Source organism: Chenopodium quinoa, unplaced genomic scaffold, assembly GCF_001683475.1.
Source record: "Chenopodium quinoa cultivar QQ74 unplaced genomic scaffold, ASM168347v1, whole genome shotgun sequence".
NCBI classification, from domain to species: Eukaryota; Viridiplantae; Streptophyta; class Magnoliopsida; order Caryophyllales; family Amaranthaceae; genus Chenopodium; species Chenopodium quinoa.
In genome coordinates this window covers 1,521,441-1,593,529 of record NW_018743051.1, presented here as the reverse complement: position 1 = coordinate 1,593,529, position 72,089 = coordinate 1,521,441, and the positions used below count along the sequence as shown (strand labels likewise).

General features: G+C 36.3%; 1 protein-coding gene and 3 long non-coding RNA genes across 4 annotated transcripts; 2 read left to right on the top strand and 2 right to left on the bottom strand.

The window, feature by feature from the left end:
• Positions 1-18,314: 18,314 nt before the first annotated feature.
• LOC110731034 lies at positions 18,315-21,008 on the top strand. The gene is made up of 6 exons (XR_002513248.1): positions 18,315-18,615; positions 19,722-20,052; positions 20,145-20,261; positions 20,360-20,440; positions 20,539-20,655; positions 20,745-21,008. It is a non-coding gene; the product is annotated as an uncharacterized LOC110731034 (long non-coding RNA).
• Positions 21,009-34,715: 13,707 nt separating this feature from the next.
• LOC110731064 lies at positions 34,716-35,903 on the bottom strand. The gene has a single exon (XM_021910914.1). The coding sequence runs from the start codon at positions 35,901-35,903 to the stop codon at positions 34,716-34,718; it is 1,188 nt and encodes a 395-aa protein (XP_021766606.1).
• Positions 35,904-62,231: 26,328 nt separating this feature from the next.
• On the bottom strand, positions 62,232-67,491 carry LOC110731032. The gene is made up of 2 exons (XR_002513246.1): positions 65,084-67,491; positions 62,232-63,721 (listed from the first exon to the last, which is right to left on the bottom strand). It is a non-coding gene; the product is annotated as an uncharacterized LOC110731032 (long non-coding RNA).
• On the top strand, positions 65,909-68,182 carry LOC110731033. Its single transcript, XR_002513247.1, has 2 exons — positions 65,909-65,998; positions 67,914-68,182. It is a non-coding gene; the product is annotated as an uncharacterized LOC110731033 (long non-coding RNA).
• The last annotated feature ends 3,907 nt before the right edge of the window (positions 68,183-72,089 follow it).

Sequence of the window (72,089 nt, the reverse complement as noted above, 5' to 3'; positions counted from 1 at the left end):
TTGGTGGTATATTGTCTCAGATGGGGCAACGATGATTGGTGGTGATGTTGGTGATGTTTCATAAGCAAGCTCAGTTGGTCCACTTCAGCAGTCCATGATGGTTCTACATTGCTAGCTAGCCCCTGTTTGGTTGATAGCTCAAGCTCGATATCATCACTTTTATTTACTTAGCTCTGTTTCAAACTGTCATGGTTGTTTCACCCATTCCAGTTTGGGGGAGTGGGTATTGGAGTATACTGTTGGAATATTAGCTTAAATAGTTAGTTAATACATAGTTTGGTAAGATGTATAAATACAACTTTGTAATTACGAAGTACAGTATTGTAGTATTAGAATTCATTTTTGAGTAATATCATCATACATCATTTTCTCTCATCTCCTCCTCTCCCCATCTCATCAATTTCTTCTGATACAACTCCTCCCTCAATCTAAGCTATTTTAATGGCTTCCTATCACTTTTTCCCACCATGAACGCCCAAATTACCATTATGTATAAATACATCTTTGTAATTACGAAGTACAGTATTGTAGTATTACATTCATTTTTGAGTAATATCATCATACATCATTTTCTCTCTCATCCTCCTCTCCCCATCTCATCAATTTCTTCTGATACAACTCCTCCCTCAATCTAAGCTATTTTAATGGCTTCCTATCACTTTTTCCCACCATGAACGCCCAATTTAACATGCTATCATAGCCAAGGTTTGTTGGGCCGTTTATAACTGGGTATTTGTCAAGCCACTGGTTAAGGGGCCTCTATTGGATGTTCATTCCTAAAGAAGATTTATATTGTACCTTCTGGTGTGCTCTAATTCTAAGGACACTCACAAGTGAGGAGGAGTGTTGGAACCCAATGTGTATCACTTGTGAGTGTCCCATATTGGAGAAAGAGGAGAGGTGGTTCCACTTTATAAGGTAGAGGAGTAACTTCTACTATTGCCAATTGGTTTTAGTATGGAACCTCCAAAACATTGTTTGTGGACCAAACTCTCCTCCTCCTTGTTCGGGTTGCCCAGCCCCGTTTCATATTGTTTCAAAATTTAACATGTATAATGTTTTGGGGTTTTTTGTGTCCCTCGGGAGAGTTACAACACTAAGACTGGATTCTGCAAAGACGCCTGTACCTGCAAAACAACGGAGCACTGAATGGTCGGTCGTCCGCCTCTAAAGATTAAGTTAGTACGGATTCGGAGAGAAAACGTGCGGAATGAAAGGTTATCTGCTCGGATTCCGAGCTCGAGTGCACTGTTTCTTGAGAGTGACAGTTCAGGCAATGATTGGTATTCAATCAATGATATGTCCTAGAAAAGTGTGCTCGTAAAAAGTGAGAATGTACCCCATAAATGAGGGGATGTTCCCTATTTATAGGGTCCTAGGAATGTGTTCCCTCCCTAGGGTTTTGTGCCTTAGGGAAGGGCACGCCGCTTTTTGCAGGGCCTCGGGATTTGGGCCTTGAAAGCCGCCAATCCCAGTGGCCTGTATCTACCTGCCACGTGTCGCCCCCTAGAAGGTCCAAAGTGGCACCCCTTCCAGGGACACGTGGCGAGCTCTGGTTGGGCCAACTGGCCAGGGTAAAAATACCCAAATCATATAATACTTCAGATTACAAATGTAATTAACGTCCATAATTTGTTTTACTCCTTACTAGCGGCACTTCTGCTGGTACTGGTGTCTTCATCCCCCGCTCTAGCGCTTCCTTGGCTGCTGCTGCCTCCAACAATCGTATAAATCAGCAAAATAATAATCAAGGTCAGGTTATTCTCTCGTACGTAGTTACCTTTCAATTTTTACATAGTTAACCTATGATATACTCGGATCGATCTACAACAGGCTAAAATTCATATATATCAATCAATGTATGTATAATTGTATATTATGAAATTTGACGTGCTATTAATTGTTACTTTGTTATTCGTAAACCAAATATGCTCAATGACTCGAGCTCCAAAAATAGTGTGATGATACTTGTCTAATGTCTACTAAACAAGTTTTCTTTAATTTTATTAAGTTGTTATTATAGCCATAAACAAATTAAGAGTTGGTCCAATCCAATATCAAAAGTTTAGAATAATTATTGTTACGTGGGGTATTAAATTTCTTATTAGTAATTACACTTGTAAACACAAATTAAAGTACATCGATCTGTTTTTTTTTTTCCCCTCATGTGTGACACTTGAATACTTCATGTCTAAAATACATATGAAATCTATTACGAATTTATGATTATGAAACTTGGTAATAATGGTTAGAAAATATTTGAGAATAATAATAATGGTCTAAAAGGTACAAGAACAAATAGTACTGTACTATATATTGCTAGAAGAGTTGTTTCTTGTGCGTCAGGAAGACTACATGAAACAATGATGTATATCTATATATAGAATAACGCAGTGTACCTGTTTTGGAGGATGAGGAACTTTTGTTATTTGTACAAAGTACAATGTTTAGAAAGAATGAAGTAAATAATACATGATAAATCAGAAAGTGATTACAATACTTCGTACTTTGTTGATTATAATGGTTATATGAATAATACATGATAAATCAGTAAGTGATAAATCGAGTAGTAGTTTTTATTTTTTATTTTTAAATCGATTATGTTTCATTTGTATCGTTCATATAACCACTCAATGCATTGCTTGGGTCCAAAAAATCCTACTCCGTGGAGCCGGGGGGTGGGGGTGGGGGTGGGTGTGGGGCTGGTGGAGGTGTCCCAAGCTGATTAATTCGGTTTGAGGTGGTCCGATCCATTTTTTTCGGTCCAGACCGATTTATGAACACCCTAGTTATAAGGGTATGTTTCAAAAATATTAGTGTTATAGACTTATAGGGGTTACACGGTCAGTGTTATAAGTTAGTAAGGGTGTGTTATATTCGGTTGATTTTCACTCATTTGAACTTATCAAGACTTAATTGAACTTATTTCAACTTATCTAAACTTAACTTAACTTATTAAACTTATTTTAGTTGTAATTTAAACTAAACTGGGTAGCCGTTATCAGAACTTGTGCTTATTTTTCCTGAACTGAACTTATTAGACTTATTAGACCTGAATAAGTGAAAAAAAAGGTGAACAAAATGGACCCTAAGTGTTATAGTTGTTACTTTATCAGTGTTATAGGGGGTTATTATGTTATTTAAGGGTTACTTAATAAGTATAATAAGACCCTGTATACTTCACCTTAAAGATATAATATTCGGCAAAAATAAGTTCGATTTAGCAAAATTAATCTCAATTCAATAAAAATCAATAACTTTAAACAAGAAATTTAATAGGGAAACATTATAAAAAATAGCAAAAAAAATTCAATATTGTAAAATTAATTTCAGTTCTGCAAAAATATTTCAGTTCAGTAAAAATAATTTTTGTAAAGCAAATACAAGGTGAAGTGGACATGGTCTGTTCACCTTATTTTCTCTTTTTTCAGGTTTAACAAGTTCAGATAAGTTTAGTTCATGAAAAATAAGTTTAGCTAAGTTTAGTTCAGAAAATATAAGTTCTGATAAGGGTCGTCTACTCGTCTAAGTTTAAATTACAATTAAGTTGAGTTTTAATAAGTTCGATAAGTTCATTTAACGAAATTAAATATACGGAGTACTAAACTTTACATTAGTGGCTTTGCAGATTTTTAGACGAGTAAACTTTTAGATGGGGAAAGTGTGAAGGTGTGTCAGTATGTGACTGTGTGGTGATGAGGGATTCATCAAATTTTTATTTTTATTTTTTTATTTTTTTTATTTAAAGGAAAGGTAGATTCATCATATGAAGATAAACTTGTATATTCTCATAAAAAAGGTAGAAAGTGATGACATAAAAAATATCCAATTTATAATAATTTCATGTAAATTCAAGTGTTTTTAGAGGTTATAAAGGAAAAAAAAGATATGACAATATTTGTGATATTCGAAGTACAATATACAATGATATGTTATTTTAATGGTAAAACATTTCCAAACATTTATCGAATTAGAGGATGGGTTTTATACTAGTTCTAATACTAAACAAGAATAAAAAAAAAAAAAAATAATAATTGTCCAAAAATCCAAACATTGACTCATTATAAAAACATTTAAATTTACAAAAAATTAGAAAATGAACTCAGACAAAATGCTTCTAACAATTTGGTTTTGCAGTAAATCAACCCTATGCAACCCCAAAATTCCCTTGAATCCCTTCTTGCTTTCTTCCCCTTTAATTTCACCGTAATCTGTTTGGTTTCCTGTTTTTCTAGTACATCTATTTCGGCACAATCATATATTAATTTCATTAGTTTCAATGTCCTTTAAACACAATTATGTGTAAGTCATTAATTTTGATCTTCACAAAATATAGAAATAAAACTCCCACATAAATTAACAACAACCTTCATTGTCCAGTGACTAATGTTGTCATCTAATTAATTAAATCATAACCGCCATTAAATTAAATATAGAAAAATTTAAACATTATTATTCCATTCTTCATTTAATTTCTAATTAATTGATGGGTCTTAAGAAAATTACAATAATTACACTTGGGGTAAGAAGGTAAAAAAAATCATTTTGAGGGGTATAATGGTCTGTGCACTATTCATAAGAACAATGTCCCACTCTTTATAAGGTAGGGAAACAAGAATAAAAACAAGGAAAAACTGTCCAAAATATTTTGAACTTTAGCTCATTTGCCCAAAATTATCCCATCTTAGAATTATTAATTATTTAATAATCCTAACTTTATTAATGTGAGTTTTCTTTAAATGATCTCAACCGGTCATCAAATTTGTTATTTTATATTTATACGTCAAGTCATTGCAACTAATATGAAAATGATGTAATAACTAAAAAAACCAACCACCCCATCCCCACCAGCCCAACCACCTTTCCCGCCCTGCTTTCCGACCCCGGTCCTCACCCAGTCGCGCACTTTACTAGTACATAAATAACTTTATGTAACACTTTTGGGTAAAAGTGTTATTATAGACATTAGGTAACACTTTAGTGGATGATACACTAGCCCATGTTCCCTAAGGTCTTATGTAACACTTTGGTTAACGTATGGTAACATTTTTAGAAGTGTTAAGAGGAACACTTTTGTATAATATTAGTATCTTTTTTAAAATAGGTAACATTATTATTACCTTCATATTCATTTGCCCGACAATTGGATTCGTACTTGACCTGCTTACGTCGAGACGCATCAGCCACAATCCCTTTCGGAACAAAGTCTAATAGCCCAGACTAACGGATCAAGTCACGACTACAAACACTACTATTATTATTAAAAATATGCAACTCTTTAAAAAATTTAAATATAAAACCACGAATGTGAAACTAACATATACGATAGACTATTTCGAATTGATATAAATTCATAGTTTCTTTACAAATAATCCATAAACACCAATTTTTGTTTGACTAAACAATCTAATAAAGAAACAAAAAGAGAGTCATCTTTGGTCTCTAGTAGACCACCAAATTCAAAAACTAAAAAGGCAAAAGAAGTCAACAATATAGCGAATAACACCCGCTACTAGTAACAACTAGTAGTAATAGTTGATAGTAGCAGACCGCACCAACCATCAGTGACAACAGCAAGCATCAGTGATAGCAAAAACAGCATCAAATAGTAGTAACAGCAGTAGCTAGCAGTTCAGTGACGTCGGCAGGTACACTAGAGCTATTAACTACAATCTGATTTGATCACGCTTTACCAATTTGAACAAACAAGTACACTAGAGCTAGACACTTTGAAAGAATCACATATATGTTGTGTTACTTTAGTCTTAAAAAAAATATTCTATAAATATAACTAAAATTGCAACCGCTGACATTATATTGTCCACATGGTAGGTTTACAAGAAAAATTTTCCCGCTTAAAATAAATATGATGTCATTATATTTTTCTTTGGTTTAAAAATTTAAATTTAATTTCTCCACCTCTCAATTTATCTATTCTCTTTAATTTATTTATATTCCTCATATCACCAACTAAATGTATCAAATGCATCTTTCCCTTGTGCTTCATAAAATATATAAAATATATATGTATAAAATATATATACTCTATATATCTTATATGAAGTAATTAAGTAATATGAATACATAAAATATATACATAATATTTAACATAATTTTTTATGTCGTACATCGCACGAGTCTAATTTAGTTGTCCAAAAATCCAATCTCCAGACTCTAATACTAGCCGTCAGCAGGGGCAGAGAGACATCCTAGAGCCCACAAACCAGCACATCCAACTAAAAACAAAATAACAGAAACTGAAACAATGCCATTGAAACCCCCATAAGTAGAGCTGGACTAATTCCTGCATTTAGAAATTTAACATTTAAAATATTATAATATAGTATTAAGTTTATAAATAATAATTTAATATGCAATAAACAAAATTTAATTAAAAATTTATTTTATTTTATTTTATCTAAAAGATGAAGAAATTATAAGTTATATAATATTGAATTATTTAATACAAGAAAAAAGATATAAAATTATGATTAAGTTATTAACATAAGTAATTATATGTGTCAATATTATTCAATATATATACACGTAGTTTCATGTAAATTGTTAATTTCTAAATATTTATAATATAATTTATTTAATTTGAATTTAATTTGAATTCACTTATATAAATACTAGATTAGTCAATGCACATGAATCTTCAACACTGCGGGATAAAACAATAAATTAAGTCACTTAAATTAGACACCATGAACACAAAATAAACAAAAAAAAAAATAATCCCTCAAATTGGCAACATATCCCTATTAAATCCATACAAATAATAAAATAAGCAAGTTACAATGACAAAATAACCAAGAGAGTTATGAAGGATAATTTTAAACCTCCAGACTTCTTGGTTTGAAATTATATTGTATGTTTGGATTGAAATTAATGTTGTTACTTTTATAATTGTTGATATGTAACTCATCTAAATTTGTATATTGTACTATGTGTCTAAACATAAATGTATAATAGATCTCGGAAGGGGAATGTTTTAAGAATTGGCTTATGAAAAGAAAAAAAATGGTCCAATTTGTTATAACAAAATTAAATTACTTTTTTTTCCTTGACTGGAACTAATTTAAATAACTTACTCTAGTGGTCTTCATTCATTAGATACAAATATTCAATTTTATGGTGTAATAAATTTTTATGGTATTCATCTTTAAAAATGACTATCATTATACAAAATTTTTACCAACAAAATTTTATTCATGTTTTTATGTCAAAATTAATTGTAAATAACTCTCTAATTTAAAAAAAAGAATCATTTATCTTAATTGCTATGTGTTATACTTACTTGAAAACATTAAGAGGTCGTTTGGTTGGGGTTAATAATTAAAGGAAATCGGATGAACTGATATCATTCCCTTTTTGTTGTTGTTTGTTTGTCACTTTTTTTTTTATTCCCTTTATCCATTTTTATTTTTGAGTTCACCCATTTTAGTCTACATTGATTCCCCACTCCCCCTATACTTTCCCATTCCCTTTCCCTAGCCACCATACCCACCACCGTTCTACTTGCCGGAACTTGCCCCACCACCTCGCCGCGGACCTAGTCACCTCGCCTCACACCTCCCCCACCTCTCCCCTCGAAAATACCTCCCCTCCCCGGAAAAACTTCCACCACCCATACAAAAACCCTAGAAAACACCATCCCTCCCCTTAAAAACGCCGGCCGACCTTCCCCCACCCTCGAAACCCTAGCCGCTAATAAGAGTACAATTTTTCTTCGATCATCGTTTTTGTTATAATAAGAGTTTATGTCAAGCCCAAATTCCTAATTCTAATCAAACTACTCTAGCCCAATTCCTTTTATGATCTGTCAAGTTTCATACTTGTTTGACCCTATATCCTTAGTTGTGACTTCATAAGATCCATTCTATTGGGTTTTGGACTATTTAAATAGCCCAAATATCATTTGACATATCTAGCACCAGACAATAATGACGACCCTATAAAATGAACTAATTATCTCCATAATAGTGATCTTTGATATATCTAATAATTATACTTATTGAAGACATAATTCCTTCAACACCGACTTTACTAGACCCATATATATGACCTGAAAGGCCAAAATCGACTCAATTTGACCCAATCATCATATTCTGTAATCATTCGAACAGTCTAAACCACTCGATTTACAATTTTACTGTTTATATAAATTATAAACCACTTAATTTCGTAGTTCACATTAATTTCCGATTATCCTATTGAAATTAGTGTTATTAAATAATTAAGTGGTACTATGTAAGACTTATATATGACTGATTCACAATTGTAATATTCATATAACCATTTGATGCATTGCTTGGGATCCAAAAACTACTAGTGTGTCCGTATAGTACAACTTTGCATATAATTTGATTATAAATAGGAATTTTAACAATCCATAAACATTGATAGAATTTAGATTTAGACTAGAAGTTTCCTATTGAAGATCAAACTCTATTGTGGGCTTGGGGTCAAATTATGCTCTGACCATATCAAATTAAGATAAACTTTTATTGCTACTAGGTGAATGGAAACCTAGAAAAGTAGAAATAATAATCCACCGACCGTACTCTCGAGTCTCTTGTCCCTTTATGAACTATATAAACACAAGAATTAAAGCAAAATCACAAAACTCATAAAATATCTCAACTATACCAAAACACTCAACGCTCATCCTATTTTTCGGTGATCTGAAAACCCTAGCCTTCTTCTCTACAATGAAATTACAAAGTGAAAGTGAATGTTTGATCAGCGATGCCACCAAAAAGAACAACTACTACAATACGTATGTAGCTTATAGTGTTAGCACCACCGGCGCGTATCAAAATAATCCACAAAATCAAACGTTCTGGTGTGGTGCTGCCTTTGGAGCTTTTATGTTCATAGGATTAGCTTTATCTGGTTTATCTATATATAATTTTATTAGATTCGCTAATGAAGATCCACCGAAACATCCCTTCGAATTTGAGGTTGATTCTTTTAAGGTTGAAGTATTCAACAATATGAACATTAATAACTATTATAACAGTTACAATTTCAGCCTAAGCCTCTCTTTATTTACGGAACAAAAACAACTTATTGTCAAAAAAGAAAATATAACAGAAGAAGAAGCCATATTTTTCAAGACTCTGCTAGTGTCAATACAATATTATGGAGAGATACTTTCGACCACGAAAATCGAGCCGTTTTACCAAGAGATGCATAGCAAGAAGAAATTACAAATTGAGATGAGTAATGCTACCCAGTTAGCGGCTGACTCAATAATCGCTTTGTTATTCCAACAAGATTTGAAATTTGATGTGATTATTCAAGGTCATTATTGGAGCTTACTTCATCATCGGGGATTTTCCAACTGTGAAGTGGTAACTACTTGTAAGGGGATCAATGTTCACTTTTTGCCCTCTTATCATAGGATGATTATAGGCAGTATGACTGGCAATGAACTTCGTTGCAAATCCTCAACTCCCCACTGTCATTAAATCCGCACATTATTGTTTTTTTTTTTATTTATAGAAAAATTTTAATTTTTTTTATAGTTATTTTTAAATTTTAATACAACTAGGGCCGTCAAAGCGCGCGTTATGCACGGGATGACCAACCCTTTTGGCTTAATTTTTTTTGGTTTGTGTTTGCACTTAACATGGGGTTAATGGACTAATAAAGGAATATCTCTATATTGCTTACCCTTAATTTTTCTTGGCTTGTGTTTGCACTTCACATGGAGTTAATCGTCTATTGTCGAAGGCTCTTGTCTTCGATGTTGTAGTATATTCTCGGAAATGTGATACAACATGTTGCACCTTTATTTAAGTAGTGAAAAAACACAATGTTACACTAATATATCTTTTGCGTTCGTTGGCCTAATTGGAAACAAAAAGGTACATCTAGGGGTGTCAATCGGTTTTGCGATTCGGTTTTTGGTTCGGTTTATCGGTTTACAACGGATCGGTTTTTAACGGGCGTTGAAATTATTATCGGGTCAGTTCGGATCGGTTTTAAATAATTTCGGGTCGGTTCGGTTAGGTTTGTTTTTATTACAGTTTCTTTTCGGGTCGGGTTATAATTGGTTCGGGTCATAATCGGTTCGGGTTAAAGTCGGTCGGTTTAAAAACAGTGTTTGTCAGTTTAAAGCGGGTTTTGGGTCAAAACATATCGGGTCCTAAACGGGTTGGGTTGTAATCGGTTCAGGTCATAATTTGGCTCGAGTTAAACATAGTCGGTTTGACAAACTGGTTTTGCCAGTTTTAAACGGGTTACGTTAACGTATATATTTTAGTATATCCTCAACATTCTATAATTAGTTATTCCAATAGATCATACGGAGTATTAATTAGTTGTTTAGCTTTAACTAAGTCCCTTTTTCTGTATAAATATTTTCAGGATCAAATAATAATAACAAATCTAGAGTTAAATTAGCTTTTGATTCAGATTTTTTTAATACAATATAGTGTTCGGCTTTAAGTTACAGGTTGTAAACGATTTGGGTTTATCATGTTTTTGTCGGGTTTAATCGGTTTCGGTTTACAATGGATCGGGTTGCTATCGGGTTCGGAAGTACTCGGTTCGGGTTGTTCTCGGTTTCAGGTTGTATCAGTTTGGCTTGATAACGGGTACGGTTCATTAACGGTTCTCAAACATTCGGATCGGTTCAGTTTCAGATTTTAAAAAAATCGGGTCGGGTCGGTTTACGGTTTTAAAATAACAGGTTCATAGCAATTCGGTTCCTTTTCGGAACAGTTCGAAACGGTTCGGATTCACCAGTTCAGGTCGGTTTTTGACAGCTATAACGGTACATCATATAGTTGTATATGTACATCATAATACATATATAGTAGTGGCATTGATACATAATAGTATTTAGATACACATGATTTCACGATGCTCAAAATTAAGTTAACAAATAATTAGAAAATGAACTCAGACAAAATGCTTCTAACAATTTGGTTTTGCAGTAAATCAACCCTATGCACCCCATAATTCCCTTGAATCCCTTCTTGCTTTCTTCCCCTTTTCACCGTAATCAGTTTGGTTTCCTTTCTTTTTAGTACATCTACTTCGGCACAATCATAGATTAATTTTATTAGTTTCAATGTCCTTTCACTAGTAGAAAATAGTAAATGGGAAGCCTCAAATGGCAAGCGGTTTTGAAATTCCGCTTCCAAAATTGTAAATGGCAAGCGGTTTTGGATGAACCGCTTGCCAAATTGTAAATGGTAAGCGGTTTTGTGTGAGCCGCTTGCAAAATCCCCAAATGGCAAGTGGTTCGTACCATAAACCGCTTGCCTTTTTTTTTAAAAAAAAAACCTACCCATTTTATAACCCACTCTCAGCTCACCCTTCACCCGTTCTCTCTCCTCCCCTTTTTTCTCAGTGGATCTACTCTTTCTCACTTCTCCTCTCTCGATCTCTTTCTCGCTCCTCCCTTTTCTCACTCCTCCCTCCATTATTTCTCCTGTGGGTTCCGATTTGTGGGTTTCGATTTGTGGGTTCCAATTTTTTTTGGTTTCGATTTTAATTTGGTGGAGTTTTCGAGTTTTTTAGGTCAAATTCGACCATAAAAACTCTAGATCTAGAGTTTTTATGGTCGAATTTGACCCTTAAAACCCAAATTTCAAGCAAATTTCGAGGTTTTGGTGGAATTCATGGTTTGTTCCCTTATTTTATTTTTTTTATTTTTAAGTTTTTTTTTTAAAATTTAATGGTGATGTGTGGTTGAATTGGTTTGTTTCAGGCCGATTTTGTGTTGGTGGGGGTCGTGGTGGGCGAAAAGGGCTGGGATCTAGTGGGTGGTGGTGGTGGTGGTGCGTGGTGCGCGGTGCGCATGGATGGTGGTGCACGTGGACGGTGGTGGTTCTGGTGGTGGAACAAGAGCTGTCTCGTATTGATTTTTTTTTTCAGACAACTTGTATTAATTTTATTTTTTTTTGACAGAACTTGTATTAATTTTATTACTTGTATTAATTTTTTTATGAAAATGTATTACTTACATCAATTAATTAATAAAAATATTAATGTTATATATATTTTGTTGTTTACCAATTTCAGTGAAAAGAAAACAAATTTTTTTTAGTCTTAATGGGCAGCGGTTTGGCACCAAAACCGCTGCCCTTTTACTTCCAATGGCAAGCGGTTCTGAACCGCTTGCCATTTAAATGGACATTGGCAAGCCCCCCCAATAGCGAGCGGTTCAAAACCGCTTGCCATTGTGGGGTTTGAACCGCTTGCCATTTTGTTTATTCTACTAGTGTTTAAAAACAATTATGTGTAAGTTATTAATTTTGATCTTTACAAAATATAGAAATAAAACTCCCACATAAATCAACAACCTTTCATTGTCCGGTGACTAATGTTGTCATGTAAATAATAAAATCATAACCCCATTAAATTAAATATATAAAAATTTAAAATTTATTATTCTATTATTCATTTAATTTCTAATTAATTGATGGGTCTTAAGAAAAATTACAAAAATTACACTTGGGGGTAAGAAGGTTAAAAAAATCATTTTGAGTGGTATAATGATCCGTGCGCTATTCATAAGAACAATCTCCTACTTTTTAAAAGGTAAGGAAACAAGATTAAAAATAAGGAAAAACTGTCTAAAATAATTTGAACTTTAGCTCATTTGCCCAAAATTATCCCAACTTAGAATTATTAATTATTTAATAATCCGAACTTTAATGTGAGTTTTCTTTAAGTGATCTCAACCGGTCATCAAACTTGTTATTTTATCTTTCATACGTCAAATCGTTCCAAATAATATGAAAATGATGTAATAACTAAATTGTAATAATATTATCAACTATTTGTCCACTTATCATGGCACTTTAAACACGATTTTGTACTCTTTCCCCTACTTCGATCCCTTTTTCAACTCTTTTCGTGCACATTTATTGCTTTTGGCTTCCGCGATCTTTTTTATGTGTGTGTTCATGATTGTAGATGCAATGAGAAATGGGTTATATAGCATAAGCATGAAGAACTATTTTGGAAGCAAAGCAAAGCAGGAGTGGGCGTGCACCCCAAGAGGAGCGGGCGCTCCTCCTAAATCCACCACAATCTGTCTACCCCCTTCACTTCAAGGAGCGGGCGTGCAGTCTTGAAGGAGCGAGCGCTCCTCCCTGATACTCTCTATTCTGCCTCAAACTGCTGCACGAGGAGAGGGCACGCAGAGAGCTCAGGAGCGGGCGCTCCATATAGAGGAGCGGGTGCTCCTACTTACTGGAGTGGTCGCTCCTCCTGTTATGAAACTCGATTTTTGACGGATTTTACGATGTAATTTTTGGGCATATAAATAGAACGCTTGAATTCAGATTTTGGGATCTTCTAGCTTTTCCCTTTAGTTTTCTTAGGCCCTTAGTTTCTCTAAACCCTCATTAATTAGCTTAGATCTTCTCAAATTCAATCATTGTAATAGATTAATTGAAGATTGTTCTCTTGAATTCAACAATTTCTCAACTTTGAAACATTTTAAGTAATCTCTTTTCCTCTATCCCTTACTCTTTAATTTCAGTTTTATTTACTTTGAATTGTTAATTTCTCTCTTGATCTTGTTTAATTGTTGTTGCATGTCCAATCTACCTTATTCCTACTATTTCTCTCAACTTGTTAATTTAATGCTAGAATTAGAATTTGTTGTTATGATGTTCTTCACCATGTTTACTGAGTAGTTAATTAGCTAGGGGTTGGGTGAAGACCCAACCAAGCCATGGTTTGATTGATGTTTAATTTGTGCTTGCATGTTCATTTTGGGTTGATGATTGATTGTTAACGAATTGGTTAATTGCATGTGTAATTGGATGGCCACCTATTGCTCATGTATCCACTCTTATGCTTGCATTGAGAGATGGAGTCTAGTTGTGTATGCCTTTTCTTATATGATTATGCTAGATTCCTCTTGATTATGGTTCCTTGTTTGAATGATGTAGTAGTCTTAGTTGCGACAATTAGATGCAAAATCCCAATTGTTTGTGCCTTAATGCTTTCTTGGACTGATCAAAAGACAAACCCGAGTTAGTAGTCTACTTCCCGTTGTTAAGACTTAGTTGGCCTATCTTGTTAGTTGAGTTTGGTTTAGGAATGCTTAGTGTTGTGGCTTTGATAGAAGACAATTTTGAGTGCCCTCTCTATCACCCAATTTGTGTTCATGTTTGCCTATTGATTTGATCCGTTGGTTTGGTTGGTGTCGATTCCCATTTCCCCCTAGTGTCTAATCAAAACCCCCAATTTGTGACCGAACTAGATTGCAACCGTTTCATACTTTTGGTGTCCTTACCCATTCCCTGTGGATATGATCCTCTACTTACCCTAGACTTGTCTTAGGTTGGTTTAGGTAGAAATATTGTTTGGTTTTAGGGTGATTGTCTAACGACCGATTATCTCTCTACAATTATGGCGCCGTTGCCAAGGAATGGCGTTAAGCATTGAGTTACTTATTAGATATGTGAGACTAGTTCATTTGTATACCTTTATTTTTCTTTGTTTTCTTTAACTAACCTACTAATCTCCCATCTAGTTTTCTTTGTTTATGCCCAAACGCAGCAATAGGACACTTCCTCTTGTGCCGTTGAACCTTGAGCTTGATAAAGTTATAAGGGCAAATCGAAGAGAAAAGAAGGCGATAGCTAGTGGTGCTACATCAAGTGAGCCACAAGTGGTAGTTGATTCCAATCACTCTAGTTCTAGTGAGTCTAGTGGAGACACCATTCCATTGGAGTCACCAAGGACAAATTCTCCAACTTCTCCACCTCTTCACCAATTTGAAATGGCTCTTCCGAACAAAATCTTGAGAGAGTTTGGTTTTCCTCCACCATATCAAGAAGCAAGTGGGATTGCTACTCCCGCTATCGAAGCAAACAACTTTGAGATAAGGCCCGCCCTTATCACCTTGATTGAGGGTCATCAATTCTCCGGGGCAAAGCATGAGGATCCCATTGCGCATCTAAAGCAATTCACATGGTATTGTAGCACCGTGAAGGCAAATGGGGTGACTTCAGAGTACATTTTGTTAAGCATATTCAAATTCTCTTTAACGGGCAAGGCACGTGATTGGCTTGATAGGTTGCCTCCGAACTCATTGAACACATGGAATGAAGTGACTTCGGCATTCCTTGGGAGGTTCATTCCTCTTGGGAAAACGGCGGAGTTGAGGTCAAAGATATCAAACTTCTAACAAGACCCCGACGAGTCTCTCTATGATGCTTGGGACAGATTCAAGAGCCACCAACAACAATGCCCCCACCATGGCATGGAGAATTAGCTCTTTCTCCATGAGTTTTATAGAGGTCTTTTGAGAGCGGACCAAATATTGTTGGATGGAGCATCGGGTGGACCTATCATGAACAAGCCACCCACGGAGGCACTAAGGATCATAGAGGATGTAGTTCAAAACTACACCGATTGGAGCCCTGATGAGAGAAGCACTTCCAAGAAAGGAGGGAAGTATGAGGTAAATGCTATCAACATGATTAATTCAAAATTAGATGCTTTATCTTCTAAGTTTGATCAATTGCAATCCTCTTCTCTATCTCCTTCCCCACGCCAAAATTTACATGCATCTAGTTCATTAAATGTTAACATGTTAATACAAATGTCTTGTGATGCTCTTGGAAGTGATGATCATGTGACTTCGGAATGCTATTTGCTAAATGATTCATGCTCCCCCTCCCCTTCCATGGAACAAGTAAATGCGATGAACAATGGTCAAACCAATCCTAGGTATGACCCCTATTCCAACACCTATAATGAGGGATGGAAACATCACCCAAACTTTGGTTGGAAAGGGCGCCAAACCCAAGGAAATAGTCAAGGTCAATATAGTGACCAAAGGAATGTTCAAAACAATCAAGGAAACTATAGGAACCAAGGTAATGGTAACTATGTGTCAAACAACCAAGTAAATCAACAAAATGACAATAGCACAAGTAGAAAAAACGTCATTTGTAACCCCCTATTTGTAACCAACAATACATTTTTAGTTACAATTAGTGTATTTGTAACTAACATTTAAAAAATCCGTTACAAATAATCAGTAATAACTTGTAAGACTCAGGTAATCGTAACTGACTAAGATTTGTTAGTTACAAGTAGGGGTGTTCAAATTCGGGTACCCGAAAATGCGGGTACCCGCATTGTCGGGTACTTGCAAAACCGACCCATGTCCCGACCCGGAAATTTCGGGTACCCGGATTTTTCGGGTCGGGTCATAGGGTACCCGGATCTTTAGTTTTTTTTTTTAAAAAAAAAATAGTGAAATTTGTTACAAGCTGTCAATTTGAAACAAACATCAAGGCATAATCTAATTAATTAATTCAATAGAAACAACAAAAACACAACAAGATTTATACAATACCAACTATTTCGTTATACAAACTCCTTGTAAAAAAAAAACAAAATCATCCAAAAGGTGAATCGGTCAAACATCTAAAACACGATAATAAACAAGAATATATGATTTTGAATGTGAATTTGTCAAATACAAATAAAATTCAAAAATACAACAAGGGCTAAAAAAATTACAATCAATTAAGTAATCAAAAACAAAGTAATTAACCTTAAATTAATTAATAAGAAAAGGAAAAATTCATGGGAATAATCCGACCTTTAGGCCATTCTTTTTTAATAATCCCACCTTTCGATTATTATTTAATAATCCGACCTTTGGGTGCCTTTAATTTTTATTGGTCCCAACCGGTCATGTAACCTGTTATAACAGGTTACATGACACGTGGCGACCTGTGATTGGTCAAAAAAACATTAAAAAAAAATGTTCAAAAAAAAGTAAGATTTTTTAAAAGAAAAGATTAAAAAAAAAACAAAAAAAATCAGAAAACCCATCCCAGCCCCCACCACTTCCCTGACCACCCAGCCCTACCGCCCACCGGAATCCCAAACCCAGCCACCCTCATCCCCACCCCGATGGAATTCAACGCCTCAGTCAAGGTCCTCATCATCGCCGGCAACAGGTCCTGAAACCTATCCCTATCGCCGGAAGTCTCGAGACACTGGATGAAATTAATAACAGCATTTAAAGCGGCGATTCGAATATCAGAGCTAGGAGAATGGGAGAGAGTGTTCAAGAAGGCGGCGTGAAGGTCCTTAATGAAAGGCACCAAAGAATCGCCGATAAACTGAGAGAGCTGCGCGAAAATTAAGGAAGCGGACTCCTGCAAATAGGGAGAATCGGAGGAAACGCACTGGAACATAAAAGGGAGAAGCTCAGGCCAAGCATTGTCGGGAAGAATACCGGAAGCGAGCTCGGAAATGGTGTCGCAAAGCTTCTTGGAGATGGTTTTGGCGTCATCGCGTTGGAGGGAGGCGAGGAGGATAGACTTGATGGAGGACTGAGAAGAGGGAGAAAGAGGGTGAGGAAGAGTGATTTAAGGGGGTTGCGAGCTTTGCGGCAGTTGGGGTGGCTATAAGGGCCAATTATGGGGGCGGAGGAGGGAGGAGGTGGTCTTCAGTTGGTCTAGGGAGGAGGGGATGGCGCTGGGGAAGGAGGACTGATTTCCGATGGCCAGCTCTGGAAGAAGGATGGTTGTGGTTATGGTGGTTCTAGAGTTTGGGTTTGGGTGGTGGTGGGGATGGTGGTGGGCTGGTGGCTGAATTGGGTTTTGGGTTTGGGTTTTGTAATTTCTTTTTTTTTGACCAATTATGTAATGACACGTGTATTTTAAACCAAAAAAAAAAAATTTACCCAAAGGTCGGATAATTAAATAATAATCGAAAGGTGGGATTATTAAAAAAGAATGGCCTAAAGGTCGGATTATTCCCATGAATTTTTCCATAAGAAAATCATACAAAGATGAGTTGTTTATCATCGTCATCTTCATCAACAACTTCATCATCAACACCAAATTCATCTTTGTTCGCCGCGGCGCCGGAGAGCTCAAATAAAACAAAATTGGTAATTGAAAAGAGAAAAACCCATAAATTACTAATTAATTTGATAGAATGAAATCCTTAGTTAAGGAATTAAATGTGAGAAGAAGAGTGAGAAGGAAAGATAAGCTAGAGAAGAAGGAAGAAGGAGAGAGCACTCATAAAAGAGTGAAGGAGGAGAGAGAAAGTTGAGTGAGGAGGAAAGTGACGGCTACAAGAGAATGAAAAGAGGAAAGAAAAAAAAAACCTAAGGGTATTTTTTTAAACGGGTATTAGCGGGTACCCGTGACCCCAACAAGCTGGCCCATGTCCCGGCCCACGAACTTGGAATTTTAACGGGTCGGATCAATCGGGTCGGGTTTTTTTGAACACCTCTAGTTACAAGTAATTGTTATTGTAACTTACAATTTAATTGACTGTTATAAATACTAATTTTATTTTATTTTTTCCAACGAGGTAATAGAAAAAACTAAGCTAGTCTAGAACAGTAAAACCCTTGACCTCCTATTACCCCAAACCTTAGTCTAAAAATTCCCCCAAAATCAGAAAAAACTCCCACGAAAATTTCCCCCAAAAACCCAGAAAATTTCCCCACGAAAATTCCCCAGAAAACCCACGAAAATTCCCCCAAAACAAAGATCCGATCTGCGCGGCCGAGATGGATTGAAGCCGCCGGAGTTTCGCCACCTTGAAGAACGCTGGAGTTCCGCCGGAGGTCAAGCAATTACCAGAGTTCAAGTAAGTTCTTTCTCACCGGCGCTCTTCACCGTTGTTTCACCGTCAGACCGAGAATTTTTTGTTTTTTTTTTACATGCAAATTGGGCTCTTTCACTTCTTTGGCTGTTGTACTCTAGAAATCCTAAGGCTATGGTTATTTTTTTTTGCCAAGAATAAGCTTGAAATTCGACAGGCCTTCAAGGGCAATGATATCTCTGAGTTTAAGTGCATTTTTCGCTGCCATTGTATCAAAATTTGCCATTTTCGATCGGTTTATAGATAACTTAGTAAAGTCTAGAATTCGAAAGGAGCTGTACATCTAATATACAAGTAACATTTATCATTCTGCCCATGTATAAAGACCAATAGAATGATAAATTTCCCATCTCATTAGCAATGAGCTAGTATGAGTTTTAGCAAATCTGCACATTTGCCTAGCATATTAAGCAGAGAAATGCTGATAAAAATAATTGCTTCGTATCTTTTAGTGTTAGTTTGGTTACCAGGTTTGTCCAACTTATAAAGACTATTTGGCATCCATAATTCCTGATATGATGATGAGAGTTTGGGGATAAATGCTATAAATCAAATGTTCAGTGCTGCTACTATTTCTGTATTTTGTTGATAGAAATCAAATGTTCTGCTGTTTCTGTATTTTGTTTATAGAAATCAAATGATTGCTGCTACTGCTACTGTGCTGCTAGAAATAAAATGTTCTCTGTCTCAATATTTTGTTGATAGTTTCTGTTTATATTGTATTTCTCTAGTGTATTTGAATTATATTTTGGGAGTCTCAATTATTTTTTGGGTTAAGATCTTTGAGGTAAGGCTGTGTAATTTAAGTTATTTTAGTTTTATAGGTTTAATCTCTTGATTTTTGGGTTGTGTAATGTTTGAATGCTTTGATTAGCTTGGTTTTAAGTGTTAAATGTGTTACCTCACTGTGAGGTGGATGTGATCGATCTTGGGTTTATGACTTTTCAAATATAATGTCCATCTGCCTTAATTAGTGAGTGTTAAATCATAGTGTATACTTTGTCGTTCAAATTCTAGTTATGAATCACGTCATAACTGGGTAGATACTTTGCTTTTTTTGGTGTTGAATGTAACATGTAATTACATTTTAGAAATAAATCGTGAATGGATGTATGATGCAATCCGAACTTCACCTGCATACTTGGAAGGAGTTAAGGGGTTTTGTAATATTGCTATGCAACATCAGTGGAGTGGTGGAGTGTTGTTGTTGAACAAAGACTTACTAGGGCAAGACCTATTTTCTTCCCTTGCAAGAACGTGAAGAGGTGGGATGACATTAAGAAAATAGAGGAACATTTGATTATTCATGGGTTCATGTCCTCAAAGGATTTCGGTAGCTGAAATCGAACATAATTATCTCCAAGTTCATGGGTATGTTAAAAAGGCGTTTATGTCCGAACTTGATGCACCATATCTTGAAAGGTATGTCCTACGACACATGCTTAATTATTTACTATATATGTTACTGAATTACAAGTTAATTAAAGTCTTATGGAATGTGATTTTTTGTATAGTAATCATTGGGTGCTTTTGGTAATAAACTTACCATTGGGCCTTGTGTTCGAGTTTGATCCTGCCACTTGTCCTGAAAAGACCCCAAGAAAATTGAGATTGGCTGATATACTAATGAAGTAAGTGAAGAAAGAACATTATTTTCATATAATAAATTCAAAGGTTATGAAATATACTCCTATCTTTTTATTTATATATTTTTTTTTTTATTTACAAGGCATACAAGGTGTATTTGACTAGATTGGAGGGTAATGTTTTGAAAAGTAGAAGGAAAAATTTGCTATTTAAGCAAATGGAGGTACATAAGTGATATCCTTTAAGTTATGCAAGTTTATGTATGCATGCATTAGTATTTTAATGGGTATGTAATTGTGGGCTATGATGTTTTATTTATAGTGTGCTCAACAAAAAGGAGGTACTGAGCGTGGAGGTACTGAGCGTGGATATTATGTCATGAGATACATGTATGAGGTTGTTGTTGGTCACAGTGAGTGCGAGGGTAATTTAGAGGAGGTAAGTGACGTTTCATTGTTTCTTTGAAATAATTGACACTACCCTATTGAATGTATTTGAATTTGTAATATTTGATTTTATTTTCCCAGGTATATTCTGCAAGGAGAATGGCTTGTGATGAAAAGGAATTGAATGAAACTCGAGAACAGTGGGCAAATTTCTTTAGAAGAAAATATTTGTTGAATGAACCAATTTAGTTATATTTTCATCAAATGCATAACTAATTTGATTGCATATGTAGTTATGGTGAGATTGTTTGTTGAATAGTGAATAGATTTATATTACTACGTGTGACATTTAACTTGTTATGTTGATGACTTTATTTATTGGTAAATGGTAATGATGTTAGAGTAGTGTTGTGAGTACAGGTTATATACAGGTTTTTATTAACAATATCAACTTGAAGTTGGGATGTTCGTAAAACAGGGGAAATGTTGTCCGTTGTCCTGTAGGAAAATGAGTATATGTGTCTACGTACTCAAACCTGCAGGAACTATCTGTGAGATCTTCTCTGTATATAAATTATTTGGACGAAAAAGAAAATTTATTCGTAAGCAACATATTAAGCGTTAGTTACAAATAGCCTGAAATATCATCACAAATTGAAGGAGTAATAGTAACTGACAATAAATATGGTAGTTACGAATAAACGTATAATCGTAACGGACAATTAGCATGGTAGTTACAAATAATAGCTTAATTGTAACTAACATTTAAAAAGTTAGTTACAATAAGCTGTCAAATTAGGCTACAAAATGGGGTATTTGTAACTAACATTTAGAGAGTCCGTTACAATTGCCTAACTCTTTGTAACTAACAGTGTTGGTTACAAAAGCCTAATAGTATTTGTAACTCCTTTATACGTAACGGAAAAAGTTGGTTACGAAAAGCCCGTTTTTATCAGTTACAAATGACGTTTTTTCTACTAGTGTAGGTATCACCAAAGAGGTTAATAGTCGTCTAATAACAACCCACTTGGTTTTGATGGAGGAAATAGACCTACCCTTGCTCCTATCCCTCAACCTCCTCTCCAACTTCAAGCTCCCCTTCCTAAGTCAAGTTTAGAAACAACAATGGAAAAATTTGTTAATGCTCAAACCAAGAAAACCAATGACTTAGAGGAGACTATCAAGCAAGTGCAAGTCCACAATAAGATGCTAGAAACTCAATTAACTCAACTGATTAATGCACTTAAAAGCAACAATTCTAGCACCTCTTCGCCTAGTCAAAAAGAACATTGTAATGCAATCATGACTAGATGTGGGACTAGCATAGATGAAACTCCACCCATGAGCTTGCAAAAAGAGAGTGAGAATGAGGAGGTTAGAGAAGAATAACAATGTGAGGTTCAAGTGAGGATGAGATGGTTGTCATGAGTGAGACCACCACGGTGAGCTTAACCAAAAATTGTAGTGCAATTATCAAAAACCACTCTCCCACTAAACTAAAAGATCCCGGACGTTTCTCTATTCCTTGCTCTATTAAGAACATTTCCTTTGAAAATGCCCTATGTGATTTAGGAGCTAAGGTAGAGGATGTCCTTTTCAAGGTAGGTAATTTCACCATTCCGGTTGATTTTATTGTGCTAGGAATGACGGAAGATGCCCTCACCCCTATTATCCTAGGTCGACCTTTCTTAGCAACGGGTGGTGCAATCATTAATGTAAGGGGAGGAAAACTCACATTAAATGTAGGTAATGATGAATTTTGTCTTACTATTGACCCCAAGAGGGGATGTCCTTCCCCCATAAAAGATTGCATGACCTTAGATGCTATTAGTGATAATGATTTGCATATGTTGAGATTGCTTTGTGCTACTAATCCTCTTTTCAATGTCCATGAGTCAAAGCAAGGTTTGAATAGGTTTGATGAGGTGATTTCCATGCTTGCTTGCCTCAAGACAATGCTTGAATAAGGTGAGTCCGATGCTCACAAGGATGAAGAGGATGACATCAAGGCTTCCAAGAAGAAGAGGAAGGGAAAATCAAAGAGAAAAAGGAAGAAGAAGGATTCAAAGAAAATTGATGAGAATAAGCTTGTAGTAGGTGTTAGTCATGAAGACAATTTGGTTTTGCCCAAGATGGCAAGTTGTGACAATGAAAACAATGGTGACAATTTGAATTCAAACTTTATCCCACCTGGCCTTGAGGATATTTTTCGAATTTGCGTCAAGCTAGTGACACTAAAAAAGCGCTCCCGGGAGGCAACCCGAGTATTTTTGCTTTTCCTCTAAAAAAAATGATGAGAGATGAAAGAGCTTAAACTAACACTTAACATTTTTAATGTTTGTTTAGTGTTTTGGTTTTGTTGTAGGAATAGCAAAAGAAGGAAGATCGGCAATAAATATAGGAGCGGGCGCTCCTACAGAGATGCATGCCCGCTCCTACCTAAATCAAAGCAGACATAATCTCCAGACCAGCTTAGGAGCGGGCGCTCCTGAAGGAGTGCACGCTCGCTCCTAATCAAAACAGCAGATGCAGAAGTAGGCAGAACCTACAACAAGTGATGGGAGCGGGCGCTCCAAGAGTACTGCATGCCCGCTCCTATGTTCAACTCTCGAAAAAAAAAATTGAAAATTTTGAAAAAGAAGCAGTATTGAAGTCAATCAGTAGGAGTGGGTGCTCCTAACACCCTGCACGCTCGCTCCTAGCTTCGAAAAACAAGCAGTAGACCCTCCCAATGGGAGGTTCTCAGCCGTGTGAAAAAAGGGGATTTCCCCCTTATATCTTTTTACCCTCTTTCATCTCCCACCTCTCATTTTACCCACATTCATCTTCTCTCTCCTCTTTACCCACCTCTTTCTCACTCTAAAAACCCCATTTTTTCTACCTTCTCTCATCAAATTCATCATCAATCCTTCACTTTTTTCACTCAAAATTCACAAATCCTTACTCTCCTTCCAATTCTCTTTCTAAAAATCACCAAATTGAGCAAAATTTCAAATACCCACAAATTCTCCATTGAAGAACAAGAGCAAAAGGGTGAAAGCTTAAAGAAGGAGGAGCAAATTTGGGTAGTCTTGGAGGATTTTAGAGTATTTTCATACTCTATTTGGTATAATCCACTTCTCTACTCAACTATCTTTTTCAAATTTTCTTAATTCTTTTTATTTTATACAAATTGTGTAGTTGATTGCATGATTGGTTAGAATTGAACAATTGTTGTTGGTTATGGAGAATTGTTAGAGAAAATTGTGAATGATTTTTGGAGTAGTTGAAATTGCGATTGAAAATTGCATAAAAATTAGTTGATTTGTGAATGTGACTTGTGTGAAATTGGTGAAGTGCATTGTGCTTGAAAAATTATGTGTTGGGATATATTGTTGGTTGTGTTGTGAAACAGGTACACTTGGATTTTTAAGGGGGTTTGAAGTTAAGGGTGTGTGTGGAGTTGTTTGTTGTTGGAGTTGTTTGTTGTTGAGTGATCTTCCTAGATAACCTTTTCTGAACTAAAAATGAATTTCATTGGAGGGGTTAAGAGAAAACAAGTGGACCTCAAACATCCTCATCCCCTTCACAACAAGAAAACCCTAACCCTCCAACAACTTTAAAAGTCGATAAAAGATATAGAAAGGCATATGATGACCTTTCTTCCCGAAATTTATTCTAACCCGATTCTATCATCAACAATCAATGCGACTTCTAGAGGTCGATGAAGGAATTAGAAGAGTAGCCGAAAACTTTGGTTGGCTAAACTTCTTGAACCTTAGGGAAGAAACCTATTCTTCCCTAACTCTTGAATTCCTTTCATCGGTCTCTATGAAGCACATTAGCCTTGAGGGTGAGCCATTGGAATGTGAGATAAAATTTAGAATGTTCAATGTCGAAAGAACCTTAACTTTGACGAGATTGAATGAAATTTTTGAATGGCCCACCCTTAACCAAATCTATGACCCCAATGGTACTTACTTCTCAAGCTATGAGGAGCAAGTTTGGTGGAATACCATTACGGGGTATCCCAATTTCACAACCTGGTCTAGCCATGCTAGCCACATTATCCACCCCGTCCTTCGAATTTTCATGCGAATCATGATCTATGCTTGTTTCTCTAAACAAGACTTAGGGAAGCTAACTAAAGAGGAGATCAAATTCCTCTTTCTAGCTTCAAGGTTCGAAGGAAATGTGGAAGGGTACGTGAACATGGGATAATTGTTCATTAAAAGATGTGAGGAAATAAGGGAAAGTGGAGAGATGAATGGTGAGATTAGATGTAGGGGAATGATTTCAACTATTGCGAGGAAGCTACAGTTTGGGGCTTAGCTAGACCAAATGACCCCGGTCCATGGGTCTAACTTGCTTGATCTTAAGGCACTTTATGATATGAAGTTCCTTAGTGAAATTCCAGGCCGAAATCTTCGCTATAGTTGGAAATTCATGGGAAAGCATTATTGCACTCTCCCAAATCCGGCGATTAATAACTCGGTGGGGGACACACGGCAAGTGTCACGTGATCAACTCCCACGAGGTATGGTCGGCGATGACGAGGATGTACCTATACCTCGTCGTGTAAGTACATCCTCTATTCTCCGATCTAGGGTAGATGGTTCCTCCTCCTCCTCTTCCCACTTTGATGTCGAAAATGCATTCTACCAATTAAATTTAACCAACCAAAGAATTCTTAAACAAAATGAGTACCAAAGTTTTGTAGCGAAGAGAAGCTACCAACATCAAGTTAAGAGGGTAGACTTTCTCCCTTACCTCAACTATCCCAACCGTCCCATTCAAGAAGGACCGTTCGCAGGTTGGTCCAATGGCCAACCCACCTACCCTTATTGGCAAGGCCCGCGTAGTTCGATTGGGGGGCTTCACTCCTATCCCCCTTATGACTACGCATAACCCGGGGGAAGCGATTATAGGGGCGACCCTAGCTATCACTACGTCCCCGAGGTTGGTGGTGCTAGTTCATCTTCGGAGGTGCTCACTACAAAAAAAGAGCCTTTTTCCGATGGCTTAAATCCATCATAAATTGCTCAAAATCCGTCGAAAATATGATTTTCGATGGTTTTCCATCGAAAAATGGTTATCGAAAAGTCCATCGTCGGAAATTTACTCTTTTCCGATGGAAAAGCCATCGGAAAACTTATTTCCGATGGTTTTAAATGGCCATCGGTAATTTCCGATGGGTCACTAAACCGTCGGAGATTTCTGATGGCCTAGCCATCGGAAATTAAAGCAGAATTTTTTTTTTTAAAAAAATACCCCTCCCCCTCCACCACCCACCCTCACCCTAAACCACCCTTGCCCACAATCCAAACGACTAGACCCAAACCACTTATATTACCCACCTACCTAAACCACTTAAACCCACACCATTACCCACACTAAACCACCCCAGCCACACACCACCTCATTTAATCCGTCCCCAATCCAACTTTACAACTACCTTAGCCCCACACACATGTACTCCAAAAAACCCTAACCACAACCATTGTTACCACCGCTACAACCACCGGTCGCCCAAAATACTAAAAAAAAAACAAAAATCGCCAATAAAAAACCGCAAGAAAATGACAAAAGGAAAGAAATAAAAAAATCTAACCTTCATAATTTTAACAAAAATGGATTTATATGGTCAAATTCAACCACGAAAACTCCAGATCTGGAATTTTCGTGGTTGAATTTGGCCAAAAAACCCAAAACAACCCACGCACATTGCTTATATTCAATTCTTGTAGTGTTTGCTCAGAATTAAGTGATGAGCTCTTGCAAATTTGGCCAAAAAAGGTGAGATAGAGAAGAAATTAAAGAAATTAAAAGAAGAAAAATGAGAAAAAGAGGAGAGAGAAATGAGAGGAGAGCGTCGAAAGGGGGGAAATGGGGAGAATAGTGAGAAAAGAAGAGAAGTGATAAGAAGAGGAAGTCAGAAGGGGGAAATGAGGAGAGGAGGAGAGAGAAAGGAAACAAGAAGAAGGAGAAAAGAGAGGAGAGAGAAAAGGAAATGAGAAGAGGAGGGGGCGGCTGCTGGCTTTATGCCCTTAGGGTTTTTTTTTTCTCTTTATAATTTCCGATGGCTCTTTTTTAAAAAGCCATAGGAAATTTACGATGGTTTTAAAAACCATCGGAAATTATCTATTTTTCGACGGTTTTTGACCATCGGAAATTTCCTATGGCTTTTAAACCATCGGAAATTTCCTATGGCTTTTAAAAGCCATAGGAAATCATATATTTTCCGACGGTTTTTAAAACCATCGGAAATTGAAAAGCCATAGGAAATACACTTTTCGATGCTTATTAGGGTCGTTGGAAATTTCCGATGGCTTGATCCATCGGAAAAATTATTAAACCATCGGAAATTTCCGATGGCTTATAAAACCATCGGAAAATATGTATTTTCGACGGTTTTAGGTGGCCATCGGAATGATTCCGTCGGAAATGGCGTGTTTTCTTGTAGTGGCTTGATCCCCCCCCCTAAGGGGGCATTACGGTTTCCACCCGGCTATGATGGTGGTTGGGGTGAGCAAGGTGTGCCGGATTTTGGCATTACCACACTTGCCCCAACTATGATCTACCTCCTTATGTAGACGCCCCGACCACTCCTAGTGATGTAGATATTAACTACAATTATCACTATTCGCCGGGGCGCCAACATAATTAGATGTTCTAGACATTCTAGTTACCGTTTCATTGCCCCTTCACTTCTTGGGACACCGAGGACGGTGCCAATCCCAAGCTTGGGGGAGGTTACTTCATTGCCTATTTTATTTCATTAAAACGGTGACTAAATGTCTAGTTTGGGGGAGTATTTAGGCCTTGTATAGAGTTGGGATTTGATGTTGCTAGTTTTGTGCTTAATTTGATTATGCTCCGTTTATCTTGGTTGGTTAGCTAATGGTTGAATGTTTGCATTTTGATGAACTAGGTTTTGTTTATGTGCTTCCCCATTGATGATGATGTTTGTTGATGAGCCTCCTCTCCTTCCCTAAAATCCAAAACCCAAAAATCCAAAGCCCTTAATCCAAATTCTTTAGTTAGTTTCTCCTTTCCTCCTCCCCTCCCCTCCTCTCCTCTCCTAATCTTCTTTAGCTAGTTCCTCTTCCCTAAATCCAAATTCTTTAGCTAGTACCTCTTCCCCCCCTCTTAATTAAAAAAAATGTTTTCTTTAATTAGATTAGACTTTGTAAATATTGTCTTTGCTTGTAGTCATTTGGCTTGATGATTTGATTAGTGTCTTTGATGGTAAAACGAATTCAAGTGAGCTTGTGATATTATTGCCTTAGTTTTGCAAATGACGGTTTATTTTGAATTGTGGAATGATTGTTTAACTCTTATGTGTATGATCCACTCATAATAGTCCTTGTTTTCTTTGCTACTAATCACTACTCTTTTACCACCTTGTATATAAGAGACACTACTACATCAAGATCAATGGTAACTCCTTCCCTTCTATTCTTGTTTTTAATTTCCTCTAAGTAATCTAAAAAAAATTGCTTTTAGAATAGTCCTCAATGATGATATTGGATTGCATGTGATGAATATTTGCTTTCTTTTGGTAATAAAATTTCGAGCATGGTTTAGATGCCCTTGGTTGAACATAGAATTGGCTAGTTTAGGTTAGTGTGAGAATAACCTTACCGAATGTACGAGACTAAAAGTCTTGGATTGTGGTAAGAAGGTGTCGCCCATATCAAAGGAATTTGAACCACGAAAGGTAGTAATTGATCCCACATTGTTTCCAAAAGTGAGGTTTTAATATTTTTCAAGCCTACTACATTTTGAATGAGGGCAAGGATCCTCTTTGATTTAGTACCTAGATCGAGAACTTGAGTCCCAACTCCCAAGATCGCGGCCCAAGCTACTCTTAGTGATTGATTAAGGTTGTTACGTATTGTTTATTCACACAAAAAAAGGTAAGGCATATTATTCTTGTTTTCTTAGTTCAATCTTTAATTTATTGTAAATAACATTTTGTGATGTAAATGTCCAAGTTTGGAAAAATGAGAAGAAAAAAAAAATTGAAAAAAAAGAAAGAAAAGAAGTGATGAATAACCACCACCCAAGCAATTAAACAAGCTTGGGGGGGTGCGTTTTTGTTTCAAGTTTATTCATAGTTTGTAATTTGAGTCAAAGTTAGAAACCTCTTTAGGTTTGCTCTTAGTGTTATATATCTTAGCTTGACTTTAATTTCAAAACACTTCTAGTTTTCTCTATGCCTTTACTTTGTGTCGTAATCTTTGAGTTTTGTAATATTAGTAGAGTAGTTGAAGCCATTGTCAGTGGAATGAATTGGTTCACAAGCATATGGAGAGGGTACTTAACATTGAGATGTCGAGTGTTCTAAACCTTCTTTTGTCCACTTTTCTCCGGCTCCTTCGAGGAGTCATGAGACACTACCATTAGGGGGAATTTGAACTTTGTTTTGGGGACGCGGTAAGATAAGTTAAATGGACCAAAGTTGAGTACATTCGGGAAGGTTAGCTAGGCCTTGGCTAGTCATGACTGTGGTTGATCTTAGGCATATACCTCATGCTCGAGTTTTATTGCTAAAGGATTCTTTTATCTTTACATTTGCTTTTCTTTGAGCGAACTAATCTATTTGTTTCTTTTGCGCCAAGTGAATTGTTTAGGGACAAGCAATTAACTAGCTTGGGGGAATTTGATAAGTGTTTTCTTTGTCCACTTATCATGGCACTTTAAACACGATTTTGTACTCTTTCCCCTACTTCAATCCCCTTTTCTAACTCTTTTCGTGCACATTTATTGCTTTTGGCTTCCCCGATCTTTATTATGTGTGTGTTCATGATTGTAGATTCAATGAGAAATGGGTTATATAGCATAAGCATGAAGAACTAATTTGGAAGCAAAGCAAAGTAGAAGCGGGCGTGCATCCCAAGAGGAGCGGGCACTCCTCCCTGATCCACCACAATCTTCCTACCCCCTGCACTACAAGGAGCGGGCATGTAGTCTTCAAGGAGCGGGCGCTCCTCCCTGATCCTCTCCATTCTGCCTCAAACTGCTGCACAAGGAGAGGGCACGCAGAGAGCTCAGGACCGGGCGCCCCATATAGAGGAGCGAGCGCTCCTACTTACTGGAGCGGGCGCTCCTCCTGTTCTGAAGCTTGATTTTTGATGGATTTTACGATGTAATTTTTGGGCATATAAATAGGACGCTTGACTTAAGATTTTGGGATCTTCTTTTCCCTTTGGTTTTCTTAGGCCCTTAGTTTCTCTAAACCCTCATTAATTAGCTTAGATCTTCTCAAACTCAATCATTATAGTAGATTAATTGAAGATTGTTCTCTTGAATTCAACAATTTCTTAACTTTGAAGCATTTTAAGTAATCTCTTTCCTCTATCCCTTACTCTTTAATTTCAGTTTTTATTTACTTTGAATTGTTAATTTCTCTCTTGATCTTGTTTAATTGTTGTTGCATGTCCAATCTACCTTATTCCTACTACTTCTCTCAACTTGTTTTATGATGTTCTTCACCATGTTTAGTGAGTGGTTAATTAGCTAGGGGTTGGGTGAAGACCCAACCAAGCCATGGGTTGATTGATGTTTAGTTTGTGCTTGCATGTTCATTTTGGGTTGATGATTGATTGTTAAAAAATGGGTTAATTGCATGTGTAATTGGATGGCCACCTATTTCTCATGTATTCACTCCTATGCTTGCATTGAGAGATGGAGTCTAGTTGTGTGCCTTTTCTTATATGATTATGCTAGATTCCTCTTGATTATGGTTCCTTGTTTGAATGATATAGTAGTCTTAGTTGCGAAAATTAGGTTAGAAATCCCAATTGTTTGTGCCTTAATGCTTTCTTGGACCGATTAAAAGGCAAACCCGAGTTAGTAGTCTACTTCCCGTTGTTAAGACTTGGTTGGGCTATCTTGTTAGTTGAGTTTGGTTTAGGAATGCTTAGTGTTGTGGCTTCGAAAAAAGGCAATGTTGAGTGCCCTCTCTATCACCCAATTTGTGTTCATGTTTGCCTATTGATTTGATCTGTTGGTTTGGTTGGTGTCGATTCCCATTTCCCCCAAGTGTTTGTATCCATAGTAGTTGTCTAATCAAAACCCCCAATTTGTGACCGAACTAGATTGCAACCGTTTCATACTCTTGGTGTCCTTACCCATTCCCTGTGGATACGATCCTCTACTTACCCTAGACTTGTCTTAGGTTGGTTTAGGTAGAAATATTGTTTGGTTTTAGGGTGATTGTCCAACGACCGATTATCCCTCTACCACCCGCCTTTTTTTTCTTTCTTTTTTTGATTTTTCTTTTGGTCAAACCTCAATAACAATAAGATATTATTTCCATATTTAAGGTACTATACAATAGAATATTATTTTTAGCTAATGACTATATATAATCATTCTATTTTTTTCTCCAACTTTATTACTTTTGCCAATAAAGTCTATTTCAATCAGAGCAGAAAATATTTTGCTAACAGATATAAATGTATATTCTTTACTTTTCTACTCTTCCTATTAATAATACCGCGTGTCAAAACTTTGTGCAAAAATAATTTCAACTAAGAAATTTACAGTACATTAATATGATATATGAACAATCTTAACTAATCATTTAATAAAATATAATTTGTGGTTAATACAATTTTTCCTTCCCTACTTCAACATAATAATGTTAATGATAACTTGTAAAAAATTAATTAAACAAAATTTATTATATTAATCCCATCGATTTTGAAGCGGTGGCTTTGTTAAAAAAAACGCCCACCTTTAAAAACCCTAACCCTAACTCTCTCCTCTCTACATGCTCTCTCCCCTCTCCTCCTTCTCTCTCCTGCTCTCTCTCTACTCTCTCGTCTCACCCCTCTCTCGTCGCCCTCCTCTTCTTTCCCCTCAAAGGTCACTACCACCACCTCCTCCACCAAGATCGACATCAGCAACAACATTCTCCGCTTATTTTCGCACTTTACCTCTCCTCGTGATGAAACCATAGGTTTTCAGGCCAAATTCGACCATGAAAACTCTATATCTAGAATTTTCATGGTCGAATTTGGCCTCGTAAACCCAATTTCAAGGTTTTGTGTGGTCGAATGAAGGTATGTGTATTTTTAATTTTTTTTTCATTTAATCTGTTTTTGTTAATTTTTGGGTTGTTATTTGCGGAGGCAGTGGTTTAAGGTGGTTGATGTGCTGGTTTAAGGTGGGTGGTGGGGTGGTTCGGTCGTTTTAGGTGGGTGATTGGGCGGTTTTTCGTGGTTGGTGGGTGGTTTTTGGTAGGTGATTAGGTGGTTTTTCGTGGGTGGTTGGATGATTTTTCATGGCTGCCTGGCTGGTGGGTGGTTTTAGGTGGTTAGGTCGTGGGTGCTGGGTTGTGGGTGGTTCGTGGGTTGTGGGTGTTTTTTTTTATATTTAAGTGTATCCTGATTTTTAAGTGAAAAAATGAAAAAAAAAAAAAAAATTTGCATAATTGTCACCGATTAACCGGTGCCAAAATTAAAGAATTTCCACCGATTACCCAATGCCAAATCAAAGAATTGCCACCAACTTTAAACCGGTGGGCATTTAATTTCATTTTTCCACTAGTAAATAAAACTCAAAACTAACTTTTTTATACTATAAAATCTGTCTAAATCTATCCAACTTTTTTTTTCCTATTCTATAATAAATATATTCAAATATCTTATGTGCCATAATACTAATATTTAATTGTCGCCAATACATATGGTGCGACACTTGGAGAAAAATTGAAATGCCAAGTGTTGATATCTCGTGACCTGGCTAAAAGTTTAGCTTTATATATTAGTTATATGATTGTCAAAGATTCTATTGATATCATATTATCGCACATTATATAAACTATTTCATAATCTATAAAATAATTTTTTTATATTTTACATATGAATATTTTAGTCTAGATTATATTACAGTTTAGTAGAGATATAGATGAATTATTGTAAAATATAATATATTACCTCCACTTTACTAAAAACGTCTATGTGCCACGTAAACCACGCCACGTCACCTACTCCATCTCTCATTATGCCACATCATCAATACTCAATCAACTAGAATATTGTTTCATCTAAAAAATTTGATGATAAGGGGATTCGAACACCAAATCTTTTATAAGAAAGATAATTATTAACCATCTAAGCCAATCATAAACTCTGTTATAAACATGAAAATAAATGTATATACTAGATAATCACACGGTCTAATTAAAGTAGCAACCGGTGCAACGCCCGGGCTACACACTAGTAAAATGTTTAAAAGATGTTTGAATAATATTTTTATACTTTATAAAAATTAAGTATAAAAAATAAGTTTTTATCCTACCTTCCTTTTTTTTTTTTGAAAAGCTTTATCCTACCTTCCTTATTTTTAAATTATTTGTTTTTTTCCTTATATGTAAGTAATGTAACTTTTTTTTAATAGCAAAAATATCTATAATATTATTAAAACTCAATGGGACACATGAGCACTATGTGTCATCATTCTTTAATCATTACTCTAAAACTCTTCATGTGTGTAACCTTTATACTTAATATTCCCATAGAATGTAACATCTAAATAATTACACTAATGGTTGTTCATTTCTTGGATGCTAATTTTCTAGATCCAATAAAAGGCACTCCGTTATAATTACATAAGTTATTATTTGATTATGTAATAAAGTAAAATGAATAAAAACTAACACTCATTAATCTTAAATTTATTATTAAATTTTTCTTCACTTATATATATTGTTGAACACTAACATTTAAAATTTAGTTTTGATCAAACTTACAAATTTATATTAATGAGCGGCATCACTCGGGTCAATAACTAGTTTCATTAATTAAAAGTCATACGACATCTACAATAAATATTCGACATTAATAAATACATAAGATATTGAGTCAAAAAAATTCCTTCATAAAATCTACGATTGTCGAATAGATCTTACACTGTGTAACATCTCCCGCTTATATCGCTGGAAAATATAGCCTCGTTGGAGAGACAATCTAACAATCCTTTGTAGCCATGAGGATGTTTTCCTTCTAATTCATCTGTCTGTATTCAAAAACTTGGTAACCTTTTCACCAACGAAATAATTTCATGACAATCCATAAGATCTATTTTTTTTTTTTTTGACAACAGCAGATTACAAAGGAAAAAACAGAAAATAAAAACTAGTTACAAGGTTGCGAGAAGGACATACAAAGTAACCTACATTGATTGGCCAGTTGATGAGCTTGTATAACCTCGTCTCGATTTGCCTTTAGGATACACAGTGATGGAACGAGGAGGCAATGCTACGGATTTCCTTTAGCGTCCAGTGATATTCCATATTACCTAGTTTCCCATTTGAAAGGGAGTTAATTAGGTTTGTGGAATCTGTGTAGATAGAGACCGAGTTCAGACCACTAGAAGAGCTCCATTTTAGAGCTGACAGGCAAGCAATGGCCTCTGCTTGAAATGCCGAACTAGTTAACCCAGAGTTACCTCCGACCCCTATTTCAGCTAGGCCAGGGGTTTGGGAGAAGTCCACCCTGTGCCGTAAGCTCCAGATTGCTTATGCTAGGACCCATCCGTTCTGACAACAGGCATTGTTTGGCTACTCCTATAAGATTAGTAGAGGAAGTCCTTGCCCATAGAGACTTGTAGGAAACCAGGTGGTGCTGGGGGATCTGGGTGGAGCAGCTTTAAGGTCCCAAGCTTGCGAACATCCGACTTCATGTAGTTCTTTAGAAGATCATGTGCCAGAGTGATGTTAGTGAAAAAGGCCCTAAGATAGCCATTGTCCCCTTCAAAGACCCTCTTGTTTCGAGTCATCCACAAAGACCAAAGAGTAGCCATAAATTTTTTGGTTCGGCCACTCTGAACCCCATCCTGACTATAAAACAGCAGGATATAGTTTTGAATCCATTCTTAGAGCGAAATAGACCCATTTGGTTTTTTACAGCTCAGAATTCCACAGTTTTCCCAGGCATATCGGGCTATAGAACAATCGAGAAAAAGATGCCTCGCATCTTCCAAATAATTACCACAATAACCACAGATCCCATTTGTATGCATCCCTCTAATCAGAAGGTTCCCATTTACAGGTAAGCTATTGGTAGTCAGCTTCCACAAAAAAATGCGCCATTTAGGAGGAATGTCAAGGTGCCAGATAATCTAGAAAAAATCAAAAGATTCGTTTCTATGCGAGGGCTCCGAGGTGTCAAGGAGACCTGCAAGAAAAGCATAGCCAGACTTGACCGTATACTTCCCCAAGGGGTGATGGTGCCAGTAAAGAAAGTCTTCTTCTTCCTTCTCAGGTAGGTCAACAGAGAGAATTTCTTGAGCACTTTTCCACTCAAAACGATCCCTAACCGTACTGACTTTCCAACTTCTAGAGGTCTGGTTGATAAGATCGGAAACAGTCCATTTAGAGCTCTGGAGCAGATTTTGATTGGACCGAACCACCGGGGTTTGCCCATGGACCCATTTAGAGCTACTGGCTAGGATATTTCTTCCCGAGCCAATCTTCCAGACAAAGCCTTTCATGACTTTGAGAGCAAGTTTGTGCATGTTTCGTCGAACCCACGAGAAACTGGAGGGAGTCTTAGTTTGAGACTTTCCCGAGCATAGCATAGATTCACTACTTGCATTATACATTTTAGAAGCAAGAAGTTGGGGGTTGGTATGCATTCTCTGCACTTTTTTGAACAGCAAGGCATCATTATAAACAGGAATCGAACAAATTCCCAGACCGCCCATACCTTTTGGAAGCTGGATAGTTTGTCTATTTACCCAGTGAATACCTTTGTCTCCATTTTTCGCCCACCAGAATCTTGTTATCAGAGAGTCTAACTTATTTGCAATAGACAGAGGGATCTTGAAAGATTTCAGCACATGCGAGGAGATTCCAATAAGGACAGAGTTAATAAGGATTAATTTAGCACCCTTGGAAAGCTTGCAATGAGCCCAGGAGATAATCTTCTTTTTTACTCGTTCAATCAGATAGGTAAAGTGCTGAGATTTAGCTCCTATAAGATCAATAGGAACCCCTAGATGATTCCCAATACTATCAGTTGTAGGGAACCTGAGAATGCTTTTGAAGGTTTCTGCCATCGAGGGGGAGACAGAAGGGCTAAATTTGATATAGGATTTACTGAGGTTAACCTGTTGTCCAGAGGCTTCTCCAAATCTAAATAGAATATCTGCTATAGTAGAGCAAGAGTCGGGGCTAACTTTGAAGAAAAACATAGCATCATCCGCAAAAAAGAGATGCGAGATTGAAGGTGCTCTTCTCGAGATTTTGATACCTTTTAGCAACTTGATATCTTCTGCTAGGGAGAGCATACGGGACAAAACATCCATGCAAAATAAGAATAGGTAAGGAGATAGCGGGTCGCCCTATCTTAAACCGCACTTGGGCTTAAAGGAATCCGACACTTGTCCATTAACTAAAGCCTGGAAGGAAACTGTAGAAATACACTGAGAGATCCATTGTATCCATTTTGCTGGAAATCCATAGGCCTGCAGAGTTTTAAGCAAGAAGAGCCAGTCAACTCTGTCGTAGACTTTAGACATACCCACCTTAATAGCAGCTAGTTGAGTGGACCGCTGTCTCGAGTTAATGAAGTGCATGAGTTCCTGTGACATAAAAATATTATCCTCCATGTACCTTCCAGGAATGAAGGCATGTTGGAAGTCCGAGATAAGAGAAGGAAGAACGAGCTTGAGTCTAGAAACAAGACACTTGGTAATACATTTGTAGATAGTGTTGCATAGGCTTATAGGTCGAAACTGCGAAGCCGTTTCTAGTACGTCCAGTTTTGGGATCATAACGAGGAGCGTTGAGTTTAGGTCATGTAAAAGAAAACCAGTGTTAAAGAAGTGTTGAACACTACTGACAACCGTGTCTCCAACTGTGTCCCAGAAATTATGAAAGAACTCCGCAATGATACCATCAGGCCCCGGAGATTTAGATCCCTTAATATCAAATAAAGCTCTTTTGATTTCATCTGCAGCAAAGGGTCGAACAAGAGCTTCATTTTCAGCAGCTGAAATAATAGGGAAATGAATTTGCCGGAGGAGAAGATTAATAAGTTCACTTTTTTGACTCATGACAGGGGGATCAAAGACTTCCTTTAAAGAGTTTACAATTAAATTCGAGACTCCCTCCTGTCCTTCTACCCAAGAGACATCATCAACCCGGAGCGTAAGAATTTCATTTCGAGATTTCCGTTGCTTCACTTTGTTGAACAGACGCTTTGTGGGGGCATCTCCATCTTTGATCCACTCACATTTAACCCTTTGTTTCCAATATTGAAATTCCACAGTGCACTTTGGAATACAAAAATTAATGCATTGAATATAAATATTACCATCATCAAGGCAAGTGATATCACATCCATAATCCGCAAGATTCGAAGAAAGCTTCCTCCAATTCACACCCCACAGTTGTTTGTTGTCTAAACACCATTTTTGAAGTTTACTTCTAATCATCCGCAGCTTCCTCATCAAACAAAAAGGAGGTAAGCCTTGGGTTGGAGAATTCCACCCATTGGCCACTATATCATGAACTTCCGGAAAACCAAGGCACCAAAGCTCAAGCTGATAGGGTCTAGTAGATCGAGTTTGAAGGGGGTTTGACTCATACACAATTGCGGCGTGGTCCGAAACTACTATCGGTTAATGGGAGATCCTACCATTGGGGTGATCATCAAACCAACTTGTAGAGACATACCCTCGATCTAAACGTTCCATGATTAAATCCTCTCCAAGTCTTTTATTGCTCCAAGTGAAACGGGGACCCGAGAAAGGAACTTCATATAAGGTATTTTCCAATCTCCAATCCATAAAAGCATCAATTCCTCTAATACTATTATTTCCACCCAATTTATCCTCTAAAAATTCTAATTGGTTGAAATCACCTAATAAAAGGCATTTAGGATAATTATGAACAATATAAGAAAGTTCAATCCAAACTAGGGATCTATCTTCAAGAGGAGGACCGTAAACAAAAGCTACATACTTAATTTCATTATGATAATCAACTATCTTACATAGGATAATGTTTTGAGAAGAAAAAAGACAAGTCACTATAGAGCTTGTCCAAGCAAAACCATAAGACCACCCTTCGCACCTATAACATCGCAACCAAAAGAGGTGGAGGGGGTAAAAACATCTAAGATAGGCCTAGCCACATCAACAACTAATTTAGTTTCGGAAAGGAATAAAAACATTGGTTTAAAATTAGAGACGAGCCACATAAGGTACCATCTTGTAGGGGCTTGTGGGTCATTAAGGCCCCTACAATTCCAAGCAACACACTTCATAAACCACTCGAGGGCTGAGACGATGCAGCCACCTCATCCAACATAATCAGATCCGAACACACAAGTTGTTGATTCGCCTCCCAATCCATACCCACAGCAGCGCTAGAGAGGTTATGAGAGAAATTGGGCTTTCTTGGCCTCAAGGCACTCGAGCCCGTTGGTTCAAGAGAGGGAGATCTTCTTCTTTTCTTAACACTCTCCAGAATATCAGCGTCCACTTGACCGCTCCAAATTCGAGCCATATCTTCATCAGTAATTGCCTTTGAGACCAAATCCTTCGAGCCATTAGAATTTGCTTTCCAGAAATTAAATCCCCCTTTATCCGATAACCTGTTAAGGGTTGCATAACGCCTCCTTTCACCCCAACTCAGATCAAAAAAGCTTTCACGAAAATCACAGCCACCATCAGAAACCGCAAGCCCACCTTCCCTGTTCTTGCCCTTTTTCATAGATTGAGCAGGAGGTATAGGCGAATTAAGTAATTCGTCAATATTAATTGGTGCTACAGGTGTTGCCGAAGAATTGGGAGGATCGAACTCTGTCAATGGGAGGTTCGGCAAATTCCCTCCAAAGGACGAGGGAGAATAAGGAAGAAAAGGTGGCACCGAAGCACGTTGATAGGGGTGAACCTTCGAGCCTGATAACCTCAAAGAACGAGCAAGAGCTCTTCCTGCTTGAATGAAACAGTTTGCCACATTTGTCACATCACTATCAGCTCAGAGATTGGGTGAGGAGTGTAAAACAAAGAGAGAAGTTGAAAGATTTTGCTCAGAGATTGCTGACAAGAGTGAAACCTTGTTCGTCTATTGGTTGCATGTAATCAGACATTTGAATGTTTGAATAGAAAGAAGAGCAGAAGATGAGTAGACACACGTATGCCAAGGAAGCAAAATGAAATAAACTCACGATTGTGAGAAACCTCTCGTTTAGAGAGAGATGCTCTCGTCTAGAGAGAGAAAGTTTCCCTTTTATCTTTGATGAACTAGTAAAAATATATAATATTTCTCATAAGATCTAATATCATGGATTCAAAACTAAGAAATTTTTCCCCCGAATAGAGAAGATAAATCTTTTCATTCGAAAAAGGTCGAAAAACCCTTGTCTTTCGAAGAAGATCGAAAACCCTTACTTTAAAGGGAGAAAAGTTTCTCCAAAAGGAGGAATCATTATTATAAACATAAAAAATAAATTAAATAGGGGCTTTCTAACAGTTAAAACCGATGAAAACCCCTTCAAAATTCAACAATAGAGGCTAGGGTTTTGGAGAAAAGAAGGAGAAGAGAGGAGAGTTTTAGTAGATCTCTTTCTTGTATGGAACTTGATACAACATATACGAATTGAATAAAGATTATCACTCATCTATCACTCAAGTATATTATCCCTAAAAATATATTTCTTAATATGTACTGAAGGTTCAATGGGCACTCAAGAGGGGGGGGGTGAATTGAGTGTTAAGTAATCGTTGGCTAATTTTGCTTCTTTTCGGATTATGTGTGAGGAACCAGTTGTGCTGGTTCCCGTACGCAGCGGAATATAAATAAGCAATAAAGAAGACAACAAATTTAACGAGGTTCAGCCAACTCAGGCCTACGTCCTCCTATCCTAAGTTCTTTATTAATCTACTCCGAAAAACAAAGACAAAGAACACTCTGCTGTTCCCTACTCCGGGAACCAGCAAACCCCACACTCTACTCCGAGTGTGCTCTCGACTTACACTCGTAAGCCCAATGTGTTTGAACTCACAAACACTCACCCAGCCTTTAACCCCTTTGTTAAAGACTCAATACAAGAATCAAAAACTCTCCTTTGATCACACTTCTACGAAGCTAATTAAGAGAAAAAGTTTAAGTACTAGAATGCTCTTGTATATGACTTGATGAATGGGATTAGTGCTTAAGTATATGCTCTCAAATAATTGCTCTTTTAATTTCTGGAGAGGCACACGAAATATGTGAAATAAGATGAGTTTATATAAGCTTAGATTCCTAAAACCTAGTTTCCTTAAATCACACAATCTTAGAGAATAAGATATAATGTAATTTTAGGAAAGTTTTTATCTTATTTGATTTAATCACAAAGATAGAATCAATTAAGATAAATACTCCTAGATTTTAGGTAACCAAGAATATTTCATCTTATTTCCAGCTGCACAAAATATTTTCAAGATAATCTTTTCGAAAAAATCTTTTTGTAAAATCTTTTTCCAAAACGGCAGCTCGAATACAGTGAACCTGGTTCCCCGACCTGGTTCCCTGAATTGAAACATGTTATGAAACCTGTTCCAACTTTGTACCAGATTTCATATCATACTTCAATATACTTTTAAGCACTTATATAACCCAAACATGCAAGCATACTACGGAGCATATTACATGAAAACCTAGATAACATATTAAAGCATAAATCGTCTTTTCTTCATGTAATCTTCAAGACTTGAATCTTCCTTGAATACTTCTATTATGAGCAAACAATCTTTCTTCGAAATATCTTCGAAAGGCTTCTATGCTCCAAGTCTTGGAATCAACTCAACTACTGCACATGTAACATGGTTAATGCACAATAAAGAGTATGTGACTGCTTTACCACGTAGCAACCATGGAAACAGTACATACTGGTTCCCTACCAGTACATAACACTTTTATCATATAACTATTCCCTGTATAAAGACAAGTTAGTTCAATAAGAAAACTCATGTAAGTAATAACTTGTCTGGGGAAACAGTGTTCTATGTTAGCTGGTTCCCCTAACTGTATCGAACACTTTCAAGGACCTGTTTCCCTTAGCTGTTTGTCATCATTCAAAACTATCAATCAAAACCTAAGGGACTCAACAAATTCCCCCTTTTTGATGATGACAAACTTTTGAAGTTCCTGAACCTGTGAACATGCTCAAAAGGAAAACCGTCAAAAACTTCAAGGACTCAAGACTCTTTGGAACAAGTCAGTTAGGCCAACTGGTTCCCTAAACAGAAAATAGAAAATACGAAATAAAAAGACTCAAACTGACTCAATCTAAACTAGCTAAACCTTAGGCTTCAACTTCAGACTACTTCCCCCTTTTGGCATCATTAAAAAGTATCCACAAGTAAAAGCAATGTGCACAAGTTAATGTGCTTATCCATACAATGGCATCAACCACCATTCAAGCATTATGCTGCAAAAAGAGATTAGTCAAACAGTTCATACCATAGCAGAGTTAGTAGTTCATACAAGCCAACAAAGTTCAACCAAAGAAGCCCAAATCCATCCAAAAAGAAAGTTCATGGAATGGAGAGAAGTAGACAGACCAACAAAATCAGTTATTTTAGAATAAACATGAGGGTGAGGAAACAAGAACAGAAACAGCATCACTCCTCATCATCATTCTCGTTCCCTTCCTCCTCCTCAAACTTTGCAACATCTTCTGTATTATCATCTGATTCCTCTTCATCTTTGTCACCATGCTCTGCTTAAACCAAAATCATTGTATTACTAAGCATATTCTTGTGATTCCCCAATCTGTTTCAAAACCACTTCCTGACCTGCTGGTTCCTTTTTTTTTTTTTTTTTTTTTTTTTTTTTTTTTTTTTTATAAATCATGAGAGATATGTACTGATTCAGAATGTTCTCCTTGTTGCATAACGAGTGCAAAACTAGCATCACATCAATCAAGCAAGGAGGTTCTTGCTGGTACCCTTTTTCTCTTGGTTCCTGGAACAGCGTCAATGGACTGTTCCTCCTGCACCTTCTCAGTGAACTTCTTTAATTGAGTTACTCTACTTCGTACCATGGTCTTAGCAGTGGGTGTCTCCTCATAATAACCAACAACCTCTATTTCATCCTTTTCACTTTGACTTTTCTGAATTTCCTCCAACTTCGGGCTTAAGGACATTTATGCTTCCTTCTGATGTTCCCCCTGAGACTGAGCTGGTTCCTTGAGTGAACAGTAACCAAATGAACAATGATGAATTTAAAGCATACGAGAGAGAGAAAGAGAATTTCGAGTGATGATGATTGATGATCTGCACAAAGGGTTAGTGTATATTTTAACAATGAAGCACAAAGAGAGAAGAAGGAAAGAAAAGAGTTAGTTGAGCCAATAAAAAGCAACTGTAAAGGATATTTTTAAAATTGAAATCAAAAATTTGGTAATTATCTTTTACCATAATTATCTCAACCAACTATAAATAAGGCATATGATATGTTTGCCTTTTATATGGGATTAAATAACTGAAATAAGATAAATTCCTTCCAAAAGGAAATATCTTATAGTAATCTTCCGAAAATAAAAGATATTATCGGATGACATATCAGAGCTGGTCTGCTGTTTTCCTTTGCTGGTACCTGTATAGAACCATGTCACGCTGTTTCTGGCAATTCAGCCTGATTTCACCTGTTTCTTACAACAATGATTCTCAATCCTTTTGAGATTTTGAACCATCTACACAACACTTGAAAGATATCAACATAAGTATGTACACACACTATACAAGAGAATACCATTCTAACCAATCATTGAAGGAAGTAATTGAAGCCAATACCTAAAATCTAACTAGACCTAAAAGGACTCTTAACCTACAAAAAGACTCTCTACACAAAGGCTTTGTGAAGATATCAGCAATTTGATCTTCACTTTTACAAAACAACATCTCCACCAATCCTTTTTCCACATTGTCTCTTAAAAAATGGTGTCTTATTTCAATGTGTTTTGTCTTGGAGTGTTGCACAGGATTCTTTGAAATATTGATTGCACTAGTGTTATCACAAAAAATAGGAACACTTTTATAAATAACACCAAAATCTTTCAGCTGGTTCCTTATCCACAGTAGCTGGGAACAGCATGAAGCTGCAGCTATATATTCAGACTCTGCCGTGGATAGGGCCACTGAATTTTGCTTTTTAGAACCCCATGAAATTAGACAAGAGCCAAGAAAGTGTGCCATACCTGATGTGCTCTTTCTATCAACTAAGAAACCAGCATAATCTGCATCTGTGTATCCAATAAGATCAATGGTACTGCCTTTGGGGTACCACAATCCCAGATTTGCTGTTCCTACAAGATACCTAAGTATCCTTCTAACAGCCTTCAAGTGAGATTCCTTTGGATTGCTTTGAAACCTAGCACACAAACCAACAGAAAACACAATGTCAGGTCTACTAGCTGTTAGGTAAAGTAGAGAACCTATCATTCCTCTATAAAGAGAAGCTTCAACATCTTTTCCCTTAAGATCAGCATCTAATTTTGTAGATGGGGGAACAGGTGTATCATAAGCTTTGCTGTTCTCCATGCCGAATTTTTTCAGCAACTCTTTTAAGTACTTTTGTTGATGGATCATTATTCCATCATCCATTTGCTTAATCTGCAGCCCTAGGAAGAATCCTAGTTCTCCCATCATGCTCATTTCAAATTCACTCTGCATAAGATTAGCAAATTCATCACATAAAACCTGATTAGTAGCACCAAATAAAATATCATCAACATAAATTTGTACTACAATCAAGTGTTTCCCCCTGGTTCTTATGAACAAGGTCTTGTCTACTGTTCCCCTCTTGTAATCATTTGCCATCAAGAAATTGGACAATCTTTCATACCAAGCCCTCGGAGCTTGTTTCAACCCATATAATGCTTTGTCCAACTTGTACACATGTTGGGGGAACAGTGCATCTTCAAAACCAGGTGGCTGCTCCACATATACTTCTTCCTTTAAATATCCATTGAGGAAGGCAGTCTTAACATCCATCTGAAACAGCTTAAAATTCATGTGAGCAGCATAAGCAATTAAAATCCTAATAGCCTCTAGCCTAGCTACTGGTGCAAACGTCTCATCATAATCAATTCCTTCTTGTTGATTGTACCCTTGCACCACTAGCCTTGCTTTGTTTCTGACTATAGTACCAAGGTCATCTAACTTGTTTCTAAAGACCCATCTAGTGCCAATGACTGATCTTTCCTTGGGACGGGGAACCAGGTGCCAAACCTGGTTCCTCTGAAACTGATTTAACTCATCTTGCATAGCTAGTACCCAATCAGGATCAGTCAATGCCATTTTATAGTCAGTAGGCTCTACATTAGACAGGAAAGAATAGAAAGCACAAAAGTTTTGAAAAACATTTGTTCTCGTTTGAATCCCCTTATTTATATCACTAATTATTTGATCAGTGGGATGAGAAGATTGATATCTATAACTTTTAAAATTAAGACTGTTTTGTGCTTTCTCATTAAGTTGGGAACCAGCATGTTCATGGATCTCTCCTTCTTCTGAGGAGCCAGGAGGATTCACATTCATGCTGTTTCCTCTATCATTACTTACCTCAGGTTCAGGGGTGGTACCTTCTTCTGTTCCCCCTGAACTCATTACCTGTCTATTATTTGAGGAACCATCAGGACTTGGTTCCCCTTCAGAGTCCTCATTATCTTCATTTTCTTCTCTAGGCACTTCATCATTATCATCTGGTGGAGTATTTGGTAGGCCTAGATCTGCTTGCACTTTATCCGTGGGACCAGTATACTGGTTCCCCGTGAAATCCATCAATCCAATCACTTCATCAGGTTGTACCTGCGCAATCTCAGAAGACATGTTAAATTCATCAAAAATGACATGGACACTCTCCTCAACACGAAGAGTCCTTTTATTAAAGACTCTATATGCTTTGCTGTGAGAAGAGTATCCAAGGAAGATTCCCTCATCACTTCTAGGATCAAATTTATCAAGCTGGTCCTTCCCATTATTATGCACATAACATTTACATCCAAAAATGCGAAAATATGTAATGTTGGGCTTTCGACCTTTAAGAAGTTCATAGGGAGTCTTATTTAACTTTGGTCTAATGAGACCTCTATTCAATATATAGCAAGCAGTGTCAACAGCTTCTCCCCAAAAACTCTTTGGGAGACCACTCTCAATGAGCATCGTCCTCGCCATCTCCTCAAGAGTTCTATTCTTCCTTTCTACAACACCATTCTGTTGAGGTGTTCTAGGGGCTGAGAAGTTGTGATTAACTCCATGTTCCCTACAATAATCAATAAAGTTAGCATTATCAAATTCAGTACCATGGTCTGATCTTACCGAGACCAGCTTGTGGGTGAGCTGGTTCTCCACTTGTTTCACCAATGTTACCCATTCTTCAAACGTTTCATCCTTTGTGTGTAACATCATTACCCAAGTGTACCTAGAATAATCATCAACCATAACACAGACATATCTATGACCTCTTCGACTTTGTACTCTCATGGGACCACACAAATCAATGTGTACAAGTTCGAAGGGTCTGCTGGTACTCAAAACAGTTTTAGGCTTAAAAGAGATTTTGACCTGTTTCCCCCTTACACATTCAGAACAAACTTTATCAGCTTCATACTTAATGTTAGGAAGGCCTACAACTAAGTCACGTGTTTTAAGTTTGTTTAGAAGTGTTAGGCTAGCATGTCCAAACCTCTTATGCCAAATCCATTGATTATTGTCAGAAACAGCTTTCAAACAGATGGACTTGTCTTGAGGGATTTTATCTAAGAAGGTGATGTAAACATCATGCTTCCTGGTTCCCTCACATACAAGTTCTCCTGTTTGTGAGTTAACTATGTGACATAGGTTGGCTTGAAACTCAACTATATTACCTTTGTCACATAATTGAGAAATACTCAAGAGATTATGTTGCAAGCCTTCAACATAATAAACATCATCTATTGCGTTAGAAAGTGTCTTACCAACCTTACCTAAACCAGTGATGGTTCCCTTGCTGTTATCCCCAAAGGTGACACTTCCTCCATCAAAGGCCACTAGTGAAAGGAATTGATCTTTATCCCCGGACATGTGTCTTGAGCAACCACTGTCCAAATACCAATAGGTGTCTCCCTTCACTCTAGCCTGCAAGAGCAAATCAAACATTAGTTTTAGGAACCCAAACATACTTGGGTCCCTTTTCAACAACATTAACATCTTGTTGATCCTTTCTTCTCCACACATATTTTACACCCTTGCTGTTCTTATTAGCACTAATTTTCTTAGCTGGACATTCATGTATCTTATGTCCATTTTTACCACAATGAAAACACACATGCATTTCTTTAGTCATGACATACTTGCCTCGTTGATATTCTTTGATCCAGGTGGTTTCTCTGGGAGACCAGTTAGTCCTGGTTCTCTGTCTAGTATAACCAAGACCAACTTTTCCTCTGTTTCCTCTTGATGAAGTCAGGTAATTTAAGGATTCTTGAGCATTCAATAATTTGTCCACATGTCTATGACTATCATTAAGTTCTTTTTCTCTGGTTTCAAGTGTTTTAGTTAACAATTCGTTTTTCTCTTTAAGAAAATCAAAGTTACTTTTTAAAGCTTCGAATTGTAGATTAAGCTTTGAAACCATAGAGTCAATAGACATGTCAACAACCACTGGTTGCTTGTCCTTTTTCAGTTGATTGATTTCCGCATGCAAATCACAAATATTACTTTCATACTTATCAATCGTATTACTGACATCTACACTGGTACCTGTAGGGGAAACAGTGAACTGTGCAGCTTTAAGTGAAGCAATTTCCTTGTGAGAGTTTTCCAGGTTGTAAGCCAATGTTTCAAAGGCCTTCAACAAGGAAGTTCTAGTACACGAATTTGCTTTACTTATAGCTACTGAAAAATCAAGAGTATCACTAGTGGTTGATAAGTCTCTAGGGAACCAGGAGGTCAGATCCTCTTCACCATCAATTGGTTCAAACGATCTTTCCTTTTCTAGTTCCACTTTACACTTGTCCAATTCAACCTCTAGTTCTGCTACTTGATTTTTTAGTTCATAACAGACTCCTTCTAGATGATCACAACTAGCAATAGCAATATTACATTCACCACGTTTTTCTTTTAATTCTCTTTTGCAAGTTATGTATGTTTCACTTAGTTTATAGCATTCATCTAGTAAGGAATCAATACAAGCAAGCATATTTTCTCTATCATATTCATGCATATCTTCTCTAATTTGCTCTAAGCTTACCTTGCGTTCATGTAGTACATCCTTCTTTGCCATAAAGCATTTGTTGAATGTACTGGTTCCCCCTCTGGTTCCTGGACCAGTGCTGTTTTCCTTGATGTTTGTAAAGGCAGTTAGGCAAACATCTGAGTTGGGTGATCCTTCTTCCTCATCTGACCCTGAGTCAGAGTCTCCCCACATGGAAGCTATCATGGCATTCTTGTATGCTTGTTTATCTCCGGATTTAGACTGTTTGTCATTCCACTTAGGACAATCTCGAATAAGATGTCCTTTTTCTCCACACTTGAAACATCCTGTAGAAGAAGAATTAGAGTTAGATTTTTTATAGTTTTTAAAATGCTTACCTTTGAAATTCTTTCTTTGATCTCGAAGAGATCTCTCAAATCTTTTTGCAATCATGCTAATTTCATCTTCATCATCTTCTACTGTTCCCTTAAGCGCCATGCCTTTTGCTGGTTCCTTCTCAGACTTAGAGTCAATCAGCATCTCATGAGTCATAAGGGAACCAATCAGCTGTTCCAGAGACAAGGTAGACAGATCCTTTGCTTCATATACTGCTGTTACCTTGGCTGTCCATGCATCTGTTAAACTACGCAATAATTTTCTCACAAGATCCTCGTCAGATAAATTTTTACCAAGAGATCTAAGATCATTTACAATAGTCATAAACCTACGAAAGCAATCATTGATTTTTTCATTTTTATTCATGGCAAACAATTCATATTTAGACATGATTAAATCAATTTTAGATCGTTTTACCTCGCTGGTTCCCTCAAACGCAAGTTCAAGGGTGTCCCATATCTCCTTAGCACTACTACAGCCAGAGATACGATTTGTTTCGGTCTCACCTATTGCTTGTTGTAGTATTGACATTGCCTTAGCATTCTTTTCCAGCAACTTGTAATCAGCAATGACCAATTCGCTATCCTTCTTGGGAACCTGGTTCCCCTCAACATCTGTCTTGAGAATGATATTAGGACCATTTTTAACTACGAGCCAGCATTCATAATCAATACCCATGATAACATTCTGGATCCTGTTCTTCCACCAAGCATAATTATTTCCATTAAACTTGGGTGACTTGTTGTCATAACCGATTGCACTTAATTCTTGAGTACTCATTCTTAACTCCTCTAGATGTTACTCTTTCGAGAAGCTTAGGCTCTGATACCAATTGAAGGTTCAATGGGCACTCAAGAGGGGGGGGGGGTGAATTGAGTGTTAAGTAATCGTTGGCTAATTTTGCTTCTTTTCGGATTATGTGTGAGGAACCAGTTGTGCTGGTTCCCGTACGCAGCGGAATATAAATAAGCAATAAAGAAGACAACAAATTTAACGAGGTTCAGCCAACTCAGGCCTACGTCCTCCTATCCTAAGTTCTTTATTAATCTACTCCGAAAAACAAAGACAAAGAACACTCTGCTGTTCCCTACTCCGGGAACCAGCAAACCCCACACTCTACTCCGAGTGTGCTCTCGACTTACACTCGTAAGCCCAATGTGTTTGAACTCACAAACACTCACCCAGCCTTTAACCCCTTTGTTAAAGACTCAATACAAGAATCAAAAACTCTCCTTTGATCACACTTCTACGAAGCTAATTAAGAGAAAAAGTTTAAGTACTAGAATGCTCTTGTATATGACTTGATGAATGGGATTAGTGCTTAAGTATATGCTCTCAAATAATTGCTCTTTTAATTTCTGGAGAGGCACACGAAATATGTGAAATAAGATGAGTTTATATAAGCTTAGATTCCTAAAACCTAGTTTCCTTAAATCACACAATCTTAGAGAATAAGATATAATGTAATTTTAGGAAAGTTTTTATCTTATTTGATTTAATCACAAAGATAGAATCAATTAAGATAAATACTCCTAGATTTTAGGTAACCAAGAATATTTCATCTTATTTCCAGCTGCACAAAATATTTTCAAGATAATCTTTTCGAAAAAATCTTTTTGTAAAATCTTTTTCCAAAACGGCAGCTCGAATACAGTGAACCTGGTTCCCCGACCTGGTTCCCTGAATTGAAACATGTTATGAAACCTGTTCCAACTTTGTACCAGATTTCATATCATACTTCAATATACTTTTAAGCACTTATATAACCCAAACATGCAAGCATACTACGGAGCATATTACATGAAAACCTAGATAACATATTAAAGCATAAATCGTCTTTTCTTCATGTAATCTTCAAGACTTGAATCTTCCTTGAATACTTCTATTATGAGCAAACAATCTTTCTTCGAAATATCTTCGAAAGGCTTCTATGCTCCAAGTCTTGGAATCAACTCAACTACTGCACATGTAACATGGTTAATGCACAATAAAGAGTATGTGACTGCTTTACCACGTAGCAACCATGGAAACAGTACATACTGGTTCCCTACCAGTACATAACACTTTTATCATATAACTATTCCCTGTATAAAGACAAGTTAGTTCAATAAGAAAACTCATGTAAGTAATAACTTGTCTGGGGAAACAGTGTTCTATGTTAGCTGGTTCCCCTAACTGTATCGAACACTTTCAAGGACCTGTTTCCCTTAGCTGTTTGTCATCATTCAAAACTATCAATCAAAACCTAAGGGACTCAACATGTACTATTCTATCTTTTTTTTTATAGTGTAATATATAAAGTAGGATATATCAAAAGTAGAATATAAAAACGTTTATCTAATGGCAATTTCGTAAATAAATCAATATAAAAATCTTAGTCATCATGACATTTCTATAAATAAATCAACATTAGTGGAGTCCACATTTGACAATATGAAAAAGGTAGTAAGAGATGAGATTAAAAAAACATTTAAAAAAAACCAATTTATAATAGTTTCATGTTAAATTTCAAGTGTTTCATGTTATAATAGATTATTTGTGATATACGAAGTACAATATATAATGATCATGTTATTTTAATGGTGAAACTTTTTCAAACATTTATCGAGTTAGAAAACGGGTGCTATACTAGGTCTAATGCTAACCAGGAATAAAAATTAAAATAATTGTCCCAAAATCCAAACATTGGCTCATTCCCCCAAAATAATTCCAATTTAGTAGTATTACTAGATGAAGCTCGTGCGATACAGTTTGTTTGAATTGTTCAAAATATTTTTTTGTATTTATGTGCTATAATTTGTTAGATATTTAGATAAAATTCTTAATATCAAAAGATAATATTTTATATTTAATTAATTTAAACTTAAAAATATCATTTTCCCAATTTTGCTTGTGTAGCATTTGAATAAATTAATTCTAAAAGAAATTAAAAATCTCTTATTTTATTGGATTGACTACAACTAAAATTCATAATCTTACATGACGCGCTAAAAATATTAAATCTTACGTGACTCTCTAAAATCTCTGGAAAAACTCTCCTTTTATATATAATTATTATAGAGTAATAAAGTAGCATTAGTTGTAGAGTAGCAGTAGTGTAAGTGTTCTTTATGTATCAAACTCTAGCTTTAGTCATGTCGTTGGAAAAGTAGTAAGTAGTGTAGCAGTAGTACTGCAAGTAACTTACCTATTTTCATTGTAGCCGTTAATTTCAAATTTTCAATCAAAAATCCAAGCTTTCCCCTGTTTCTCTTATTTACAATTTCATATAAATAGTCAAATCATCCTAGTCTATAGCAACGTGGAGTAATGCGTATCTCCGGTACTAGCTAGCAGAAGCAACGTCTGCAAATGCAGATAAACACCCTAAAGCCCATAAACAAGCACAACCACCAACAAACAAAATGATAGGAAATTTTGTCAACAACTACATATTAAAGCGCATTTTGAAAACAACTACGTATTAATTTTTTTTTTTTAAAATACCACAAAGTTGTAAAAAGTTTGAGTAGCACTACCAATTTAACAATTTTGAATAGAGGTGATAGTGGTGGGTAGAATGAAGAGGAGGGTAAATTGAGGGGGTAATTTTTTTGATAAAAGAGTAAATTTGTAATTTTAGTTTATTTTGTGGGCGTTAGATATTCGAGGGCGACGTTTAGTAAAAAAAAAATGTTTGGATTAGATAAAAATAATAATGATATATGTAATTTGATTATAATAAAATATATTTCGTTGCAAATCCTCAACTCCTGACTGTTATTTAATCCTCATGTTATAGTTTTTTTTTTTTTTTTACAAAAAAAGTAATTGTTGTTTTTAAATTCTAGGATAGTTATCAAAGGCTACAATAAAAGTCGTAGTCAGTCATTATACTAGATTAAATCTCAACCATTGTTATTGTTTTCATATTGGGATGACTTTGTGTTTTAAAAAAGTATTTTGACAAAAAAAAAAAATTTAAAAAAAAATGTCAAATACACTTTTTTATTTATAGCTTTATCCTTCAATTATATAATCTGTACTTTGTTTTGCTCTGTTCTCCCTGGCAATCCCTCCTCACTCGTAGTACATGGGATGATGGGAGTTGAGTGATTTTTTTTTTAAAGGCATACATGATGATGAATGTTTAATTTGGTTGGGAAAGAATCCAATTTGTTAAATCCTAAGTGTATAATTGTTAGAGATATGAGATATCGGAATATCATTAAGATTACACTTCGTATTATATATAGGTTTACTTATGTTGTATTAGAATAATATATATATAGTTTTATTTATGTTAAGATATTATCTAGTAAATATATCGTTAGGATATATATTTATGGTAGTATATCTTTTAGGAATAGGAAAAATACATTTTAATAATCCAAACTATTAGCGATTTACTTTTAATAATCCAAACTATTAGCGATTTACTTTTAATAATCCTAACTAATGTTTATTATATATTATTTATAATTATGCTACGTGTTTGCCTTCTATAGTCCCAACCAGTCAACACTAAGTCAACTTAATACTTTAAGTTATATTAATCTTATAAAAATTATAAATAGTTGATATCATAAAGATATATTTCGAGACGAATCTAACAAAATTTCACATGACTATATATTTTTTTTTCCTAATGTATGAAACTAAAAAAAAAAAAAAAAAAGTATGATCAAAGGAGTGTATGTATGGTAAAATTACAAATGTTGCAATTAAAACCTACTCCGTAAGAAGTATAAATTAAAATTTAAAAGATAATTTTGAATTCAGGATTACTATGTATGACATACTTCCTCCGTTTCTATTTATTTGACGCGTTTGATTTAGACACATATATTAAGGAGAGGAGAGAGACTGATAGAGAATGAAAAAGCAAGTGGGGTAGCTTGTAAATACAAGGTAAGAAATTTACCCAAAAAAGGAAACGTGTCAACTAAAAAGAAACTTCCTAAAAAGGAATACATGTCAACTAAAAAGAAACGGAGGTAGTATAACTTATTACAATAGAATACAATTAGGAAAAGGAATCTATAAAAGCATTCCATTTTGCATATACTTTGGAGAAGAAAATTAGGGAAAAAATTAGTTAGGGTAAAGGGGTTTGATGTTTTAAGTCTTTGTATGAGTTTTGTGATATTGCTTGGGAGTTCAGAGAAGTAATTAAAGCAAAAGGGAAAAAAAATAAAGCATTCAGCATTTTAGATACTTTGGAGGATGAAGAAAGTTAGAGGGAAAAAAAATAGTTATGGTAAAGGGAAAAAAAATTACTCCATCCGTCCCTTTTGATAGTCCTTTATGGAAATTTTTCACGGGAATTAAAATATAAAAAAGAATAGTTAAAGTTTATTGAAAAAAGAAATTGACATTGGGTATGCAAAAAAGTAGAGAGATAAAGTAATAAAAGTACATGGGAAAACAAAATTTACATAGAAAAGTTAAATTTGCACAAATATTGTTGCAAATTGGAGGGAATCCTAGTAAAGTTAAATATTAATGGTTGTTGGAAAAAGCAAATGGGGTGCATTTTGGGACTAAAATTTGTCCATAAGGGACTATTAAAAGGGGACGGAGAGAGTAAAAGGCTAAAGTAAAAAATTAATGTCACTGAAATCAAACCCACGACCTTGAGGGTCAAGCGCACCAGTATTAACTCCTTCACCATTGGGCTATGGTATTTTCGTAACTCATTTAAGCGGACAAATTGCTTTAATCTTGTTTTTCGATTTTTTCGCTTTTTTCCGTTTTTTTCGAAAAACAGTGGGTTCTATGAATCCATTTAAATCTAACGTGGATTCGTCACTGGCCATGACACGTGTCAACACGTCATTGGTTCAAAACTTAAAAAAAAAATAAAAACATAAAAATTAAAAAAAAAAATCAAAAAAAAAAACAAAAAAACCCAAAATTCAGCCACCTACCCCACCGCCAAACCCTAACCACCCATAAACTAATAAACATGCCGGTAAGCAGCTGACCACCCCCCTTAAACACCGAAATCGGTCAGCCACCCCATCTAACCAATCTTCGACCCCCGGCCACCCAGCCACACCGTACCTGTAAACTGTCACCAAACCTCAACCCTTTAATCCCCTCAACCACCAATTCGAACTTGCTTCACCGCCTACGTTGCTTCTCACCACAATTGCAACGCCAGCCTCAACAATCAACATTCCGCAAGAACAGAGTAAATCGCCAATGATCGAGTCGATTGTTGTTGTTGGGTCATTAGTCGGAATTCCTTGCTGCTGATTGACGCGCGGCTTGAAACCCTTGACTGGGTTCTGGGTTTGACGCGCGACTGGATTTATACACGGGGATTGAGAAGATCAGATGATGATGAGTGTCAGGGGTGGGAAGAGACGCCAGCTCTTTTCGGGGGGTTAGGGGTGGGAGGTGGTCGGCCGGCTGCTTTACAGTGGGCTGGCGTTGGCTTACAATTTCACGGGGAAAGGGACGGGGTGGATGAGACTAGTTTTTTTTTTTCTTTTTTTTTTAAATATCACGGCAATTAGGTTCTGACACGTGGCTTTAAAAAAATATACCCTTTTAACAGGTAACCGGTCAATCAGTCATTGAAACTATTGGAGGCAAACCGACCCATAATTGGGATTATTAAAAGTAAATTGTCAATAATTGAGATTATTAAAGTGTTTTTTTAAAAAAAAAAAAATATTGTTTCCTTCTCATAAGCGTAGGTTTGGTACCTATTGATAAGTAATAATGAAGCAATACAAAACCATTTCATTCTCTCCTTCCCCTAAATTGTCAATAATCATCTCTGTTTACATTATGCCTATTAGCCTATATATTTGATGGAGATGTCCTTTAACTTGGAGGTAGAGAAACCATAAATGGTGACAACCCAATTTTTAAGTATGAAAGACAAACTTTTTTTTTTCCAGTTATGTTTTTATGTCAAAAACAACTACATGGACGGATTAGATTGATCCATTAGATTAAAGGGTCAAGATTGAAAACAGTTACAATGGCTTCATTTTATTGTTATACGTTACTAAAAGTGTTCTTTTAAATTATTTTAACCTCACTATTCGCACATTCCTGAATTCTCTTGCTCTCGTCTTTTGTTGTTCTCTCTTCCCCTTCACTTCCCTTCTCTTTTATGCTCTAAAATCTATAATGGATCTTGTCCAAAACTTGTTCTCAATTCCCTTTTCTCCCCTCTTCTTTCGTACTTGTCGATCTAGGTCACATAGACACTTCATCCAAATGTCGTGTTCGTGTCAGACACCGACACTTGTAGGGCACACGACAATACGTCTCAGACTTCTTACGGGTACTAACACGGATATGAGTATGATACAGATTCGAGAAAATATCTATCTCAATATAAGGGACACATATATGAAATGTTAAAATTCATATCCGTATCATACTCGAATCCGTATCAATACCCATATCCATATGTATTTGCTTATGTATTCGTCTTATAGTCTCACATCCTTTTTCTTCCTCTACCAAGCCTTCCTACCACACTCTCCTTGTCATTTTCTCACATGTGTAATCGTTTTGCAAATTTCATAAATTTGTTTTAATTTCCACTTAACCACGCACTTTCCTTTTGCTCGCTGCCACTCTCACTCCTCTTAAATGATTTTGCGTATATTATAAAACCTTTCTTTAAGTACTACTTCCGTTTCTTATTATGTGCAACAAAGGGGTATTATTTGTAAGACATAAAATATTCATTTGTTGCACATAATAAGAAACGTAGGTAGTATATACATTTCCTTCCAATTCTCCCTTGACTTCTCTCCCCTCTTCTCTTACATACTCATCTTACAACATAAGAAAATCCATTGAACTAAGTTCTCCATATTAGCCAATAAGTATTACATCAGTAGTTCAGTACATCCTAAACAATAATACTTTGCTTCTAGTTGCCATTTTCATTGTACATAGCACGGAAACGCATGCAGAAAGGTAAACTATGTACTGCAAAACTCTTCTTCTCTTCTTTCTCTCTCCTTCTACAAGTGCCAAAGTCAACATCATCGTTTAGACTCGCAATATTTCAAACTGGATATTCAGAATAATTGAAAAGTAATATATGTCAAATCCCAAGTCCAGTTCAACAGCATTAGTCAACGAAAAGTCAGCCCAAAATTATAAATCAGCGCTACGTTAGAGAGTGAATATTTCGTTCAACAGACTTCTTTGGTCTTCGTAGAGGGGCTTCATTCTCTGAGCAGGTTCACCAGAGTCCTTGTGTACAACAGGTTCTCCATGTTCAGTGTTCCTGACACTCAAAAGGATAGTGGTGAATGCTCAACAATCCATGATTTACTGTCATACAGCAATACAAACACAGCTCTTGATAGAGTTTTGGTAAATTCTGGGACCAACCAGATATCTTTCACGAATAATGTGCATGCTATTCGAAACTGATTTAAGGAATCAGCAAAAAACTTTACAAATAAGGCTAACAAGGAATTTGACAAGTTCTCCACGGTTTTTGGTCACCACATGTACAATCCTCATCCTTTGTTCGACATTGCAGACATCTGTATGAGACAATTTCCAAAAACATTCATCATCAGCTCAACAACATGGTTAATAATAAAAACAATTATCTAAGAATTAGAGTAACAGAAAAAGGGAAAAAATGAACCCAAAGTCCAGTACTGCTGACAAAATAGTCTTCAAACAACTCTTCAGAGAATTTAGCCCAAACCAAGAAATTGAGTGTGTCAAAACTTCAATTAAACATTGTAAAATCCAACTTCTTAACAAAACAACCATCTCAACTCTCCATTAATCATCCATGTAGCAGAATCTCCTGACCAAGACCTCTATTCAACCAAATATTCAAGCACAAGAACAAGCAAGTCATTCACGAGAGTGTCCTTAAAACCACCATGTTTTGCTTTACAGTTCGCAGTTTGACACAGTTCAGTGATATCAAATGTAAGTCTTCCTGATAACAGAATAAAGCTCAATGCAATCAATAAGATATAATTTAACATTTGACCTCTAACTATCAGCATTACTGATGAATATGTGGAGGCGTGTAATAGACCACCTAACCAAACCCCCAGTGGTCCGCGCATACGTCTGAAGAAGACAAAACAGACCCTCTAAGAGGTGTGGCACCAACAACAACATAACAGCAACAGCAAATCCTGAGGGCAGTCATCACCCAGGGAATGATGAAAGTGGACAGCTGAAGAATGAGACAAATGAAGTAGCCAATTAGGGTATCCTTGCTTGGGAAGGTTGTATATATAAAAAATAAAAAATAAAAAAAATAAAGGGGGACATAGAGAGAGGCAGGCAATGTTTCAGTAAAAACCTTGGAGAGTTGTAAACTAAACTCAAATCCTTGTAAAAACCTTTTTGCTTATGAATGAAAGTTGCCATCTATTCCTTCTAAAATTCTATTAACTATATATTTGATCTGTGTGTGTGATTGTTGCTGCCTTAATCCATTACAAAGTGGTATCAAAGAAGGTACGGTCATGGTGCCTGCTACGCAACGAGTTGACGGTTTGGAGGAGAGGTTTCGAGGGTTGGAAGACAGATTGGAAGGGTTGGAGAGCAAGAAAGAATCGGTGAGCAGAGTAGTCTCTGAAACAGTAGTGAAGGGGGTTGAAGCTGCTCAAAGAGCCCTCTCTAAACAGTTCTTTGCAGCGTTACAAGGGGAGGCGAGGAAGAACAGTGAGGCCATTGCAGAGGCCACGTATCGCCTGGAAGGTTGCATAGACCGTTTCAGGGAGACGTACCAAATGCAAATGGCTTTAGAGAGGGAAGACCAGGAGACATTTTGAGTAGAGATGCGAGCTTGGCAGAGGAGAAATCTGGGGATAATGAACTGGGAAGAGTGCACAACCGACACCAGCAGGAGGAAGGATGAGGGGTAAACGGTGGTGGTAATGGAAGGGAATGGAAGTTTTGCAACCTGGATATGCCCCTCTTTGACAGCAACAACCTAGATGGGTGGATACTCAAAAGTGAACAATATTTCACTTCATATCATCTTAATGAACCAACAAAGATGCAGGCGGAAGGGAATGGAAGGGAGTGGAAGTTTTGCAACCTGGATATGCCCCTCTTTGACAGCAACAACCTAGATGGGTGGATACTCAAAAGTGAACAATATTTCACTTCATATCATCTTAATGAACCAACAAAGATGCAGGCGGAAGGGAATGGAAGGGAGTGGAAGTTTTGCAACCTGGATATGCCCCTCTTTGACAGCAACAACCTAGATGGGTGGATACTCAAAAGTGAACAATATTTCACTTCATATCATCTTAATGAACCAACAAAGATGCAGGCGGAAGGGAATGGAAGGGAGTGGAAGTTTTGCAACCTGGATATGCCCCTCTTTGACAGCAACAACCTAGATGGGTGGATACTCAAAAGTGAACAATATTTCACTTCATATCATCTTAATGAACCAACAAAGATGCAGGCGGAAGGGAATGGAAGGGAGTGGAAGTTTTGCAACCTGGATATGCCCCTCTTTGACAGCAACAACCTAGATGGGTGGATACTCAAAAGTGAACAATATTTCACTTCATATCATCTTAATGAACCAACAAAGATGCAGGCGGAAGGGAATGGAAGGGAGTGGAAGTTTTGCAACCTGGATATGCCCCTCTTTGACAGCAACAACCTAGATGGGTGGATACTCAAAAGTGAACAATATTTCACTTCATATCATCTTAATGAACCAACAAAGATGCAGGCGGAAGGGAATGGAAGGGAGTGGAAGTTTTGCAACCTGGATATGCCCCTCTTTGACAGCAACAACCTAGATGGGTGGATACTCAAAAGTGAACAATATTTCACTTCATATCATCTTAATGAACCAACAAAGATGCAGGCGGAAGGGAATGGAAGGGAGTGGAAGTTTTGCAACCTGGATATGCCCCTCTTTGACAGCAACAACCTAGATGGGTGGATACTCAAAAGTGAACAATATTTCACTTTATATCATCTTAATGAACCAACAAAGATGCAGGCGGCCGTGGTGGCGTTAAATGGAGATGCCTTGGGTACCAGTGGGAGAAGGCCGATTGGAGGTTGGGCGGAGATGCCTTGAGGTGGTAGAAGAAGGTAATAGGGTGAGTAACTTGAATAAGGGAGGATTTGGGCTCAATAGAGTTGGGCCAACCCAAACTGGTTGGAAGAGTGGAATTACGGGTCTAATTACCACTTATCAACCTTCCAGCAATTCCTACCATTCCACGTTAGAATCTGGTCACAACTTAGTCAATCAAAAAAGACCTAATTCTAGGAGGAAGTAGTAATGGAGGAATGTTATGTATTTGTAAATACATAACAATGATTAAAATATTCTAAAAACACATGGTAGAGAGAGAAAAGAAGAGAGAGATAGGAAGAGAAAGGTCGGTAGGTGGACCCTACCTATATTTTAATTAGATTGTCTCACGTGATGGGGGACCACGTGCTGATTGTTCCACTGAAAACTTATATGGTACCATTGAATCTTCGGTGGTATTATTTTCGATATATTTCGTACAATTAAATGCATATATAATATCACTATATGCAGACATTGTATCATCGCATGTTCAGTGGTATTTATTGATCATCCAATGATACCAGAATATGTATTCAATTGTACATGTAATTACAAAATTGCCCCTTATTATACATTTTAACATGCATAATATTCCTCCCTTTAAAATCCCTCTAATTCTAGCGTGATCCAAGGATGAAAAGACTCACCAAAAAAGAGCTCCAACACAAAAGGGCCAAGGGATTATGTTTTAGGTGTGACGAGAGATGGGGGCTTGGCCACATATGCAAAATAAGCAGTTGAGCGTGTTGTTGGTAGACGAGGAGGACAAAAGGGAGGATAAGAGGGAGAACCTTTATGGTGGATTTGGTAGTGCATACCTGGCGGATGTCACTCTGCGCTTAATAGTAGGAATTTCCAACCCAAAGACCATGAGGAAGAGGGAAACAATACATAAACCGGCGGTGATTATGATGATTGACCAAGGGGCCACACATAACTTCGTTTTGGCACAAGAATTGGGGCTACTGGTGGGGGAATGTCGTTGGGAGATGGAGAAGCAATTAGAGGGAGTGGGTGTTCACGTGTTGTAAGAATGTACGAGTACAACTAGAAGGGGGTGTAGAAGTGATGGAGGAGATTTTGCCATTTTTGGGGTCCAATGGTTAGAGAAAATAGGGGCCATTACCATTGAATGGAAGATGCAAGTGATGAGTTTCACAGTAGCCGGTATTCCCATCACCTTATACGGGGATCCTTCCCTTGATAAAACGCAAAAGGAGGAGTTCTAGTGAAACTAAATGCAATTAAGGAGGCACAAGAAGGGCGGAAGGAAACAGGGGTGAATGGCCGGATTTTTCGAAGTAGGTAGAAGAGAAATATGCTGGGTTGTTCATTGCTATCGGGGTTGCCGCCGGAAAGGGGGCATGAGCATGCCATTGTCCTCAAGGAGGGCTGATACCCCAATTCCAGAAGGACGAAATTGAGAAATTAATTAGGGAAATGCTCGAAGTCGACCTACTGGTCAAAGCAAAAGAAAGGACGGCTCATGGAGGTTCTGTGCCGATTACCGAGCCCTCAACAAAGAGACGGTATCGGATAAATACCTAATACCCGTTTCGACAAACTGCTTGACTTGAAAGCAGGATACCAGCTAGGGTACAAGCTAAGGATACCCACAAAATTGCTTTCCGAACCCATGAGGACCATTATGAGTTCCGTGCGATGCCCTTCGGGCTATCCAACGCCTGCCACATTCCGGTCATTTATGAACGAAGTGCTCGTTATTTTTTTTTTTCTACTTAAGGAAGTTCATAAGGAACAAATGGAGATAGTAGCTACAACCTACGAGCTTGAAGGATCTCGGGGGGTTCTTGGGGCTTACAAAATATTATCGGAATTTCATTGCAAGATATGCAATCATAGCCAAACCCTTGAGATAGTAGATACAATAGTTTTGATTAGACCGAAGAAGCTACCAAGGCCTTTAAGTTGCTAAAGGAGGCTATGACTATAACCCTTGTCCTTGTAATGCCGAATATTGGAAAGTTGTTTGTGGTAGAAATAGACGCGTTTAGGTTTGAACTCGAGGCTATTTTGATGCAAGAGAATCATCCCATTGCTTTTTTTAGCAATAATTTGGGTGTTCAAGTGAGAAAAATCAATTTACGAAAACGAATTGATGGCAATATGTTTAACACAAATTCGGTTCACTCATCGGAAGACACTTCATAGTCCATGTTATGTAAAACAACACAGAGAGATTAAGAACACTATCTGGGGTAAGAAAGTTGATCGGGTTTGATTTCAAAATTCAATATGAACCCGGAATTTCTAATCGGGGAGTTGATGCTCTTTCAAGGAAGATGGAGGATGAATTGGATTCGGGGGCAATGGTTACAAAATAGGGGATACACTGGGAAGGGGTGCCGATGAGTGGTTGGGCAAAATAGTGTAAGGGTTGGTTGGGGTTTTTGCTTTTTGCTAAGAGAAGGATGCTTATACTATAAAGGCATGGTGGTTTTGTTAAGAAAGTCTAAATACAAGGCTGACGGTCATTCCAAGAAAATTAAGACTTATTTGAGACTAGCAGTAGAGTGGTTTTGGTAGGGTATGCTAAGGGATGTGGGAAAGCATGTGAGGCAATGTGAGATATGTGAGGTATGTCTAAAGAACAAGCGTTCTCAAATGCAATCGGTAGGACTTCTTCAACCACTATCCATCCCATCAATTGTGTGGGAGGACATATCAATGGATTTCATCAAAGGACAGCCGATACTATAGTTGTAGTTGTTTATAGGCTATGCAGTTATGCTCACTTCATTGATTTGAAGCAGTGTTTGACAGAGAACGGTATTGTGTTAAAGGATGATGATTAATATATGATTAAATTACTTGCTCATGCTCTGCTTCAAAAGAAAATATTTCCTACTGTCATGTTTCTGTCCTTTTCTACTTTCTTTGCTTTCATATTGTAGCCGTTATTTGGAAAGTATCCTAGGAAGTTTCCTTGGAATGAGGTGTCTCTTTGAAAGTGGTCTGAACCACCTATTTATGTAAAGTTTTGATGTTGTATTAAGGCAGAATGAGCAACCCTAAAATTACTGTTTCATTGATATTTCTTCTTTCAGTATTATTTTTGTCTTCATGGTATCACAGCCACAAGCTCCAAAACAGATCATTTTCAAACTTAAAATCATAAATATTCTATCTTTTCTCTATTTTCTCACATAAAGTTGAAATCTTTTTCTTTTCTTTCTCGTTAAAGTCATCTGCTCATTATCCGCATTTGTTGGGATTGAAAAACTCCAGGGATCTTCCAACTTCAGGTCATGGAAGAGATCCATGGAGATTGCTCTTTCCGAGAAAAGGACACTTGGATTTGTGACAGGAACACTAAAGAAAGACTTGGATGATGAGGTTAAATCTGAAGCATGGGAAACATGAAACAACATGATTATCTCATGGATACTTAGTGCAGACTCATATTCAATTAAACAGTTTATTATGTTTGTTAATAACACATGTCAGACCAAGACTGACCTAGAAAGGAGGTTCTCACTCACGAATAGGTCTAGGAAATACAAACTTAATAAAGATTTGTATGAGAACAAGCAGCAAGGGAAGAAGATTAGTGAATATTATACAAAAATAAAGGCAATATGGGAAGAGCTGCAATCTTTTCATGCTCTTCCTGTAATCACTAATATTACACGACGCGACCCGGGTGCGGAGATCCTTGGGTGGAAAAGTGGACTTGTTAATCATGAACCCTTGATCTAAAATAGAAAGGCAGCTTCACTAAACCAAGAGCCTAAAACCTTAGGGTTTTTGATCGAAACTGAAAAACGAGCACTCCGACACCAAGAAGTTACCGGATTTCTTTGCCGGCGACAGGAAATTGGTTCTTTGAGTCTTCGACTATTTAAATGCCATTTTTTATTTATTTTCTTCATTTTTTTAATGGGGGTGGTGGGGTAGGTAGTCTTGAAAATTGAAATAGTAAGTTAGTGTGGGGGTGGGTGGGAGACTCACGTGATTTATATACTGTATTTCTTTTGTTTTTTTTTACTGTTTTTCTATTTTTAAAGCTGAATAATAAATAATGTACTATGTACAACTCTACTTCTACTTTGACCGTTTTATTTTTATTTTTTTGTGTAAACAGTCTACTTTGACCTATTTTTACTTAACTAACTCTATTTTTTTAATTGCCGTGTCCCCGACTCCCGAGTCCAAATTCAACATTTGGACTCTTTTAAAACGTGTCCGCGGATCCTTAATTTTATAATATTCCGAGCCTGGCACTTGGACCCATACCCGAGTCCGACACCTACACCCGAGTCCGAGCTTCGTAGGTTAGTAACATTAGAGTGAGTATGGTGGGTCTAGCACAAGCACATCTAGCCCGTTAATGTAGATAAAAGCACTGTTGATGCTTCCAAGACAATCTCTTGGTGAGCAGAAAGATGAAAATGAGCATAACTATTGCTGAATGAGTAGAAAATGAGTGGATTATTGATTCCGGTGCCTCTGATCATATGACTCGATACTTAACACTATGCATGATGTTGTAAAAGTGAAAATAATCCACAAATCAACCTGCCTAGTCAAACTACCAATATCTCTCATTTTAGAAGAGTGAATCTTGAAAACAAACTATAATTGAAAAATGTGTTGTAACAGCACCGCATTATACAGCATTATACAGGACTTAGATCTAAGTATTGTGAAAGGAATAGGAAGAATGAGGAGTGGTATGTATAATCTTCAGAAAAAGCCACTTGAAGTTGTTATAAAGCCTCAGATTACTCGGAAAGTGTTGGAAGGACTAAAGAAAGCAATGAATGTGAGTGCATATAGGAATGTACCAACAGGTTGGGACATGCTCCAATGAAGAGAATTGAGAAGATTCATGGATTAAAGGGAGTGTTATTTTTTAGTGTTACACTTTACTTTAATCCCTATTCATGTAATGATTTTGCCTCATCTATTTAACTAATACTTCCTCCATTTTTTAATGCTTGCAAATTGCAACAACTCCCTAAAATGAAAATGTAACAATACTTACAAAGAAATTTTTTTGTTGAAATTTGTAATATGAAACTTTTTTGAATCTCACAGTCCACTAAATTATACACCTAACATACCCATTTTAAGTGTATTAAATCATGTGAGGCCTGCTTTTTACCCATCTATCCATGTTAGGTGTATAATTTATTAAACCATTATAAAACGAAGAAAAAAACGGAGAGAAAACGCTGAAAAACAAAAGAGAAAATGAATATATAGTAATGTGTATCTTACAACGTGGTACTAGCAGTCACGTAGGCACGGGCAGGAAGAGACACGGGGAGGAACGTGCGCAGAGGCACGGTCGGGAACGTCCGCAGAGGCACGGTCGGGAACGTCCGCAGAGGCACGGGCAGGAACGTCTGCAGAGGCACGGGCAGGAACGTCCGCAAAAAGACCCTCTCGAGCTAAACAAACACAACCCAAAACAAGCAACACGACAGAAGTAGCAGCAATGACGATGATACCCCAATAAATCTTGATTTTATCCTGCATTTAGTGATTTAACATTTTAGCTATTATAATGTGATACTTTGTATATAAATAATAATTTAATAAGTAATAAACAAAATTTAACCTTAAAGACTCGTGGCAAATTCCCAATGGTAACCCCTACATGGACTCAGCAAATTCCCCCTTCATACGTGTATCGACACGACCCCGACATGTGAGACCCGCTTGTTTACCCTTGGACACGCCATTGAAGAAAAAAGAGAAAAATAAAAAATAAAAATAAAAATAAAAAAATCGCAGAGTGAGTCCTACCCATTAATTCATCTATCTTCTAACTTTGGTTGACCGATCAATTACAAGCGAAGTTATACCCAATAACGAATTTTTAGTTATTTAGGGTTCATTAATAAACCCTAAATCTGCAAAATTGAAGGTATCGAGGGGTAATCATGATTTGAGTTGTTAGGGCTGTTATCAGGTTTAAGCAAAGCATTTGATGTATGTGAATTTGCATTTATCTTTTTTTTTTCAAGACAAGAAGTTCTTTTTTTTTTAACGAGCGGAGAAGACGAAGTTATATGAATAGTGAAGAATTGATTTTTTTGTTCTGTTTTTTTCCCTTTTTTGACATTGGGGGTAGTACTTAGCCTCTGCCCACATGGGTTGCAAAGTTAACCTCCAATGTAGTACTCCATTTTATTTTTCTTTTATATATATTTGTGAAACTTTATAAAATGATACGAATAACTGTTATAATATTAGGAGGATAGAGGAATAGTACCTATATTATAGCTTATTAGCCTTAAATAACCTATCTCAACGTATTAGTCCTTATAATTACAAAATTATAAGCCCTTGCTTACCTTCATTGACATTATTTCTCACTTATTATTACCTATGTTAACTAAAATTCTAAACCGTCAACTTATCTAATATGAACTTATTAGTCATGACCATATCTATCTCATTTTAACTTATTAGACTATAATTCATCCAGACTTAGCGATCCTTATCTTATCTACACTGCAGTCCATATCTTATGTGACTTACTAGCGTTTAAGTTATCTAACTTGAACTCATTAGTCATCATCTTATCATATTTGAACTTACTAGCCCTAAACTTATCCTATATAACTCATTTTAGACTTAATAATCCTTAGCTAATCTACACTTATTAGCCTTAAGTTTATCTGATTTGAACTCACTCATTACCCATTGTCTAAAGTTAACTATTTTTTTGAGTTTTATAGAACCTATGATTAAATTTCTAAGGGATAAAGTCAATTAAGATTATTTTTGTAGATAAAACAATACATCAAGTCATCTAAATTGAGAACAATGAACACAATTAAAACCAAAACAAGATAAGCATGAAAGTGATCAAGGGTAATTTCAAACCTCATCGGTGTACGAAGAGGTGAAAGTGGTGATATATATCGCGAACATTGCACACACGAGACTAGCTAAGGCCAGAAGAGCTCCAGCCCACTGGAGAAGAAGGCCGTACGTCTCCCGTCGCCTCTCAGACTGAGACTGTGGCCGTGGCTGTAGAAACGGAACCAACTCTGGCGGCTGCGCAGCAGCCTGAACGTGCAGTGTGATGGGGATGACTACCGACATCCTACATTAATTAAACATACTTTTCTTACTAAATGAAAACTCTAACTCCAAGAATCAATATTATACAAAACAAAAATCTCAATATACACCAGAAATAAATTTATAACTACATAATTCCATTTACAACGCCTAGAGAAGGTTTAATCAAAAAAGAAAAAAAGGGAAAGAATATTAAGGCTAACAAAACAAAGGTGGCAAGAAAACCTTTAATGAGAAAAAAATTAGACCAAAAAAAAAAAAAAAAAAAAAAAAAAAAAAAAAAAAAAAAAAGGAGATTTCGTGAATAACTACCAAAAACTTTCCTACTTCAATAAAAAGCTACCCAAAAAGTTTTAAAACTTTCTAAAAACTCTTACTAGCACTACCAATTCACGATTTCTGTTAACCTATCCATCTAAGGGACCCCCCTCTTTTATTTCCCTCCTAAAAAAAGACCCTAGTTGACCTAGATGTGTAAATGCCACTTAGTTCATCTCTTTCCCCTGTTCATTCAATACAAGAATTGACCGACCACAGCACGTATCCGCAAGATCGATTTTGTGTCTTCAATTTGTTAGTGACGCATACAAGAGGAAAAGGTATTGTTGGGCATCAACTTTAATCTCTCCTAGGACCATTTTATGCGTGAAGTGTAATGGATGACAAAGGCAAGTTGATTTTTGCAATTAAACAAGAAAAGGGAGGTGATGAAAGGTAAAGTGTTGTATTTTAGTTTTAAAATTCTTTGAAATATGTGTGCTTCATATTTTATTAACAATGAATTAGATAATAAGATAGCCCCTAATTTTTTAATTAATAAACCTTAATATTATAATATGCCTTTGATTATTGTGATTGATTGTTTAATGGTGTAATTATTGAATCAAAGTGTTGAAGTTGCTCATTTAAAATAATTAAAGAATAAAAAATAAAATAAAAAATAACACTTATTTTTGTGTAATTGATTGGAAATTGAAATATATAACACAAAAAAAAAAAAAAAAAAAAAAAAAAAAAGCTCCTTTATGAACTTGAATCAATACTGATTGTAATTTGTTTTCTATAATTTAGGATACCATCCAAATAAATAAACATGCACATATGGGTTGGTGGAAAGTTTATTTTTGATAAAGGAAGAACTGATTATGTTGAGGCGAAAATGAACATGAAAAGATGTGTGTGTTGACTGAATTGAATGTTGAAAGTGTGAGGACTTATGTGGCTACTGCAATGAAGGTGTTGTTTGGTAAAATTGCTCCAAAGTTAATTGTTTGGTATAAGAGGCTCGGATTGAATTTATCATGTAGGAGGGCAGTAATTGAGTGTCCAACAGATATAGAAGGGCTACTTAATAGTAAATACATGAATGATGGGGTGAATATGTGCTAATGAAAAGTGTAGTAGACCATCTGTTGGGCCATATGTACTCTCAAGAGTAGCACAACCCAACCCAATTACTTACCAAACTCATCCTTTACTTCACAGCTCATTCTTATCATAATATTGTATCAAGGCCTGAAATTAACACTTCTTCCCCAACAAATCCTAGTCCTACAATCAAATCTGCAACTATTGGCAGAAAAGTTGTGACACAAGAGAAAGAACAAGTAGTGTTAAGGAAAAAAGGGAAGGGTATAGTTAGTGCACAGCAAGGTTAAAGCTCACAAGGGTAAAGGGCACATTAGTGGAAAAAGTAGTAAAATAGATAATATTGAAAACTGGATTGATGCAGGGGAGTGGTCATCAGATTCTGAATACAGTGATGTGAATCAAGAAATATGGAAAGGTAATAAAGTGTGTATGTCAATGAAGATCCAAACAAGTATAAATTCAAAATTTGTGCTTCAGAGGTCAGCATGGAGGAGACCTTTCAGATTAAGTCACTACAATCAAAGCACACTTGCGGTTTTTATCACTCAAGTGGTAAGGTTACTTCTTGAGAGGTTAGCAGAGAAATTTTTAGATGCTTGAAAGATAGATCCTGATTGGAAGTAGTTCAAGTTTAGGGATAGGGTATTATAAGGCATGGTTTGCCACAGCAAGAGTAAAATTGATATTGTACGGTGATGTGTTATGGACTGGGTCAACGGGGTCAACACCGCAAGTCAGCCACCTATTTTGGTGTATACGAGGCGCGCTAAGAAGGGGCAGCAAGGAGCAACAGAACCAAGCAACAAGGAGCATCAGGACAAAGATAATTAAAGGGGAAAATGGGAAAGAAAGCAGCCTCCTTTAATCATGTTCTTTGTGGGTTTCCATTTTGGTTAATTAAAATGTCACATGTATTAGTTAAGCTTTGAGTATAAGTAGTGTAATCCAATGTTAGGGAAATCATCCAGAAATTAGAGTGAAGTTCTTTGTGAGAGTTGTGGCCTCAAGTCACAGTGAGACTCATAGCCTAAAGTTATGCTTATCCCTTTGTAATCTGTAATTCGATCCTTAGTCAATCAAATACTCAAGCTTATTCCCGTTAATTGCGATTAATTAATACTAATTGTGTGTGAGAAATCTGGTACATAACATGATGCGGCTGAGAAATATGCAAGAGTGTATGATTACGGGTTCGCAATCCTTAAGTACAATCCAGGATCATCTGCACTAATTGTTGTTATTGTTTTTTCTTGAACAGATGACATACGAAATAGGTGCTGACGTTGGTAGGCAACCATCTACAAGCAAAAATCCACCTACCACTAACAACCCAAGACCCAAGTTGCAGACTACCTCAAAAAAGATGTAGATTTTTATAATCGTTTTCAGTTGATATGGAATACTTAATAAACTGTGTAATTTAATCGACATGATTATCAAGTGGCAATGAAGTATTATGTCGTGTAGTATTGAACAAGTTGAGTTTTATCTTTCTGTAATGGATCATGTGCTCTTTTGTGGGTAGCTTAAAGTGTTTGAATTTTGGTTATTTTTGTGCTAATTTTGTTAACATAATATGTACAGCAATCGATAACTTTCCCATCATAATAACAATTACATAGCTCACAAAAAAAAAATGTATAAAATTTTCATAGAAATCATAAACTGAAACTGGGAATGCTACCAAATGTTATTAGAAAACTTTGTGTAGTTTTTCTTATAGAAAAAACTTTTTGGGTAGTTTTTCACAAAAATGTAAAAGTTTTTGGTAGTTTTTCACAAATTTCCCAAGTAAAAAGAGGAAAGCTAGTTAATATAGAGATATAGGTGGGGCCCTTAGATGGCAAGCTTGACGTATACTGGTAGTGCTATTAGAAGTTTTTACAAAGTTTAGGTAGTTTTTTCAAAATTATAACTTTTTGGGTAGTTTTTCAAAGAAGCATGAAAGTTATCGGTAGTTTTTCACAAAATTTCCAAAAAAAACACACACTACAAATGTTACAGAAGCAACGAATGTTGTCATCCACGCTATCAATATGTTATTGACACAAAGAACCAGGATGATTCTATTGCCTACGAGACAGAGCAGCCCTTGAAAGCTAGCTGATGCTATCTTTGGGGTGAAACTAGCAATTAAGGATGCAATGACTGCTCTCAAAAAGCAATTAAGGTTTTGGCAGACACGAAGAATCAAATTCTAGAAGAACTTCTATGATAACACAGATACTAACACATTCAAAAGTTACACTACTTTTCATATGAATGAAAATTTGCGTAACTTTCCGTAAAAATTGCAGGAATCAAATGTAAATGTCATGTCTGCTTGCTTAACTAAAACATTCTATCAATTTCAAACTAATCAATTCCAAAACAAAAATCAGAAACCCTAAGTTCTTAAATCTAAACACCCCTAATTTCATAGGTTAAATATGAAATCATCAATTTTACTAGCCTATTGTCAATTCATAATATCAATTTCAAAGAAAAAAAAAATCAGCAATTCAATATTATCAATTCCTAAACAAATCAGAAACCCTAACTCCCTAATTTGATAAATTCAATAACAAATCAACAATGTCAAAGAACATACACACTAATTGACTAGATTAAATAACATAAACAACTAAATTAAGCACAAAATCAACCAAACAAGTCAACAATCAGTGTATATACGAAATTTGAAACTTAAAAATCAATTAAGGTAAATGGGTCGAGTTTGAGTCGGGTTAGTGTGGGTCGGGTCGTCTCTAGGTCGGTTCATGTTCGGGTTCGGGTCTCAAATACTCGGGTCAACTCGGGTCTAGGGTTGGTTTCAGGTCGGGTTCGGGTCACCATTTATTTCGGGTTTAGATGGGTCGGTTAATAATCGGGTTAGGGTTGGTATTTCGGGTCGGGTCAGCTTTTGACAGCTCTAGATTAACCCCGTGCATCATAAGAAGTGAATTATAGACTTATAACACGTACTGAAAGAAAATAACATACTACATTGAATGATTTTTCATTTTGTTCATTCCATTCCCTTTACCGTGTGCGAACCAAACGGCCCCTTAGGGTTTATTTCTTCTGAACATTGAAAACAGTGGAGAGAAACTAGCATAGTGCCCGTGCGATGCACGGTTTATAAATCAAACTATTAACCCCGTAGGAAAAATAAAAATAAAAACAAAGGTAGTTGATTTACTATTAAAGGACTTGGTTACTAATGGTCAATAAAAAAAAAATTAAAGAAACGTTATTTGAATAGTATTTTATGTTATTTGAATTTCTTTTAATTTTTTATAATGTTATTTTATTAATTGAAAAATAATTGAATAATACTCCACATAGCTATATAAGAAGTGGACTAATTTATTTATATCTCCCGTTGAGAAAAAACTAAAAAATTTCTTATCATACCATCCGCATCAGTAGCTACAATCAATCTAATATATACATGTTTTATTTACCCGTCGCACTCATTAAATCTATAGACACAATAATAACCTTATATTTGATCTACCAGAACATATATTTTCCTAAGTGACAGGGTAAAGTCGTATCTCCTAATAAAAAATAATTACCTAAATCACTAACTAAGGTAGATAGGGAAGTAGGGTCGATCTCCACAGGGAAACAAGTCTTTTTACTTCTAATTAATTATTATAATCTAAATTATTTAAGTGACCAATATTTATAATTAAGTATGAAACTAAACTACAAAGAATAAGAGTAGGGAGAGAACGATATATAAAGGGATATAGGGCGTAGGTTTACCAATAAATAATACTCTAGGGTAAAATAATCAATCATTGACATTGCATAAATAACATGATTAACAGACTCTCGCAATTTATTAATCAACATAGATCTAACAGGCTCTCGCAATTTACTAGATCTAAGTCCTTATTGAAAATAGTCTTTAATATCAAATTAACATCTGCTCGATTCATCAATTTAATATTGCTATACTTTTACAAGCCGCAATTGTAAAATATTAAAACAATCCAATAAGAAATTATCATGCAATACCAATAATCAATAATGGTCAATCATCAATGCATCAATTAACCAGATTGTAAAGGGCTCTCGCTACTTATTACAATCACACAATTAATTTATCGGTATTAAATCTCATCTCTCGATTCTTGAATCAATATTGTCAAACTCATGCATAAAAGATATGCCTAATCTAGTCACAGAGCATTAAATCAATCAATAGGAAATCAATCTAGCATTGATAATCAACAACAATAATTTACCCTTTCATATTATTTATTAGATCCCCATAAACCCTAGGAATTGAACTACTCACACATATTAAAAACTAAACTAATCAAAATAATAAAATAAATCATGATGAAAGGAATAAAATAAATAAATAAGATTAAGGGAGAAGAAATAAAAGAGAAAGTAATACTAAGAGTTTAATTAAAAGGAGAGAGAAAAGTTAGAGAGAGAAATATAAAAGAAAACTAAATTAAAAACTAAAACTAAGACTAAGACTAAAAACTAAGAAAACTCCTAAATAAAAGCTAGCTAAAAACCCGTAACTCCCTCCTTTTATAAAGAAAGGAAAAGCAATTTGATTCCCAATCAACTACTACTATTACACCGACATCATCAGCAAACAAAACCCAAACTTAGCAAGCCCAAATAAAAATAGCCCACAAGCATGCTCCTCTCCTTTAACCGTGAAAGATGGATGTTATCAATGGGCCCAAAGCTATAGCAAACCGACTTGAGCAAGAAAACTGCAACACACTCGCCCGATCGGGCCCGCCATTTTATGTCCAGCAGACCTGATGTGATATTATATGGGCTTATTCCTTGGACCTTCTTGTTTACTCTTGGACCTTTATTGTTTGTCATATGTTTTGTGGCTTCATTACTTGGTCCGTAATAGTAGCTTATAATTGGACTTCTTTACTAATCGAGCCCTTAATCACAGAATTAAATTCCTTTAACTCGATCTTGGGCTTTAAAATATACGGTCATAAAATACGCTCCGTCTCTAATATTTTTTTAGTGGCTTAAATAAGCTCGTGAATTATCATAAATCTGCAAATTCCTACAAAATAATATCAACTCTACAAAAACACTAGAAAACGTATATTAGTAATAAAAATAGCTCCGTAGAGCTCAAATAAACACAAATATGACCATGGAATCGGGAATAAAAATATATATAAAATAGACTTATCACTAAGTTAAGCATTGTGCCAAAAACTATATATTATATAATAGTCATATATATAAGCAACATCTGATTAAATATAGTATACAACACAAATACTTCGTATATAGGTATGGATACTGATAATTTTATATAAATAAAATATACGGAGTATATATTACTAAGATTTATCCCTACCTTAATTATAAAATGGTTAACAAGACTCTTATAATAGTGCATGGACATTTATACATCTAAAAATATTCTTTTTACATATATTTT

Coding starts and splice junctions, on each gene's coding strand:
- LOC110731064 (XM_021910914.1), bottom strand. CDS start 35,903: ATGGATGTTTTGTCCCGTATGCTCTCCCTAGCAGAAGATATCAAGTTG.